The 66,135-nt window shown below is 42.5% G+C and overlaps 1 protein-coding gene, 1 long non-coding RNA gene and 1 pseudogene across 3 annotated transcripts; all 3 read left to right on the forward strand.

Moving 5' to 3' along the window:
* The window catches only part of LOC109893048 (BEN domain-containing protein 4-like), a 20,514-nt pseudogene extending 18,048 nt beyond the window's left edge, over nt 1-2,466 (forward strand).
* Nucleotides 2,467-10,446: 7,980 nt separating this feature from the next.
* LOC109892196 (uncharacterized) lies at nt 10,447-12,677 on the forward strand. The gene is made up of 3 exons (XR_004210153.1): nt 10,447-11,849; nt 11,974-12,039; nt 12,248-12,677. It is a non-coding gene; the product is annotated as an uncharacterized LOC109892196 (long non-coding RNA).
* Nucleotides 12,678-14,472: 1,795 nt separating this feature from the next.
* On the forward strand, nt 14,473-57,952 carry rab11fip5b (RAB11 family interacting protein 5b (class I)). 2 transcript variants are annotated; one of them, XM_031827019.1, is made up of 6 exons: nt 14,473-15,238; nt 40,658-41,193; nt 41,455-42,076; nt 42,988-45,672; nt 46,677-46,827; nt 56,260-57,952. In XM_031827019.1, the coding sequence occupies exons 1-6, from the start codon at nt 14,859-14,861 to the stop codon at nt 56,518-56,520; spliced, it is 4,635 nt and encodes a 1,544-aa protein (XP_031682879.1). In that variant the 5' UTR covers nt 14,473-14,858; the 3' UTR covers nt 56,521-57,952. The 2 variants fall into 2 exon arrangements, with proteins under 2 accessions (XP_031682879.1, XP_020339926.1); XM_020484337.2 differs by lacking the exon at nt 42,988-45,672 and having other exon boundaries at nt 14,475-15,238.
* Nucleotides 57,953-66,135: the final 8,183 nt, after the last annotated feature.

Raw genomic sequence — 66,135 nt, forward strand, 5'->3', positions numbered from 1 at the left:
CAGAAGTTTAAATACACTAAGTTGCTGTGCCTTGAAACAGCTTGGAAAATTCCAGAAAATGATGTTATGGCTTTAGAAACATCTGATAGGCTAATTGTCATAATTTGAGTCAATTGGAGGTGTACCTGTGGATGTGTTTCAAGGCCTACCTTCAAACTCACTCAGTGCATCTTTGCTTGACATCATGGGAAAATCAAAAGAAATCAGTCAAGACCTCAGGAAAAAATTGTAGACCTCAACAAAGTCTGGCTTATCCTTGGGAGCAATTTCCAAATGCCTGAAGGTACCACGTTCATCTGTACAAACAATAGTACGGAAGTATAAACACCATGGGACCACGCAGCCGTCATAACGCTTAGGAAGGAGACACGTTCTGTCTCTTAGAGATAAACGTACTTTGGTGCGAAAAGTGCAAATCAATCCCAGAACAAAAGCAAAGGACCTTGTGGAGATGCTGGAGGAAACAGGTACAAAAGTCTCTATATCCACAGTAAAACGAGTCCTATATCGACATAACCTGAAAGGCCGCTCAACAAGGAAGAAGCCACAGCTCCAAAACCGCATAAAAAAGCCAGACTACGGTTTGCAACTGCACATGGGGTCAAAGACCGTACATTTTGGAGAAATGTCCTCTGGTCTGATGAAACAAAAATAGAACTGTTTGGCCATAGTGACCATCGTTATGTTTAGAGGAAAAAGGGGGAGGCTTGCAAGCCGAAGAACACCATCCCGACCGTGAAGCACGGGGGTGGCAGCATCATTTTGAGGGGGTGCTTTGCTGCAGAAGGGACTGGTGCACTTCACAAAATAGATGGCATCATGAGGTAGGAAACTTATGTGGATATATTGAAGCAACATCTCAAGACATCAGTAAGGAAGTTAAAGCTTGGTCATAAAATGGGTCTTCCAAATGGACAATGACCGCAAGTGTACTTCCAAAGTTGTGGCAAAATGGCTTAAGGACGACAAATTCAAGGTATTGGAGTGGCCATCACAAAGCCCTGACCTCAATCCTATAGAACGTTTGTGGGCAAAACTGAAAAAGCGTGTGCAAGGAGGCCTACAAACCTGACTCAGTTACACCAGCTCTGTCAGGAGGAATGGGCCAAAATTCAGCTAACTTATTGTGGGAAGCTTGTGGAAGGCTACCCGAAACGTTTGACCCACGTTAAACAATTTAAAGGCAATGCTACCAAATACTAATTGAGTGTATGTAAACTTCTGACCCACTGGGATTGTGATGAAAGGAATGAAAGCTCTCTACTAATATTGTGACATTTCACATTTTTTAAATAATGTGGTGATCCTAACTGACTTAAGACAGGGAATTTTTACTAGGATTAAATGTCAGGAATTGTGAAAAACTGAGTTTAAATTAGTTGGCTAAGGTGTATGTAAACTTCCCACTTCAACTGTATGTGTGTGAACATCAGACACAACTCTAATATAAAATATATAACGACTATTATCCAAAGATAGATTCCTCCATATCAAAACAGAAATTATGGTAAATGTTTTTAGTTTGTTGGCAACAAGTTTATTGACAAAGTCCTAACATTTCAAAAGGATAAAAAAGGGTTTTGAATTTCTGACATTTTTGACCCCTTGGGACGCTTTTAGGGTTAAAGGGCCATTTGGTATGCTAATAAAGGTACAGTATGTTTACTACAGCAACATGTACACTCCCAAAGAGATGTGTGAACAGATGTTTGCAAAATCTCATTGTTTTCATTGTCGATTATTCATAAAACAAAAAAAACTCATCTTAACAAATATTTACTTGTCTCTGTTTTACTCCTCAGAGTTTATCCGAATGCACTGTGCCTCCAACTGACTGGTGGTTGCCTTCCGAGGAACAGATCAACAAAGTATTCAGTGATGCGGTGGGTCATGCGCGCCAGGGTCGGTCCGTGGGGGAATGTGAGAGAAATTACAAGATTATGTTATAATTCTTTTATTGCATCAAATGGTTGTTTTATGCAACAGAATAGAGGGTTCTTATAACTCTATTGTGTCTGTGTGAACTGAAAGTGGGCCTCTGGGAGATTTAACACTAAAAGGAGATTTTTGATGTCTGTTGGGTGATAAAACCTAAAGAGACTGCATTCCATAGCATGAGTTAATGTTTCTGTTCTATGAGGTACCAAGGAGAGATGACTCCAGGGCCAGACCCTGGTCTCTACACAATTATACTTTTTTTTACAGAAGATACTGTCTGCTGTGAATTATAAGTATCTTTCATACACATCTTAACCTTGTGACCCATTCCATACATCTGTTGTTTGGCATGTAGACTGAAGGGGGTGTATCTTGGCTATAAAATACCTTTGTATCTTTGTCTTGGGGCTCTCAAATGTCGACCAGCTATCATTAACATAGAGCACTCAATAGATTCACTTTATATGTGTGTGTTGTATTGACCTGCTCCCTTATTAATAAGTGAATAAAGATTTAGTTTAAGTATAACTCTGACTTGTGTGATAAGTTTGTCTCTCCTCATTTGATAGTAAATAAATTAACCACCACACTGTCTGTGATTTATTTAGATTTCAAGGCACACTTAATCAGCATGGCTACTACAGCATTCTGCATCAATATGCCATCCCATCTGGTTTGTGCTTAGTGGGACTATCATTTGTTTTTCAACAGGACAATGACCCAAAACACCCTTCCAGGCTGTGTAAGGTCTATTTGACCAAGGAGAGTGATGGAGTGCTGCATCAGATGATCTGGCCTCCACAATAGGTTAGGTCACAAATAGAAAGGTTAGTGTGGTTAGTATGAGTATTCGGATACCGCTCTAGGGTTACTAGCCACATAAAGCCTACAATTAATTAGACTAGGTCAGCACCGGTCCTCCCATAAAAACATAATTAATATAGGGTAGCCAGGCTATTTGCATCCCCTTCCATTAACACTTACTTAGTGTTTTAGTTTTTTCAATTTCAGAGGGATCAATCTACATCTGAAGACGTTCAACGTGAGAGAGTGGTGGAACAGAGTCGTACAGAGGCCTGTCACACAGGGGGACAGGACCGCCCTTCAGAACAGGCCCTGGTGAAGTGTATCACGCTGCGTTGTATGAAGAACAGTCGTGTGTGTGGGCGGCCTCTGGCCTCTGCCGGAGAGGAGCGTCAGTATATAAGAGGTGGAGTTGACACAGAAAGGGAGGAATATGAGCTGGCACGCACAGAGGGACACACCACAATCAGAAGGTACGTTGCAGAGGGGACCGTCCTCAGGAACTACGCTGATGTTCTAGCTATGGTCAGGCTGAGACAGTTCTGCTGCCATCCTGACCTACTGCCACCCTGACCTACTGCAGCTATGTGGGTGTTACATTTATTGAACATTTTTTAAACCTTCTGGAAACAAAGCTCATTTTATATAAGGAGGATTGGATCCACCCAAATCATTTGGGTTTCGGTATCCTTTCACAGCATTATAAAGCCTTATAATGCTGTGAAAGGATATTTCGAAACAAGTTTTATTTTTTTTTGAATATTTTGAAACAAGTTATTTTTGTTCATTTCACGTCACCAATTTGGACTATTTTGTGTACGTCCATTACATGAAATCCAAATAAAAATCCATTTAAATTACAGGTTGTAATGCAACAAAATAGCAAAAACGCCAAGGGGGATGAATACTTTTGCAAGGCACTGTAAAATAGCCTGAATGAGTGTAAGGCCTAGATTCAATCAGATCAAGTGTTAACCGTTGATAGCCGACACCCGCATAAAAACGCCAAGGGGGATGAATACTTTTGATATAAAGAATGATAGTAAATAGCTTTGGAACACAAATTACATTTTGGGAAAAAAGGCTAACTCAGCTCCGCCATTTGTTGAATCAGATGGCTCATTCATCACAAAACCCACTGGTATTGACAATTACTTCAATTATTTTTTCATTGGCAAGATTAGCAAACCTTGGCATGAGATGCCAGCAACAAACTCTGACACTACACAAGTATAACGTATTAAATTATAGAAGACAAGCATTGTAATTTTGAATTACATAAAGTGAGTGTGGAAGCAATGAAAAAATGACTGTTGTCTATCAACAATGACAAGCCACCAGTGTCTGACAACTTGGATGGACATTTTCGGAGGTTAATAGCGGATGATAATTCTACTCATATTTGCCATATCTTCAAGCAAAGCCTCATAGAAAGTGTGCACCATCAGGCCTGGAGGGAAGCAAAAGTAATTTCGCTACCCAAGAATAGTAAAGCCCCCTTTACTGGCTCAAATAGCTGACCAATCAGCCTGTTACCAACCAACTTTTGGAAAAAATGTGTTTGACCAGATACAATGCAATTTTACTGTAAACAAATTGACAACAGACTTTCAGCACACTTATAGGGAAGGACATTCAACAAGCACAGCACTTACACAAATGACTGATGATTGTCTGAGAGAAATTGATGATAAAACGAGAGCTGTTTTGTTAGACTTACGTGTGGCTTTTGACATTATGGTATTATGGCTTTACATCCCCTGCTTTGATAATAGTGCTGGAGGAGATGGCTGCTGTTTTACAGTCCCCAAACCAATTGTGCTATTGTGTGTTTTTTCACGTTATTTGTAACTTATTTTGTACATACTGTTTCAGCCACAAGTCTCTTATGACCGAAAAGAGCTTCTAGATATCAGGACAGCGATTACACACCCCGTACTGAAATAATATTTTTTTCTTTAACGAGAAGGACGCAAAGGATTTACTCCAGACACCTGACAAGGCCCTCATCCCTGTCATTCGCAGGAGAAAGAGACGAAGATATCGGGGACGTAGGCCTGGTGCCTTGTAAGGATCCGACGGTGAGTGGGTAATCTTACCAAACCATAAGCAAACAGGAAAACGCTCATCCAAAGGCGGAGCTCCTAGTGCCGGTGGGCTTTAAGGGAAACTTAAATCCATTTTACCTCAGAAAGAAACCAGCATGTTAAATGTGCAACCAGAGGGGAAAAAAACTCTAGATCACCTTTACTCCACACACAGAGACACGTACAAAGCTCTCGCTCGCCCTCCATTTGGTAAATCTGACCATAATTATTTTCTCCTGATTCCTGCTTACAAGCAAAAACTAAAGCAGGAAGCACCAGTGACTCGGTCAATGAAAAAGTGGTCAGATGAAGCTACAGGAGTGATTTGCTAGCAGTCGGGAATATGTTCCGTGATTAATTCGATGGCATTGAGTATACCACATCAGTCACTGGCTTCATCAATAAGTGCATCGATGATGTCGTCCCCACAGTGACTGTACATACATACCCCAACCTGAAGCCATAGGCAACATGTTCAATCCAAGATGGCGTAGCAGTCAGACGTCTTTGTCTTGTCTCGTCCCATGTATATATCTTTTTATATATTTTTCTTCGCATTCCTTTTAATATTTTTCCTAAGCCTCAACTTCAAAATACTCTCCTGCAACACACCTCACCCAATGTGGTGTGGCTATGTTTTTTTTCTAAAGTATTTCTATTTACCTCCAAACTGGAATACCTCAACTGAAGCTAGCTAGCTAACTAGCTACCAGCTATCAGTCAGCTAACCACTGCTAGCGATCATCAGCTAACCTTTAGCTCGGAAAGCTCTCGCCAGGTCATACAACGCGTTTCAAACCAGAGAATAAGGGACCGATTTTTCTCTCCATATCCCCGGATTCCTACCACAAACTCTGAAATTTGTCATCTGGATCATCACAGCTAGCTAACCGCAACCCGGTTTGACTACTCCTGGCTAACATTTCCATCCCGGAGCTAGCACCAACTAGCCTGGAGCTAGCCCATGCTAGACCCATCTCCCGGCTAGGGCTCCTGGGCTACTCCTAAAGCCCACTACTTGGCTACAATATCCTAACCCCTTCTACTGCCGGTACGGGGCACGAAACCCCGCTGATCCTTCACGATTGGAATACCGACATAATCTGCCCGAGGATCCCAGCAGGCCCCTCAGGCGCTTACGTCCCCCTGAAAGCCCATTCTGCCTGCTAGCTATCTAGAGCATATTGAACTGTTAGCTGATCCATCGGCCAGTTTCTTGGACCACTCGACCCATTTTGCCAATTGGACTTGGACCCCTCTGCTACTTGGAACCCCTAGGAGGCAAAAACAGACTTTCCTCCATCGCGAAGACCATCTAAGGCCCTTATGCTAGCTTGCTATCCCCAGCCTGCTAACTGCTAGCTTGCTAGCCCCGGCCTGCTAACTGTCTGAATCGCCGTGTCCCCAGCCAGCCCAACCACCCACTGGACCCATATGATCACTTGGCTACACATGCCTCTCTCTAATATCAATATGCCTTGTCCATCACTGTCCTGGTTAGTGATTACTGTCTTATTTCACTGTAGAGCCTCTAGCCCTGCTCAATATGCCTTAACCAACCATGTTGTTCCACCTCCCACATATGCGATGACATCACCTGGTTTAAACGTCTCTAGAGACTATATCTCGCTCATCATTATTCAATGCCTTGGTTTACCTCCAATGTACTCTCTTCCTACCATACCTTTGTCTGTACATTATACCTTGAATCTATACTATTGTGCCCAGAATCCTGCTCCCTTACTCTCGGTTCCGAATGTGCTAGACGGCCAGTTCTTATAGCCTTTAGCCGTACCCTTATCCTACTTCTCCTCTGGTCCTCTGGTGATGTAGAGGTTGATCCAGGACCTGCAGTGCCTAGCTCCACTCCTACTCCCCAGGTGCTCTCATTTGTTGACTTCTGTAACAGTAAAATCCTTGGTTTCATGCATGTTAACATTAGAAGCCTACTCCCTAAGTTTGCTTTATTCACTGCTTTAGCACATGTCTTAGCCGTGTCTGAATCCTGGCTTCAGAAAACCACCAAAATCCCTGAAATTTCCATCCCTAACTATAACATTTTCTGGCAAGATAGAACTGCCAAAGGGGGCGGTGTTGCAATCTACTGCAGAGATAGCATATCTTACTATCAAGGTCTGTACCAAAACAATTCGAGCTTCTACTTCTAAAAATTAATCTTTCCAGAAACAAGTCTCTCACCGCTTGCTATAGACCACCCCCTGCCCCAGCTGTGCCCTGGACACCATATGTGAATTGATTCCCCCCCATCTATCTTCTGAGCTCGTGCTGCTAGGTGACCTAAACGGGAACATGCTTAACACCCCGGCGATCCTACAATCTAAGCTTGAGGCCCTCAATCTCACACAAATTGTCTATGAACCTACCAGGTACAACCCCAAATCCGTAAACACGGGCACCCTCATAGATATCATCCTAACTAACTCACCCTCCAAATAAACCTCTGCTGTTTTCAACCAAGATCTCAGCGATCACTGCCTCATTTCCTGCATCCGTAATGGGTCTGCGGTCAAACAACCACCCCTCATCACTGTCAAACGCTCCCTAAAACACTTCAGCGAACAGGCCTTTCTAATCGACCTGGCCGGGGTATCCTGGAATGATGTTGACCTCATCCCGTCAGTAGAGGATGCCTGGTTATTCTTTAAAAGTGACCATCTTAAATAAGCATGCTGTCAAAAAATTTAGAACCAGGAATAGATATAGCCCTTGGTTCACTCCAGACCTGTCTACCCTTGACCAGCACGCCACATCCTGTGGCGTTCTGCATAAGAATCGAATAGCCCCCATGATATGCAACTTTTCAGGGAAGTTAGGAACCAATATACACAGGCAGTTAGGAAAGCTAAGGCTAGCTTTTTCAAACAGAAATGTGCATCCTGTAGTACAAACTCAAAAACGTTCTGGGACACTGTAAAGTCCATGGAGAATAAGAGCACCTCCTCCCAGCTGCCCACTGCACTGAGGCTAGGAAACACAGTCACTACCAATAAATCCACAATAATTGAGAATTTCTATAAGCATTTTTCTACGGCTGGCCATGCTTTCCACCTGGCTTCCCCTACCCCTATCAACAGCCCTGCGCTCCCCACAGCAACTCGCCCAAACCTCCCCCACTTCTCCTTCACCCAAATCCAGATAGCTGATGTTCTGAAAGAGCTGCAACATCTGGACCCTACAAATCAGCCAGGCTAGACAATCTGGACCCTCTCTTTCTAAAATTATCTGCCGGAATTGTTGCAACCCCTATCACTAGCCTGTTCAACTTCTCTTTCGAATCGTCTGAGATTCCCATAACTGCCGTGGTCATCCCCCTCTTCAAAGGGGGAGACACTCTAGATCCAAACAACTACAGATCTATATCTATTCTACCCTGCCTTTCTAAGGTCTTTGAAAGCCAAGTTAACGAACAGATTACCGATCGAATCTCACCGTACCTTCTCCGCTATGTAATCTGGTTTCAGAGCTGGTCATGGGTGCACCTCAGCCACACTCAAGGTCCTAAACGATATCATAACCGCCATCGATAAGAGACATTAATGTGCAGCCATATTCATCGACCTGGCTAAGGCTTTTGACTCTGTCAATCACAACATTCTTATTGGCAGACTCAACAGCCTTGGTTTCTCAAATGATTGCCTCGCTTGGTTCACCAACTACTTCTCCGATAGAGTTCAGTGTGTCAAATCAGAGGGCCTGTTGTCCGGACCTCTGGTGGTCTCTATGGGGGTGCCACAGGGTTAAATTCCTGGGCCGACTTTCTTCTCTCATCAATGATGTCGCTCTCGCTGCTGGTGATTCTGTGATCCACCTCTACGCAGACGAGACCATTCTGTATACCTCTGGCCCTTCTTTGGACACTGTGTTAACTAACCTCCAGATGAGTTTCAATGCCATACAACTCTCCTTCCGTGGCCTCCAACTGCTCTTAAATGCAAGTAAAACTAAATGTATGCTCTTCAACCGATCGCTGCCCGCACCTGCCCGCCTGTCCAGCATCACTACTCTGGACGGTTCTGACTTAGAATATGTGGACAACTGCAAATACCTAGGTGTCTGGTTAGACTGTAAAATCTCCTTCCAGACTCACATTAAACATCTCCAATCCAAAATTAAATCTAGAATCGGCTTCCTATTTCGCAACAAAAGCATCCTTCACTCATGCTGCCAAACATACCCTTGTAAAACTGACCATCCTATCGATCCTTGACTTCGGCGATGTCATTTACACAATACCCTCCAACACTCTACTCAACAAATTGGATGCAGTCTATCACAGTGCCATCCGTTTTGTCACTAAAGCCCCATATACTACCCACCACTGCTACCTGTATGCTCTTGTTGGCTGGCCCTCGCTTCATACTCGTCACCAAACCCAATGGCTCCAGGTCATCTACAAGTCTCTGCTAGGTAAAGCCCCGCCTTATCCCAGCTCACTGGTCACCATAGCAGCACCCACCCGTAGCACGCGCTCCAGCAGGTATATCTCAATGGTCACCCCCAAAGCCAATTCTTCCTTTGGCCGCCTCTCCTTCCACTTCTCTGCTGTCAATGACTGGAACGAACTGAAAAAATCTCTGAAGCTGGAGACTCTTACCTTCCTCACTAGCTTTAAGCACCAGCTGTCAGAGATCACTGCACCTGTACATAGCTCATCTGTAAATAGCCCATCCAATCTACCTCATCCCCATACTGCATTTATCTTGCTCCTTTGCACCCCAGTATCTCAACTTGCACATTCTGCACATCCTACCATTCCAGTGTTTAATTGCTACATTGCAATTACTTTGCCACCATGACCTATTTATTGCCTTACCTCTCTTATCCTACCTCATTTGCACATGCTGTATATAGATTTTCCTACAGTATTATAGATTGTATGGTTGTTTATTCTGTTGTTGTATGTGTGTAACTCTATGTTGTTGTATATGTCAAATTGCTTTGCTTTATCTTGGCCAGGTCGCAGTTGCAAATGAGAACTTGTTCTCAACCAGCCTACCTGTTTAAATAAAAATAATAAATATCCTCACTGAGCTAAAGGGTAGAGCTGCCGCTTTCAAGGAGTGGGACTCTAACCCGGAAGCTTATAAGAAATCCCGCTATGCTCTCAGAAGAACCATCAAGACTAAAAAGATTTGGCATGGGTCCTCAGATCCTCAAAAGATTCTACAGCTGCACCATCATGACTGGTTGCATCACTGCCTGGTATGTCAACCGCTCGGCCTCCGACCGCAAGGCGCTACAAAGGGTAGTGGGTACGGCCCAGTACATCACATCAGGCTTTACATCAAGCTTCCTACCATCCAGGACCTCTATACCAGGCGGTGTCAGAGAAAGGCCCTAAAAATGATCAAAGACTCCAGCCACCCTAGTCATAGACTGTTCTCTCTGCTACCGCATGGCAAGTGGTATCAGAGCACCAAGTCTAGGTCCAAGAGGCTTCTAAACAGCTTCTACCCCCAAGCCATAAGACTCCTGAACATCTAATCAAATGGCTACCCAGACTATTTGCATTAACCCCCCCCCTTCGTCTTTTACGCTGCTGCTACTCTGTTTATTATCTATGAATAGTCACTTTAATAACTACCTACATGTACATATTACCTAATATACTACCATCTCAAGAACTACAGTACCTCCTCATGTATACTCCAAATGCTATTATGCTTGGGCTGTACTTTGTTAGATTAATATCTCACATTAAAATGCGCTCTTTCATCATATCATACATAGGCCACCAAATCACAGATGATTTAATCAGACCTACATACAGGGTATATCACATTGCACATGGTCTCCACCTACATACTGCTGTATAGGAGTTTGACTGAAAGGGGGATGAAGGAGGGCTTATATCTGTTCAGCTTACACTGAGGAACTCTGTTGCGTCTGCCTGCGGGGAGAAGCTGAAACTCTGGGTGGTGTACATGGGAGGGGAAATTATTTTCTTGTAGTGTTTGATTGTTTGTTCAAAAACAGACTACAGTGACGGGTGCTACCTCACTCCCATCATCTGTATGGCTGTCTGGACCAGGCGATTGATTTGTGATTTTAAGGTAACTGACAAGTTGCCAAACCAAGCTGAAATACCATAGAATGCTCTTTATAACAGCCTGGTAGAATAGGAGCATGACCTTCTGTTTGACTCCAAAAATCTGGAACCTACACAGGAAATAAAGGCGTTGTTGGATCCTAGAACATTTGTAATGTTCACATTATAGACCACCACAGGTGAGTGGTCACCAACAGATTTGGGATGAAAAACAATTTAATTAGCTTTTATAAACATCCTTAGAATGCGCTGGCTAGAGAACGTCTCAGGCTCTGAGGTTTGTATGTCCATGCAGAAGATACAAATGATTTAATTCAATATAGTACGTTCTGATTAATAGCCTATGTATGGCTGTTTTCCCTTTAACTGTCTACATAAAACGTGTATGTTATTGTGGGTCACTCACTGCAAATGCACAATGTTGTTACGTGATGGAAAAGACTGCTCCGTGACTTTAGTGGCCCATACACGGGGGAAGGCTTGTGTTCAGTGGTAAGCAAGGCGGCATTCAACATGTTTTCATCCTGCATGGATCATTGTCAACTGCAACACTTTTCCATTCATCAGAAGAGTTACACAATTGTGTATCTCTTCCTTGCAGGATTAATGTGCTGGCCACTCACTTCTCCTCCTGCACACACTCAGACATGGTGTGGCAGAGGGTGTGCTAGAAGCTGCTGGAGAATGTCCCTGGAGTTCTGGCTGGAGAGTGCTTACTGGGCTGCCAGTGATGGCTGCCAACATGTAAGGGAAGTGGAGATCGCATGAGGTTATAAAAAGGTGTCAAACGGTCTGTGTCTTTGTCCAATCTTTTTCTCTCATAATGTAAGTGTTATTTCTTCCTCTAGGTCTGACAGAGGTCCAGGGTGATGGGGAACCTGGTGTTGAAGAACAAAATGGCCCGGTTTGTCGTCGCCCATAAACTGCTGCTGCTCCAATACAATAATGAGGTGAGACTGTGAACTGACATTGAACTGGGCAGTCATTCATTCTGTACTATGCGTCGATTCAATCTATCATTGTTGGAATTGAATAAGCCTCTGTTATAGCTGAAGTGTTTAACTTCATTCCCAGATAGGTGTTTTGAGGATTCTTCTAGGGTACCTGGCTCAGGACAGGGAGAGACCACTACTTATACAGGTGAGTGTACAACAACATATTTAGTGTTGTGATGATATATGTTGTTGATTGTGTGTGTGACTGTGACTGTGTGTGTGTATGTGTATGTGTGTGTGTGTGTGTGTGTGTGTGTGTGTGTGTGTGTGTGTGTGTGTGTGTGTGTGTGTGTGTGTGTGTGTGTGTGTGTGTGTGTGTGTGTGTGTGTGTGTGTGTGTGTGTGCGTGTCCAGGCGCTGCGAGCAACCCCCTCTGGAGCAGCAGCATAGTTTGGGACTACTGACTGATGCAGAGGTACAGGAGCTACGCTCAGGAACATCCCCAACTGTAGAACCTTTTGAGGATCTGAGGACCCATGCCAAATCTTTTCAGTCTCCTGAAGGGGAATAGGTTTTGTCGTACCCTATTCACGACTGTCTTGGTGTGCGTGGACCATGTTAGTTTGTATTGTGTCACACGACCAGAGCTGTTCACACTATTTTCTGACCTGTCCACCTCCGGGTTGTATTCATTTGAGAAATTAAAAAAATAATAATATGAAAACAACTGAGCTGGGAATTGTAGGCTACATGGGGCGACAGGTAGAGCGTTGGGCCAGTGTCCGAAAGGTTGCTGGATCGAATCCCCGAGCTGATGAGGTAAAAATCTGTTGTTCTGCCCCTGAACAAGGCAGTTAACCCACTGTTCCCCGGTAGGCCGTCATTGTAAATAAGAATTTGTTCTTAAATGTCTTGCCTAATTAAATAAAGGTTCAATAAAAAAAATGTAGTCCCATCTTGTTGAAGAATTCTGTAAATATTAAATATCAAAACAGAATAGAAACCCCTTTGTTAATACTGTATGTATTTGCAATAATTAACTTAATGTTGAGGCATGGCATAATAATAAATGTATATTTTGTCACGCTGGTTATTTAAAATATGAGTCATGCTTCAGTAGTGGAATAATGACAATTAGCACTTGAATTTTGTAAATAAATGCTGTGTAAATGTTGGGGTAATGTATGATTGTTAAGTTTGGGTCAGTCACAGTGGTCAGGTATTCTGCCACTGTGTACTCTCTATTTAGGGCCAAATAACATTCTAGTTTGCTGTTTTTTTGTTCATTCTTTCCAATGTGTCAAGTAATTATCTTTTTGTTTTCTCATGATTTGGTTAGGTCTAATCGTGTTGCTGTCCTGGGGCTCTGTGGGGTCTGTTTGTGTTTGTGAACAGAGTCCCAGGACCAGCTTGCTTAGTATAATTGTTCATAGACAAATATTTGATATTGTGTCTGTAACACATTGAGGGATTTGTGAATCTGAAAGTAGAGTGGACGTGGGGCATATTCGTCTATTCAACAACATTTTGCTAGGTGGGCTTTAGCATTTTCGCTGAATAGCAATTTTTAAGTACTTACTACTTTTAACTACTTTTTAGCATGTTAGCTAACTAACTCCTAAACCTTAACCTTAATTCCTAACACCTATCCTAACTAATGTTAGCCAACTAGCTAACATTAGCCACTTAGCCACAACAAATTGTAATTAAAAACATATCATAAGAAATGGCCGATGGACATCCACAAATTAATACTTACCATAAGAAGCTTTTAAGATATCATAATAAATGGAGAGTATCGGATTTATATTCAGAATAATACGAAATGCTCTGAGCTTCATATTATTCTTTCTATTTCTATGGCGGATTCGCTGCCACCATTTATGGAAAATTCCAAAACGTTAGAGATAACAATAGATGGATGGCAATGTCAAAGATACAAGTTTCCCTTATCCATCTGTGGCTACGTTTTCCCTGCGCTATGTAGCAACAACAGATAACATCAGTTAGCTAAATAAGGTTAGCATGCTAGCAACCTAGCAACAGCTACTGACAGCGGTTATTTCGCCACTACAAATGGAAATCACCCACAATGTTCACATCCTCAATTCGTGAATATGTATTAGCAGCCAGCATCATCCTTCAGAGGTGGAACCTGAAGGACAATTTATGCTATAGGCCAGGAGTTACGTCGAATTAGGGTGGCATTGCCCTCTGGTGGGGGCCTTTAATCTATAAACTCTAATCCTCCAGATATTTATTTACATGATTGCACATGTGTCATCTTGATGTTGCAAAACAGTCAAAACCCAATTTTTAAGCACTTGTTTTCAGGTTATAACAGTTTCTGTATGGGACGTTATAATATCTAGTCTACATTGCGCAGTCGCCCAGAGTTGCTTTACCGCAAGACTAGGACAACATGATTGGGTGGGATCTTTTTTATCCAACTTTTGCGATATCGACAATGCAAAACTCATATTGTAATTGCATGGATGATTGTAAAATAGTAGTCTCACAGTCACAATAATGCCACAATAATGATTTTGATAGTTCTAGTTTAGCTATCTCATTCCACCATGTAGGTAGGGAGGGGCGTGTTTCTCTTTCATTTTGCGGTATTCGTACTGTATGCGGGGCTCTTTTGTTAGGGAGGGCGGGCCGCAGGAGCACAATGACTTTTCAGATAGTAAACTAGTAATGCGATGAGGACTGACCAAAGCAGAACAATGACATGCGAGTGCCTCAAGCGCGGCATATCCAGCATTTCCACAAACTGACGTCGGTGACCTGCTTGAGCATTTTGGAGAAATTTTGCAGAGGTCCTGCATCTGTTTGAGCAGTCAAACATAGTAGCCCAAGTAACGGGCGATCCAGGCGCAAGGGCGAGGCGAAGACATTTGGATAGCATCGTCATCAGATGCGCAAACCAGTGGGACAGGTTCCAAAAAAGCAGTGGCAAAGGATGTCTATTTAGGACTTTTTACGCATTCACGCTTCCCCACTCCAGGCAACGGAATTTAAAATGATGTCACTTATAGAGTTGAACGATGACCAGAGATGGGTGCCTACACATGTGAATGTCACTGTCCTTCGTGCAAGGGGTTTGCGGACGAAGGGCAAGCACGGGAGCCGTTATGTTTACACCATCATTCAGGTTGGGAAGGAGAAATACACCACCGGTTTGGTCGAAAAGGCGACTGTGCCAGAGTGGAATGAGGAATGTTGTTTCGAACTTCTCCCCGGAATACTGGAGGCTGGGAGTCGCAGTGCATTTCCTTCAGGGAGCGGCGACTTGGTCCTCACCGTCATGCACCGGGTGCTTATCGGACTTGACGTGTTTCTTGGTCAAGCAATCGTCCCCCTGGATAAAATATTTCAAGATGGAATGTGTCCTAGAGATGAGTAGGTTATTTTCACTTACTAATTTAATATGCTAGTGATTAGGAATATATTTCCACTGATTAGGCTACATGCAGGCCTAGGCTAAATGATCATATCCCACGAATTATAGCCTTTTATTGCCATTAATTTGACGTGATTGACAGTAACATTTGTAGGCCAAACTATGGTATGTTGGTAGGGTGGGGAATTCAGACAAGTATGAGAAGAACTGGGCGTTTATTTACGGTGAAGATCAGTGGTGCATAGTTGAACTACACTGAACAAAAATATAAATGCAACATGTAAAGTGTTGGTTCCATCTTTCATAAAACATATTTCATTCAAGTAATTTTGTGTGCACAAATTTGTTTACATTCCTATTAATGAGCATTTCTCATTTGCCAAGATAATGCATCCACCTGACAGGTGTGGCATATCAAGAAGCAGATTAAACAGTGCGATCATTACACAGGTGCACCTTGTGCTGGGGACAATAAAAAGGCCACTTTAAAATGTGCAGTTTTGTCACACAACACAATGCCACAGATGTGTCAAGTTTTGAGGGATTTAATCAGGGAGTCACCATTGAGATCATTTTCTCTTTTACAAGTGAGCCCTGCATATACAATTTCATAACATCCATATGAAATCCAATATACCATATGATAAACAATATAAAACAAATCAAATACAGCACAACACATTTTGCACAGACAAACATAAATATACATAAATATACACAATACAAAACCCCTTACAATCAGAGTGGTTACATAATAATCACATTTAGCCTTTTTGATCAGTCTTACACATTGATTCCTCAGTTGGCTAAAATATTATAAATATATAAAATATTGACAATTCAGGCCTACGTCTGTGTTACTGGTGACCTTGTATAATTCAGGAATGAACCAGACATATGTTCTACCTTTAACTTTTAGAGTTTTGAAGGGGGGCATGACTGTCTTCAATAGTATTGAAGACACTAAAATAAAGATAATGAAAAAAAGTGTGCTTGTTCACCAAAAAAATGTAAAGTCCCTCTTAATGATGACACGAGGCATAGATGTATGCCTTTTCACTTCTCTGACACAGACAACTGGTCACTACAATCCAGGGGTGAAAACCCCACTAGAAACATACACTACATGACCTAAAGTATGTGGACACCAGCTCGTCAAAGATCTCATTCCAAAATCATAGAGATGGTCCCCCCTTTGCATCTGCAACAGCCTCCACTCTTCTGGGAAGGCTTTCCACAAGATGTTTGAACAATCCTGCGTGACTTGCATCCATTCAGCCACAAGAGCATTAGTGAGGTCGGGCACTGATGTTGGGTGATTAGGCCTGGCTCACAGTCAGCATTCCAATTCAAGGTGTTCAATGGGGTTGAGGTCAGGGCCCTGTGCAGACCAGTCAAATCAAATCAATCAAATGTATTTATAAAGCCCTTCTTACATCAGCTGATATCTCAAAGTGCTGTACAGAAACCCAGCCTAGGAGAAACCTAGAGACGAACCAGGCTATGAGGGGTGGCCAGTCCTCTTCTGGCTGTCCTGGGTGGCTACGGTGCGTAATTACCCACCCGATATCTGCACGAAGACTAGGGTTAAGTTACTGTAGGATTTTTGGAAGCTCCATATATTATCTCATCTCTCTTCCGTGGTGCCCTGTGTGATTGTCTTTTTTCTTGTGGTCTGGTGTTTTCAGCAGAGGGGAAGAGAAAGGTATACAGTGCCTTGTGAAAGTATTCGGCCCCCTTGAACTTTGCGACCTTTTTGCCACATTTCAGGCTTCAAACATAAAGATATAAAACTGTATTTTTTTGTGAAGAATCAACAACAAGTGGGACACAATCATGAAGTGGAACGACATTTATTGGATATTTCAAACTTTTTTAACAAATTAAAAACTGAAAAATTGGGTGTGCAAAATTATTCAGCCCCCTTAAGTTAATACTTTGTAGCGCCACCTTTTGCTGCGATTACAGCTGTAAGTCGCTTGGGGTATCTCTATCAGTTTTGCACATTGAGAGACCGAAATTGTTTCCCATTCCTCCTTGCAAAACAGCTCGAGCTTAGTGAGGTTGGATGGAGAGCATTTGTGAACAGCAGTTTTCAGTTCTTTCCACAGATTCTCGATTGGATTCAGGTCTGGACTTTGACTTGGCCATTCTAACACCTGGATATGTTTATTTTTGAACCATTCCATTGTAGATTTTGCTTTATGTTTTGGATCATTGTCTTGTTGGAAGACAAATCTCCGTCCCAGTCTCAGGTCTTTTGCAGACTCCATCAGGTTTTCTTCCAGAATGGTCCTGTATTTGGCTCCATCCATCTTCCCATCAATTTTAACCATCTTCCCTGTCCCTGCTGAAGAAAAGCAGGCCCAAACCATGATGCTGCCACCACTATGTTTGACAGTGGGGATGTTGTGTTCAGGGTGATGAGCTGTGTTGCTTTTACGCCAAACATAACGTTTTGCATTGTTGCCAAAAAGTTCAATTTTGGTTTCATCTGACCAGAGCACCTTCTTCCACATGTTTGTTGTGTCTCCCAGGTGGCTCGTGGCAAACTTTAAACAACACTTTTTATGGATTTCTTTAAGAAATGGCTTTCTTCTTGCCACTCTTCCATAAAGGCCAGATTTGTGCAATATATGACTGATTGTTGTCCTATGGACAGAGTCTCCCACCTCAGCTGTAGATCTCTGCAGTTCATCCAGAGTGATCATGGGCCTCTTGGCTGCATCTCTGATCAGTCTTCTCCTTGTATGAGCTGAAAGTTTAGAGGGACGGCCAGGTCTTGGTAGATTTGCAGTGGTCTGATACTCCTTCCATTTCAATATTATCGCTTGCACAGTGCTCCTTGGGATGTTTAAAGCTTGGGAAATCTTTTTGTATCCAAATCCGGCTTTAAACTTCTTCACAACAGTATCTCGGACCTGCCTGGTGTGTTCCTTGTTCTTCATGATGCTCTCTGCGCTTTTAACGGACCTCTGAGACTATCACAGTGCAGGTGCATTTATACGGAGACTTGATTACACACAGGTGGATTGTATTTATCATCATTAGTCATTTAGGTCAACATTGGATCATTCAGAGATCCTCACTGAACTTCTGGAGAGAGTTTGCTGCACTGAAAGTAAAGGGGCTGAATAATTTTGCACGCCCAATGTTTCAGTTTTTGATTTGTTAAAAAAATGTGAAATATCCAATAAATGTCGTTCCACTTCATGATTGTGTCCCACTTGTTGTTGATTCTTCACAAAAAAATACAGTTTTATATCTTTATGTTTGAAGCCTGAAATGTGGCAAAAGGTCGCAAAGTTCAAGCGGGCCGAATACCTTCGCAAGGCACTGTATATATATTTTTTTAAACTTTTGACTATGGCGTCTAATGTAGATGAGTTCATTTCTTTCCATCAGAGGAACTGTTAGAATTATGTACTAAAGAACAGCTGTTGTTGATTGCTGAACACTACAAGGTTTAAAGTAGTGATAAACATCAAAAAATGTAAGGCCAATCTGATGGAGAGTGGTATTCTGGAAGTTACCACTGGGGCAGCCTCTCCTGAGGACTCGCCGTCTCCCCGTAACATTACAATGGCAGCTCCATCTGTTAGTCCTAGTAGTCTTCTTTTTGAACAGCAGAAAAAACTGCTTCTGTTACAGCTAGAGCATGACCGTGTAAAGTATGAAAAGGAATTGGAATTTAAACAGGATTTGGAGCGTGCTAAAATCAAGCTGCAGCAAGAGGCTAGAGCTGGTTAGGGAAGGAAAGCTCTCAAGGGAGAGTTTACTCTGGGAAGGTCACCCAGATTTACCTAGGGGTCGTTCCTCTTTTGGTTGTGCCCCGGACACATTTGATATTGTTGGGAACTTACGGTTGTTGCCTAAATTTAATGAGCAGGACCCTGAGACATTTTTTTCGTTGTTTGAGCGTGTTGCTGGCGCTAGGAGTTGGCCTGATTCTGACCTCACTTTAATGTTGCAGTGTGTGTTGACTGGTAAAGAGCAGGAAGCATATTCAGCTCTTAGTGTAGGTTAAAATGGCTGTGTTACAGATTTACAAATTGGTCCCTGAGGCTTACCGCCAATGATTTAGAACTTTAAAAAGGGATAATAAACAGACTCATGTTTAGTTTCCACAAGAGTTATCTTCACAGTTTAATCGCTGGTGTTCTGCCTCTGCAGTTATAACTTTCCAAGGGCTGTGTGATCTGATTATGCTAGAGCAATTTAAGGACACAATCCCTGATCATATAGCCACGTACATTAACGAACGAAAAGTAAAGACTTGCTGAAGCTGCGGTTTTGTCGGACGAGTATGTTTTGACTCACAAAAGTGTCTTTGTAGAGCCCTGCATTCAGAGTGAGTGGGGGCATTTGGAGAGATTTGGGCCTCGCTCACCGAGATACTTTGGTTGACGGGCAGAGTTTCATTCAACTAGGGTTGAGCCTGACAACCGTGGTAAAGTTGATTTTGGTCAAGAGTGTCACTTCTGTCAAGGTTCGGGTCATTGGAAAAACTAATGTCTGGTTCTCAGGGCTAGGGGTAAATTCAGTGCTTACGTCAAATCTAAGCCTATGGCGTTAGCTGCGCCTGTTCCACATCAGTTCACTCCTGACACAGTGTCTCATGCCCAGGGGCATGTGAAAGTCCATGTTGACGCAGACTATTTACCTTTCATTACGTAGAGTTTTGTGTCTGTTAGGAAGTAAGGACCTAGTGCCAGTGAAGATCCTGAGAGACACAGGTGCCTCTGAATCGTTTGTGTTGGAGTCTGTGTTACCCTTCTCTGCTGAGACTGATTCGGGAAATAGTGTTCTAATTAGGGGAATAGGTTTTAACACTCTGTCAGTTCCATTGCATAAACTTACGTTGGATTGTGGACTGGTGAAAGGTGAGGTTGTTGTGGGGGTGCGTCCTTCGTTGCCTATTTGAGGGTATCAACGTTACCCTTGGGAATAACTTGGCTGGTGAGCGTGTATGACCTGTCGTTTTTCCATCTCTTGTGATTTCCGCTAAGCCGTCATTTGTAGGGATTCCTGATGAGAGTGCGCAGAGTTTCCCAGAGGTGACGTGTTCTATGAGCCATGGCGACCTGGTCACTGCACCGGCTAACAAGAATACCACAAAGAAATCTGTCACTACTTTCCGTGTTATCCCGTTATCTGTACCCCGCTCCGATCTAATCTAATCAATGTGGCTGACCCCACATTAGAAGAGTTGCATGACCAAATTGTGCCTGTAGAACAGTTGGGAAATGTCGCCCATGGCTATTTTCTCCAAGAGGATGTCCTGATGAGAAAGTGGGTGTCTTATGGTAGTTGTTTTCTGGGGGAGGCAATTAGTCAGGTTTGTACCAGTTAAGCTTCGTGAGATGGTGTTGACAACTTCCCACAACAATGTTGCTGGACATATGGGTGTGAGGAAAACCTACCACTGCATATTAAGACATTTATTTTGGCCTAGGTTAACTTCTTGCGTCGAGCCATCCCGGATCCGGGATCGTGAATACAGCCTCAAGCTCATTTCCATAACGCAACGTTAACTATTCATGAAAATCGCAAATGAAATGAAATTAATATGCTACCTCTCAAGCTTAGCCTTTTGTTAACAACACTGTCATCTCAGATTTTCTAAATATGCTTCTCAACCATAGCAAAACAAGCATTTGTGTAACAGCTAGCGCAGCTAGCGTAGCATTTAGCGTTAGCATCAGCAGGCAACATTTTCACAAAAAACAGAAAATCATTCAAATAAAATCATTTACCTTTGAAGAACTTCAGATGTTTTCAATGAGGAGACTCTCAGTTAGATAGGAAATGCTCAGTTTTTCCTGAAAGATTATTTGTTTAGGAGAAATCGCTCCGTTTGGTGCGTCACGTTTAGCTACTAAAAAAACCTGTATCCAGGAGTGTAATTATCCCCGCAGCTCATTAGCATAACACAACGTTAACTATTTATGAAAATCGCAAATGAAATGAAATTAATATGCTAGCTCTCAAGTTTAGCCTTTTGTTAACAACACTGTCATCTTAGATTTTCAAAATATGCTTCTCAACCATAGCAAAACAAGCATTTGTGTAACAGCTAGCGCAGCTAGCGTAGCATTTAGCGTAAGCATCAGCAGGCAACATTTTCACAAAAACCAGAAAATCATTCAAATAAAATCATTACCTTTGAAGAACTTCAGATGTTTTCAATGAGGAGACTCTCAGTTAGATAGCAAATGCTCAGTTTTTCCTGAAATATTATTTGTTTAGGAGAAATTGCTCCATTTGGTGCATCACGTTTGGCTACCAAAAAACCCCGAAAATTCAGTCTTCAAAACGCCGAACTTTTTTCCAAATTAACTCCATAATATCGACTGAAACATGGTAAACGTTGTTTAGAATCAATCCTCAAGGTGTTTTTCACATATCTCTTCATGATATATCGTTCGTTGAAAGCCTCCTCTCTCCTCTCAATCACTGGATGACTGCGTGCAGCTTGTAGATTACGCACCAATTTAGACAAAGGACACCGGGCGGACCCCTGGTAAATGTAGTCTCTTATGGCCAATCTTCCAATGATATGCCTACAAATATGTCACAATGCTGCTGACACCTTGGAGAAATGATAGGAAGGGCAGGCTCATTCCCGGCACATTCACAGCCATATAAGGAGACAATGGAAAACAGAGCTTCAAAAATTCTGCCCATTTCCTGGTTGAAGTTTCATCTTGGTTTCGCCTGTAGCATGAGTTCTGTGGCACTCACAGATAATATCTTTGCAGTTTTGGAAACCTTAGAGTGTTTTCTTTCCAAGGCTGCCAATTCTATGCATAGTCGAGCATATTTTCATGACAAAATATTGCTCTTAAAACGGGCACGTTTTTTAATCCATAAATTAAAAGAGCGCCCCCTATATCCAAGAAGTTAAAGAGGGATGTTTCTGAGTTCATCAACTTGTCACACCTGTCAATTAACTGGTAACCCTAATCAAGCTATTAAGCCGGTACCACTGTTTCCTATTCCTGTACTCAGCCAACCTTTTGAGTATCTGATTATTGACTGTGTTCGTCCTCTGCCTCGTTCTAAAAAAGGTAGTAGTTACCTGTTCACTGATGTGTCAGACCACTAGGTTTCCTGCTGCCTATCCTCTCCAGTCTATCATGACTAAGTCTGTGCTAAAAGCTTTGACTCAGTTTATCTCACTGTTTGGAATCCCTAAGGTCATTCAGAGTGATCAAGGATCTAATTTCACCTCTTATCTGTTTGCTCAGGTTCTCCAACAGCTCCATATTAACCTCTCTGGGATATGTGGGATGCTAGCGTAAATCCAGCCAACATGTCAGATTTCAAAAAGGCTTTTCGGCGAAAGCAAATGATGCTATTCTCTGAGGATAGCACCTCCGTAAACAAAGAGAGAAAACATATTTCAACCCTGCAGGCGCGACACAAAACGCAGAAATAAAAATATAATTCATGCCTTACCTTTGACGAGGTTCTTTTGATGGCACTCCAATATGTCCCATAAACATCACAAATGGTTGATCTGGGATGATCTGTGTTCAATACAGGAGGAAAACAAACTGTACCTGTATCTAACAGTACAATTGAAGTGACCCTCGTTCTGAACAGGGCTACTTCTGCATTACACAAAGGAAAAACCTCAACCAATTTCTAAAGACTGATGACATCCAGTGGAAGCGGTAATAACTGCAAGAAGGTCCCTTAGAAATCTGGATTCCCAAATGAAAACCCATTGAAAAGAGAGTGACCTCAAAATACCCTGTCACCAAGAAGTTAAACACAATTTGTCTAGCACCTATCATGTGCAAAGTCAAGGAGTGCTGGATTGTTTCCGTCAAACACTTAAGTCTTTGTTGAGAGCTTATTGTACTGAGATGGATAAGGATTGGGAGGAGGGATTGCCTTGGTTACTGTTAGCCGCTAGGGTTTGGACATAGAACTCCACGCACCTTATCTGTTCTCCAGGATGACTGGTAGTCTCCCGAGCCCCCTCAGTCCCTGTTATCTTATGTGTGTGATTTCCGGCGACAACCAGTACGCCGCCGGTGAAATGGTTAAAGAGAAGCTATCATCTTCACAGGAGAGGAAGAAGGACATATTTGGCAGACTGATCGGCAAACTGAGCCTTGTCACTTTAGTCCAGGTGATCAGGTTCCTACTCTGCTGCCAATCTGCTGCCAATTGTTGGTTCTCCTTTTCAAGCCAAGATTCAAGGTCCATATACGGTTGTGCGCCAGTAGACTGAGCAAAACTATGTAGTTGCCACTCCAGAACGGAGAAAAGCACACCAACTGTGCCACGTAAATTTGTTAAAACCCTGTTAAAACCCTATTATGCACGTTCCTCTGAGGCTGAACAGTGGGAGTCTACAGAGGACCTGTTCTTTTGGCCGATACCGATATTTCGCAAGTTTCTTGTCATGCTAGGTACATGAGGAGGAAGATGTTCCTGGTCCCGACGATTGCATACTGCAGGGTAGATCGAAAAATTCAGAGTCACTGGATATTTTAGACAACCTTCTCGCTCATCTACCTGTTGATTGGCGGGAAGAGATGGTCGGTCTGATTCAGAGATTTCCAGGTTTGTTTTCTGATACATCTACACACTTAATAGAACACGATATTGATGAGTAGGGCACGTGAAATCTCTGCCATTATTACACCTTCTGGTCTATACTCATATTTCGTTATGAGTTTCGGCCTGCATTACGCACCTGCCACTTTTCAGCGACTTATGAACAGGGTTGTCTCCGGTCTGGCCGGGTGCGCTGTTTATCTGGATGATGTAGTGATGTATCCAGATACTTGGGAGGAACATCTGTCCCGTATTCAAGCCTTGTTTGACCGCCTTGCTGCGGGTCGCCTTACGATCAACCTGCCTAAATGTGAGTTTGCTCAGGTGACCGTGACATACCTTGGAAAGGTGGTTGGGCAGGGTGAAGTGCGTCCTGTTCGGGCTAAGCTATTGATGCTTTTCCACCACCAACTACTAAAAAGGAACTGATGCGTTTCTTGGGAATGATTGGTTATTACTGTAGTTTTTGTAGGAACACTCCATTGACCGACATTAACATGCAAAGAGATGCAAAGAGGTTGCTTACCTCAACTCAGCTCCTCGTGTGGATTTGTCAACGACCTTGCACGTGGATGCTAGTCATGTGGGGGCAGGTGCAGTTTTGCTGCAAGCAGATGTGTCTGGTGTTGAAAGGTCTGTTAGTTTCTTTTCCAAAAAGTTTAACCATTATCAGTTGAATTACTCGGTCACTGAAAAAGAAGCGCTAGCACTCATATGGGCACTACAACACTTTGAGGTGTATGTCGGGTCGGGAATAGTACCTATTGTTGTCTACACCAACCATAACCCTCTCACCTTTTTGAGGTCCATGATGTGTCCTAACCAGAGGATAATGAGATGGTGTTTATTTTTACAAACATTCCATCTTGATGTGCGGCACATCCGGGGGACTGATATGCTCTCTCGTGCGCCCTGTTCCTGAATGTCCACGTGATTTTATTTTGTGTTTGGTATTGTTCTATTTCTCCTGTCTGTTCCCTTCTGGTCTCATTTTCTTCTTTCCTCTTAAATGTTGCTTCCTGTGTGCAAAGGTTGCTGAGGTCTGGGGAGGACGAGGTTGGCTAGGGCAAGTGGAAGTGTGAACACGTGACCCCGTCATCAATTTGGGACGCAGAGCCTGGGTCAATTTGTTTGTGTGACCGGTATGGTGTTCCGGGATCCTTGTGGCCAACAGACTCTCCCACTCTGTCGGCCATATTCTCTCTTTGCTCTTGTTTTCCATAATAGGTCAGTGGGTGGAGCCGGGAGGGTCGTCAGCGAAATGGGACACACCTGGGCTCGGGTGTGTCCCGGAATAAATACACCTCTTCCCCATTCATTGAGGAGACTCTCTCCATGCAGATACTGATAGATTTCGGTTGTGGCATTTTTGTGGCCTGTTTGTTTGCGTTGGCATCTTTCTACACCCCTCATTATCACATTTATGCACGCAAACACTCACTTACACTACTGACTACATACACACCATTGTTAATTGTATTTAGTTTACTTTAATTAATAAATATATTTTGATATTTCTCATCTCCAAGTTGTCCCCCTTTTTGTTACGAACATTGAGCCGGTTCGTGACAATATATAGTGTATTTATCTGGATTATTGTCAAAATAAGATCACTCGGTATATTTCGATGGATCTTTAGGATTTGGCCGTGTAGGCTCAGTTATCAGCTGAGATGGGTTTAGCTCAGAGCAAATCTGACACTGGTGTCCTCCAATTAATATTTAAAAAATCAACCATAATTAATAGTTCAGATTTACCATACTTAGATAGAAATTCAGATAAAGCTTTAAGGTCAGATGGAGTCTCTAGTACAAGCATGCTATGATCAGTAGGTAACCCCTTATTTGAAAATACCATAGAATTGGTATAGATACAAGATTGTCTAGAACTGAACCATAGGGCCTATGCCTCAAGCGAGGACATGGTTTTTCTAGGCTGCATGCCCATAATCCCAATATTCATAGCACATAGCCTACTGTACAATACTATTGTGTACCATAACCTAGTTTAGATCACAAATGAGTGATTCTTGTTGCAAGATGCAGGCGTCGTTGGCTTGCCCTTTCATTTCATTTAATTTCATTTCAAGGGCTTTATTGGCATGGGAAACATATGTTAACATTGCCAAAGCAAGTGAGGTAGATAATATATAAAGTTAATATATAAAGTGAAATAAACAATAAAAATGAACAGTAAACATTACACAGAGAAGTTTCAAAACAATAAAGACATTACAAATGTCATATTATATATATATACAGTGTTTTAACAATGTACAAATGGTTAAAGGACACAATATAAAATAAATAAGCATAAATTTGGGTTGTATTTACAATGGTGTTTGTTCTTCACTGGTTGCCCTTTTCTCGTGGCAACAGGTCACAAATCTTGCTGCTGTGATGGCCCACTGTGGAATTTCACCCAGTAGATATGGGAGTTTATCAAAATTGGATTTGTTTTAGAATTCTTTGTGGATCTGTGTAATCTGAGGGAAATATGTCTCTCTAATATGGTCATACATTGGGCAGGAGGTTAGGAAGTGCAGCTCAGTTTCCACCTCATTTTGTGGGCAGTGAGCACATAGCCTGTCTTCTCTTGAGAGCCATGTCTGCCTACGGCGGCCTTTCTCAATAGCAAGGCTATGCTCACTGAGTCTGTACATAGTCAAAGCTTTCCTTAATTTTGGGTCAGTCACAGTGGTCAGGTATTCTTCCGCTGTGTCCTCTCTGTGTAGGGCCAAATAGCATTCTAGTTTGCTCTGTTTTTTTGTTAATTCTTTCCAATGTGTCAAGTAATTATCTTTTTGTTTTCTCATGATTTGGTTGGGTCTAATTGTACTGTTGTCCTGGGGCTCTGTAGGGTGTGTTTGTGTTTGTGAACAGAGCCCCAGGACCAGCTTGCTTAGGGGACTCTTCTCCAGGTTCATCTCTCTGTAGGTGATGGATTTGTTATGGAAGGAATCGCTTCCTTTTAGGTGGTTATAGAATTTAACGGCTCTTTTCTGGATTTTGATAATTAGCGGGTATCGGCCTAATTCTGCTCTGCATGCATTATTTGGTGTTCTACGTTGTACACGGAGGATATTTTTGCAGAATTCTGCGTGCAGAGTCTCAATTTGGTGTTTGTCCCATTTTGTGAAGTCTTGGTTGGTGAGCGGACCCCAGACCTCACAACCATAAAGGGCAATGGGCTCTATGACTGATTCAAGTATTTTTAGCCAAATCCTAATTGGTATGTTGAAATTTATGTTTCTTTTGATGGCATAGAATGCCCTTCTTGCCTTGTCTCTCAGATCGTTCACAGCTTTGTGGAAGTTACCTGTGGTGCTGATGTTTAGGCCAAGGTATGTATAGTTTTTTGTGTGCTCTAGGGCAACAGTGTCTAGATGGAATTTGTATTTGTGGTCCTGGTGACTGGACCTTTTTTGGAACACCATTATTTTGGTCTTACTGAGATTTACTGTCAGGGCCCAGGTCTGACAGAATCTGTGCATAAGATCTAGGTGCTGCTGTTGGCCCTCCTTGGTTGGTGACAGAAGCACCAGATCATCAGCAAACAGCAGACATTTGACTTCGGATTCTAGCAGGGTGAGGCCCGGGTACTGCAGACTTTTCTAGTGCCCGCGCCAATTCGTTGATATATATGTTGAAGAGGGTGGGGCTTAAGCTGCATCCCTGTCTAACCCCACGACCCTGTGTGAAGAAATGTGTGTGTTTTTTGCCAATTTTAACCGCACACTTGTTTGTTTACATGGATTTTATAATGTCGTATGTTTTACCCCCAACACCACTTTCCATCAGTTTGTATAGCAGACCCTCATGCCAAATTGAGTCGAAGGCTTTTTTGAAATCAACAAAGCATGAGAAGACTTTGCCTTTGTTTTGGTTTGTTTGGTTGTCAATTAGGGTGTGCAGGGTCAATACATGGTCTGTTGTACGGTAATTTGGTAAAAAGCCAATTTGACATTTGCTCAGTACATTGTTTTCATTGAGGAAATGTACGAGTCTGCTGTTAATGATAATGCAGAGGATTTTCCCAAGGTTACTGTTGACGCATATTCCACGGTAGTTATTGGGGTCAAATTTGTCTCCACTTTTGTGGATTGGGGTGATCAGTCCTTGGTTCCAAATATTGGGGAAGATGCCAGAGCTAAGGATGATGTTAAAGAGTTTTAGTATAGCCAATTGGAATTTGTTGTCTGTATATTGATCATTTCATTGAGGATACCATCAACACCACAGGCCTTTTTGGGTTGGAGGGTTTTTATTTTGTCCTGTAACTCATTCAATGTAATTGGAGAATCCAGTGGGTTCTGGTAGTCTTTAATAGTTGATTCTAAGATCTGTATTTGATCATGTATATGTTTTTGCTCTTTATTCATTGTTATAGAGCCAAAAATATTGGAGAAGTGGTTTACCCATACATAGATAATAGATAGATAATTCTTCATGTTGTTGTTTGTTTAGTGTTTTCCAATTTTCCCAGAAGTGGTCAGAGTCTATTTATTCTTCAATTGCATTGAGCTGATTTCTGACATGCTGTTCCTTCTTTTTCCGTAGTGTATTTCTGTATTGTTTTAGTGATTCACCATAGTGAAGGCGTAGACTCAGGTTTTCCGGGTCTCTATGTTTTTGGTTGGACAGGTTTCTAAATTTCTTTCTTAGATTTTTGCATTCTTCATCAAACCATTTGTCATTATTGTTAATTTTCTTCGGTTTTCTATTTGAGATTTTTAGATTTGATAGGGAAGCTGAGAGGTCAAATATACTGTTAAGATTTTCTACTGCCAAGTTTACACCTTCACTATTACAGTGGAACGTTTTACCCAGGAAATTATCTAAAAGGGATTGAATTTGTTTGTTTTTTGGTAGGATTCCAAACTGCATTCCTTCCATCTATAGCATTTCTTAATGTTACTCAGTTCCTTTGGCTTTGATGCCTCATGATTGAGTATTGCTCTGTTTAAGTAGACTGTGATTTTGCTGTGGTCTGATAGGGGTCAGATAGGGGTCAGTGGGCTGACTGTGAACGCTCTGAGAGACTCTGGGTTGAGGTCAGTGATAAAGTAGTCTACAGTACTACTGCCAAGAGATGAGCTATAGGTGTACCTACCATAGGAGTCCCCTCGAAGCCTACCATTGACTATGTACATACCCAGCGTGCGACAGAGCTGCAGGAGTTGTGACCCGTTTTTGTTGGTTGTGTTGTCATAGTTGTGCCTAGGGGGGCATATGTGGGAGGGAATGCTGTCACCTCCAGGCAGGTGTTTGTCCCCCTGTGTGCTGAGGGTGTCAGGTTCTTCTCCAGTTCTGGCATTTAGGTCGCCACAGACTAGTACATGACCCTGGGCCTGGAAATGATTGATTTCCCCCTCCAGGATGGAGAAGCTGTCTTCATTAAAGTATGGGGATTCTAGTGGGGGGATATAGGTAGCACACAGGAGGACATTTTTCTCTGTTAGGATAATTTCCTTTTGAATTTCTAGCCAAATGTAGAATGTTCCTGTTTTGATTAATTTAAGGGAGTGAGTTAGGTCTGCTCTATACCAAATTAGCATACCCCCTGAGTCCCTTCCCTGTTTCACACCTGGTAGTTTGGTGGATGGGACTACCAGCTCTCTGTAACCTAGAGGGCAACCAGTGGGTCCGTCTCCTCTATACCAGGTTTCTTGCAGGATGACAATGTCTGTATTACTGATTTCTTTGGTGAAGTCTGGGTTCCTGCTCTTTAGGCCAAAGGCAGATGACCTCAGGCCTTGGATATTCCAGGATGATATAGTGAAGGCTTTTTGTTCCATAGAGTGTCCAATGTTGTTGGTCGTGGTTTGGCCTCAGGCCTGTAAGTGTGAGCAGAGCCTGCTGAGCATCTGGTACATGCCATTGGCTTGGGCGAGTGTGAGAGTGGGGGTTGGGACTGTTTGCCCGCTCACTACCTGGGCGTATGTGTGGCTTCCATGTTGAGGCCCTCTTTGCGGGGGTGGGGTGCATGGGGTGGGCAGGAGTGGCATAGGTCTGATCTGAGGGGGCCTAAATGGGGTGTGGGCATGGTTGACGTGGGGGGGGGGTGTTGATTGGTTGGGGTGGGGGTGTGGATGTGTCTGGGTGTGCTGTGGTCTGGATGTAATTCCTTTTGGCGTGGGTCCTCTATGTGTAGATCCAGGGGGGGGGGGGGGTCCTGCATGTCTGGGAGGGTGTCTCGCTGGTCTGGGTGGGGTGTCTATTGATCTGTTGCTCCTGTGTGAAGTGTTGGGGATACGTTTGAGAGCGATGTCCTTTAGAGTTCGGGCAAAGGTGGGCACTGCTGCCTTGTAGAGGTGGACCTGGTCATAGAGGCTGTTCAAGTCCAGGGTGGAGTGGTGGGCCAGGAAAACATTTGGTTTTGAGGCACAGTCACGGGATATACTTGCGTTTACCCGCTGTATTGTGGCAGGGTGGAAGTCTTTTCCTGGTAGCAGGGTGGAGATAACCACTTGTGCGCCGGGGAAAGTAGAAGAAGCCTTTTCAATCACTCCCCTCAGTTCTGTGGCCACCCTTTCCTGCTGTGCTCTCAGGTCTTTTGTGCCTGTGTGTATTATTATGTGGCTGGGTGAGCCTAGTTGGTCCTCAGACAGAAGGTCGAGGGCACGCTGGGTGTTTGGACACCAGAGTTTAGACACACTGTGTTTGGGAAAATGTTTTTTTTTTCTTCTATATATTTCCCGTTTGAGTCCATAAGTAGTACAATCTGTGTCTTGTGTTTGTCTTCAGTGGGTGTGGGGGGGTTGTCAGAAGGGCTATCAGGGTGGCTGACAGGGGAGGTGCTCAGAGGGGGTGAGAGCCGCTGGGCTTGGGGTTCTTCATTTGTCTGTTCTGCTGTGATGTCGACTCTATGGACAGGGTCTGGTGTGGACTGTTCTGCTGTGGTGTCGAGACTTTTGTCGGGTGCTGAGGTGGGCTGTTCTGCTGGCTTCTCTGTGGGGGTGGCCACCTCTCTAGTGGGTTGTTCTCTGTCACACGCCGTCCCCCTCAACCTCTCCTCCGTCCCCCTCACGCTCTCCTCCATCCCCCTCAACCTCTCCTCCACCAGCAGTCTGATCCTCTCCTCTAGTGCTCTGTTCTTCTACTGATCCTGCTCTTTCTCCTGTTGAATTTGTCTCACCACTGTCCAGAGTGCAGATATGTCTCTCTCCATCTCCAGCATTCCGGGTCTGGTAAAGGGGGTGTTGTTTTGCTGGACTGTTGTCTGGGTCTGTGCTGACTGAAGTGTAATCACCTGCTGTTCCAGCTCCACCTGCCTTACCTCCAGCTGGGTGAATTTATCCTTCATTTCAATGAGGGAGTAGTAATCTGTGCTGGGAGGTTGACTCTCCGCTGGGGGTTGCTCGTCTGTGGGGTTACATAATGAAGAGGTCTGGTCTGACCCGCTCGGGGTGGGGGTATCTTTATCAAGGGAGAGCTTCTCCTGCTGGGCTGATTCTTTAATTTGGTGAAAGTCCAGCTGAAACTGTTTGGGGTTACCCTGTACAAGTACTGTTCCGGACTTATAGAGGTTTATATTAGCTGACTCAGAGTCCTCGTTGTCAAGTAATTCTGAGTTTCCAGCCCTCGTTCACCCCCCCTCTCTTAACAAAGGGGTAGTGTGCTAATATAGCACTGTGCCATGCCAGGGGATAGTTTGTGTGGAAGATAAGGTTGCTGATGTTCCCATTTTTGTAATAGTCGGCAAAAAGTGTCTCTTGATTTTCCATAAGGAGCTTCATTTTGTAATCTTTTCTTGCCTTATCATTCTTTACATGCACAGGGTACTGTATTTGAATTACCTCTGAACAGCGGGAGGGAGCTTTAAGGGCCCTCCATTTGGTTGGGGTAGACTGTGTGACTCTCCTGCCATTGTTGGGCTAATGGGCTTTGACACTTCTTTCTTGACACGTCAGTGCTAGTTGAAGCTGTATCAAGCTTGGCAGAATTATGTTAGAATTCTTTATTTATTTTTCTTCTTGGCTTTTGGAAATAAAATATAGTTTCAGACTAAACATTACTCACTCAGTTCCAGGTTGGATGGTGTTTTCAGGTTTCTGTTGTTTTCCAGAGAATTTGCTGTATAGGGTAATAAATCCTTGGTAGTTGTGAACCTTCCAGGTGATTCCGTAATTCCGTCCAAAATGAGGTTGTCGGTTTTAAGTTTTGATTTGAAGTAGGGGTTATGTTGTAGAGGGTAGAATCCAGTATGTGTTCCTGACAAAAAATCCAAGTTTATCTAACTCCTAATCTATCTTTTTTTAAGAAAATGCTGAAAAATGCAGGAGCTCATCTGATCCTGACCTCTGCTCTGCTCTCTCTCTCTCTTTCTCCTACACAGTCATCTGCCATTCAGCATAAATAGTGATGATGGTGCAGCACTGCCATAAACCATCTGGCCATCACAGAGAGCCTGGTCTCATAGACTAAACGTAACATATTTAAAAGTACATCCGGGACACTGTAATTAGTATGATATGTTGTGTTTGGTATGGTTACATAAAACAGATTACTTAAGGCAAAAACAAAAGGAGGGTGGTTGGTCGGAGTGGATGGGTGGGCATATAACTCGAACGTCTAGCCACCCAAAGGTTGCATGTTTGAATCGCACCAAGGACAACTTGAACATTTTAGCTAATTAATAACCTGCAACTAATTACTACTTTTTAGCTACTTTGCAACTACATAGCATTTTAGCTAACCTAAAATGCTGTAGCTAACACTAACCCCAAACTCAAACATTTAACCTAACTCCTAAACTTAACCCTAGCTTAGCTAACGTTAACCATCTAGCTAACATTAGCATTAGCCACCTATCTAACTTTAGCCATAACAAATTGGAATTCATAACATATGTTTGGCTAGTTCGTAACATATTGTACGTTTTACAAATTAGGAACATATCATACAAATTTGAATTCGGAACATATGGTATGAAATGGATGATGGACATCCAGAAATTAATACATACCATATGAACATAACATATCATACTAAATGGGGTGTCGTGGATTTATGTACAGAATAATATAAAATGTTCTGCGACCAGGTTGTCACAGAAGAAACAGGTTGGCTGTAAAAGCAAGAACAGACCAGTATGCATATCAGCCTGAAGGTGTAGACGCAACATAGTAAATCTAAATCAGGGACACTCCAATTAGTGTGATATGTTACATTTCTTATGGTATGTATTAATTTGTGGATGTCCATCCATTTTGTATATGTTACGAATTGCAATTCGTAAGATATGTTACAAACTGCAATATATGCAATATATTAAGAATTTCCAAAATGTATGATATGTTTCGAATTACAATTTGTTGTGCCTAACATAATTAGGTAGCTAGGTGGCTAACATTTGCTAGGTGTTAGGGTTAAGGTTAGGATTTAGGTTAGCTAACATGCTAAGTAGTTGCAAAGTAGCTTAAGAGGTAATTACAATGAACAAAAATATAAATGCAACATGCAACAATTTCTAAGATTTTACTGAGTTCATATAAGGAAATCAATCAATTGAAATGAATTCATTAGGCCCTAAACTATGGATTTCACATAACTGGGAATGAAGATATGCATCTGTATACCTTTAAAAAAGTTAGGGCCGTGTATCAGAAAACCTGTCAGTATCTGGTGTGCAGCGTGACATCTCCTTCGCATAGAGTTGATCAGGCTGTTGATTGTGACCTGTGGAATATTGTCCCACTCCTCTTCAATGGCTGTGCGAAGTTGCTGGATATTGGCGGGAACTGGAACACACTATCGTACACGTTGATCCAGAGCATCCCAAACCTGCTCAATGGGTGACATGTCTGGCGAGTATGCAGGCCATGGAAGAACTGGGACATTTTCTTCTTCCAGGAATTCTGCTTCCAGGAATTCTCCCTTGCAACATGGGGCTGTGCATTTTCATGCTGACATATGAGGTGATGATTGCGGATGAATGGCACGACAATGGACCTTAGGATCTCATCACGGCCTCTCTATGCATTCAAATTGCCATTGATAAAATACAATTGTGTTCGTTGTCCACATCTTATGCCTGCCCATACTATAACCCCACCACCACCATGGGGCACTCTGTTCACAATGTTGACATCAGCAAACCTCTTGCTCACACAATGCCATGCACATGGTTGTGAGGCCGGTTGGACGCACTGCCAAGTTATCTAAAAGGAATTTGGAGGCAGCTTATGTTAGAGAAATGTACATTCAATTATCTGGCAACAGCTCTGCAGTCAGCATTCCAATTTCACTCTCCTTCAAAACTTGAGACATTGGTGGCATTGTGTTGTATGACAAAACTGCACATTTTAGAGTGGCCATTTAGTGTCCCCAGTACAAGGTGCACCTGTGTAATGAGCATGTCGTTTAATTAGCTTCTTGATATTCCACACCTGTCAGGTGGATGGATTATCTTGGCAAATGAGAAATGCTCACTAACATGGATGTAAAGAAATTTGTGCACACAATTTAAGAGAAATAAGCTTTTTAACTTAACCAGCATGGATAGCCATGCTGGTTAAGTGTAACTTGAATTCTAATTAAGTCACCGACAGTGTCACCAGCAAAACACCCCCACACCATCACACCTTCTCCTCCATGCTTCACGGTGGGAACCACACATGCAGCGTTCATCTGTTCACATACGTTTTTGGTTGGAACCAAAAATCTCAAATTTGGACCAAAAGACAGATTTCCACCGGTCTAATGGCCCACTTAAGTCGCTTCTTCTTATTGGTGTCTTTTAGTAGTGGTTTCTTTGCAGCAATTCAACCATGAAGGCCTGATTCCTGCAGTCTCCTCTGAACAGTTGATGTTGAGATGTGCCTGTTACTTGAACTCTGTGAAGCATTTATTTGGGCTGCAATTTCTGAGGCTGGTAACTCTAAGGAACTTATTCTCTGCAGCAGAGGTAACTCTGGGTCTTCCTTTCCTGTGGCGGTCCTCATGAGAGCCAGTTTCATCCTAGCGCTTGATGGTTTTTGCGACTGCACTTGAAGAAACTTTCAAAGTTCTTGACATTTTCCAGATTGACTGACCTTCATGTCTTAAAGTAATGATGGACTGTCGTTTCTCTTTTGCTTATTTGAGCTGTTCTTGCCATAATATGGACTTGGTCTTTTACCAGATAGGGCTATCTTCTGTAACACACCCTGTAGTGTCTTTAGTATCATTAAAGGTGAAGACTGTTATTTTATCAAATCAATTCTCTGTAATTATTATTACGTGATTAAACTATTCATGTAAATGTAATTTACTAGGAAGTTGGGGCACCACGGAAAATTTTCAGATTACAAAGTTAGAATTTTCAGAATATAACTCTTCAGATATTTTAATATCTTCTATTAGTGAATTACTCTTTACCTTATGTCAGTCTCATTTCAAACGTCGTAGAATTCTTGGTTATCTGCACGAACCCAGCCCACCATGAATCATCCATACACCATTTGGCTTAATAATTTATTTACTAACTAACTAAATAATCACAGAAGTGCATAACAAACAACAATAGATATGGGTTACTAACAATAATAGGGAAGATCACCAAGTGGGCTAAATCGATATGACAGCTTGGTATACAAAGGAAAGGGGGTGTGGACTGATAATGGTGCGGGAAAGACGAATGGATTCATTACACACAGTCTATAATTATATACATTGAAGAGCTAATCCTTTGCACATGAACGGCTGTTCATTCGAGTATGTTGGAATTACGCCCATATGTCATTGTTGTCTTCTCTGCTGGAAAGTTCATCAGAGTCTCTCTGGTTGCGTTTCCCCGAAGATCAAAGTATTTCGTGGTTAGAATAGATACTTCAGAGTACCATTCAAAACTTTTCTCATAGGTAGATGTTTAGGCGGTTGTCGGTAGTCGCATCCTAGGTTTACATCATTTCTAGCTGCAGTCTAGTAATTAGTATCTAAGATTTTCTCTTATTCTGTAGGGATCTATAGTCTCAGAGTTGAACAATTTCCAATCATGTAGCTAATGCTCCACGTGGTATGGTTAGGAATTCAACAACCATTGCAGCCTTGCATGGTCTGATGTGAATTTCCTCAGGAGTGGGATTTATTCCTAACAATAGAAAAGGGTGGTTCCATGATGCCTGATCCTGTCTGTGCTCACGGGGGCATGGCCACTGACTAGTTAAACTTTACAGGGAATACAATTCTCTCAAATGAAAGGTTAACCTCACATTACATCATTTCAGAAATATTTTCATCTTTACTATTTACTATTCATTTTATACAAGAATTAGATTCAAACCTCATAATTGCGGCACCTGTATAAACAGAGTTAGGGTAATGTGGCTGTAGTGTCTTTCATGAGGTGACAAACGTGAAACAAAACGGACCGGGTCGTAGCTGGCTTCTCAACCGACCGTTTACACATTCTCCAAAATGGACATGTTGTTTAATTCTTCCATTTTGGGGATTTAGGAGTTCGGCCAAGTGAAATCCTTTGTTCACTGTGTGGTCTCTCTCTCTGCATGACCAGGTGGAGAGAGTCACCGCCAGGAATTTATGGCCGGAGATAACAGAACCTGGGTGTAGGAGAGAGTGAGAGAGAGGGGAAGCCACGATCTACACCCAGAAAGGGCCACGTCATGACAACCCCTACCTTGTCACAACACAACTGATTGGCTCAAACACATTAAGAAGGAAAGCAAATGAACTTTTAACAAGGCACATCTGTTAATTGAAATGGATTCCAGGTGAAGCTGGTTTGAGAGAATGCCAAGCGTGTGCAAAGCTGTCATCAAGGCAAAGGGTGGCTACGTTGAAGAATAAAATATATTAAAATATATTTAGATTTGTTTAACACTTTTTTGGTTACTACATGATTCCATATGTGTTATTTCATAGTTATGTCTTCACTATTATTCTACAATGTAGAAAATAGTAAAAATAAAGACAAACCCTTGAATGAGAAGGTGTGTCCAAACTTTTGACTGTTACTGTATTTCACAGCGGTTTAGATGGTACAATGATACTCTACACTATGCATTGCTTGTTTTGTCACATAAACTGAAATTAGGCAAACAATTAGAATTTTAGCAACCAGGAAATGGCAAGTGTTTTCTGGATATTCCACCTGGATATTGCGGCAGTGAGCAAATTTCAGGTCTGCTGAGCGCAAACTTGAACTTTGTGAAATTTCGGTGCAACTTCCAGCACCCGTTTACAGTGAACACTGAGGGTGTACCACTGAGGGTGTACCTACAGTTTTAAAAGTGGCCAAGTAGGCTACTCTGTCTATTTGATCATAATGTAGGCCTACCAGAGTGGACTACCATCAAAAACCTTTGGAGAAAAAGCATCCCTTGACATTTTAACATGGAAATAGGTGTTCTATCATTCAGCCTACATTAGCAGCCAATGTGTGGTGTTTAATGTAGGCCTACATTCCACGAGACTTGAAAAAACATGCAGGGCTTGACATGAACCTGTTTATTCACTTGTCCTTCAGACAAGGATGTGACTGAAAATGTTGTTGTGTTGTTTGATGCAAATAAAATGCATTATTATTCCCATGCCATTATTACAGAGAATTAGACAAATTATGCTACTCTCTACTTATTAGCTAATTAGCTTATTCAAGCCTGCTCAAAATACAACACTGCCCCTTAAAGACAAATAAACGCTTTTTAGCTGACTCACTTTTCAAAGATGTCTAGAAATGTACACATTTTGTGCTCTTGTAGGAAGCAATCACTCCCCTATTGCTGACTACAAATGGTCTATAACTGAGCTAATAACACACGAACTAGCAAAGGATATGAACAAAATATGCACACGTGGCTACATGCAGCTCTAACTTTGATCTCAAAACAAGCGCATCTACTAACAAACACTCATGCTGTAAACCCAGTCCAGTTCCAAGTAAATGCCACAGATCCATATATGGCAATGGTCTATTTGCATATAGGCCTACTGCAGCTCTGATTGTTTATTCTGCACAGGTATGTGTAGAGTATGTGTAGAGTATGCTGCATTGAAAGTGGCCAATATTGCGTTGATTCAATCACAATTGCCACATTAAAGGGACATTTTGATGGTGTTAACAGGGAAAACTCTGACAGTGGACACTTACTTTCTGAGTCAAATTGCAAGCCGAGATCTACCGCTCAGATTTTTTTTTACGTGACTTAAGAAACTTAAGCATATGCAAGATTAACCTATTAAAAACAGTACTGTAGCAGTGAGGTTTGTGCAGTAAATTATAGGCCCAATACATTATCACCGCAAATTGGATTTGCTTGAATTGCCCTGCCGATGCATTGTTGTTCTGGCCATTTATATTTAAACATTTGAGGTAGGCTATATGATCACACCGGTAATAGATCCATTGTTGTATTACTTGTGAGGCACAGCTGAGTGAGCATACATTTAAATAATTCGCTTTTTACTTTTATGTTACTGGGCTGATGGTGACTGCATCTGATGGTCAGTCTCAGTGGAGAGAGAGAGCATCAAACTGAGGATCCGCCTCTCAACATCCCCCTTTCTTCCACTGACACTGACCAAAAGGCCACAGGAGGTTGGTGGCACCTTATTAATTGGTAATGGCTGGAGCGTAATTAGTGGAATGGTATCAAATACATCAAACACATGGTTTCCATGGTTTCGAAGCCATTCTATTTGCTCCGTTCCAGCCATTATTACGAGTCATCCTCCCCTCAGCAGCCTCTACTGATCTGAGCCATCCGATTGGCCAGCAGTAGGCCTATAGTGCACTTGATTTGCTCTCTGGGCCCGTCGGGAAGGCAGAGTTTGTACCTTCAGACGTGAAATGGTTCAAAATGGCAACAGTTCGCCTACCCGGCGCTCATCGGGTGCACGGTGGTAGGCCAACAGCCCGAGACAAATAAAAAAAGTAGGAACATAAGGCTTTATCGTTGGGTTTTTTACAGAAATGTTTGGCGATCAACTAGGAATGCTTTGGAGATCGACCGGTTGGTGACCACTGCTCTTGAAAGTTGAGTGAAATTCAATCTCGTGCTTCTGTGGGTTGATATTTCTTCTGTGCTGAGTCTCGGGGCTACTGCGCACCCATGCACAGCTTAGAGGGAACATTGCCCACCATACCATGAGACATCCATGTCTTTATCACTGGAAAAGATAAACGGTTGAGTTTGATATCACTTACAAACAGGATTGTCAAAATATTTTATGATTTCTTGGAAAATATGTTTTGATTATTAAATTGTTGACATTTTCTTAAACCTTTTAATGTCAATTATATATGTTTTTTTTTCTTCATATTCGGGCATATGTTATAGCTTAGACCCTACTACACACTGAGTGTACAACACATTAAGAACACCTTCCTACTATTGAATTACACCCCCCCACAGGAATACCGGCCCATGTTGAGTCCAATGATTCCCACAGTTGTGTCAAGTTGGCTGGATGTCCTTTGGGTGGTGGACGAATCTCGAATACACACAGGAAACTGTTTAGCGTGAAAACCCCAGCAGCATTGCGGTTCTTGACACAAACCGGTGCGCCTGGCACCTAGCGTACTACCATACCCCCTTCAAAAGGCACTTAAATATTTTGTCTTGCCCACTCACCCTCTGAATGGCACACATACACAATACACGTCGCAATTGTCTCAAGACTTAAAAATCCTTCTTTAACCAGTCTCCTTCCCTTCATCTACACTGATTAAAGTGGATTTAACAAGTGACATCAATAAGGGATCATAGCTTTCGCCTGGTCAGTGCATGTCATGGAAAGAGCAGGTGTTCTTAATGTTTTGTACACTGGGGTTTTTGTCTTGTGCCCGCCATCGGTTGTGATGCAACATGAATACAGGGTGGGTCAATGGGTTGGAGCCCGAAGGAGGCAAATACAACAGTGTCGGTGCTGTCAGTCCTGGAAAACAGAATAAGGAGACACAAAACACCTGAGAAGAGGGCAGGGTTTTAGCCACTGTCAGTCCCATACGATATCCAGTATGTTATAATAGGGTTTCAATGTTTATAATTTCTCTTGCACTTGTACCTGAAACATCTCTTGCACCTGAAACATCTGCCCTTCAGACTGCTATGCATTGCTCCCAACATCTGCCACATTCTGAGACATGTAGCGGAAGTTACAGTAGAGGTAACAGGTGGAGATATTCAACGGGGAATTTCGGTAGTATGCAAACAATGTCCATAGTCAACAGCTCTGAGTATAGTAGTAGAGAAAAGCAACACCACACATCTGTCTTTAATTGTGTGCCCACTGTTCTTGCAGCTCTCTCTATGCAGTGAAACTCTAATTGAGTAGCAGCTTTGTTTTGGCTCCAGAATACATGGTTTCAAGTCTTCTCAGAAGGGGCCTGGGAAGGGTCGCAGTGAAAGGATTTCCTAGGTGGACCCTTCAGCACGTCACAGACAACAGGAGTGGTGGGTGGGAGGAACCCCAGGAATGTGGAATTAGTTCCCGGATGCTAAAGAAACAGTTTGTTATCAAACTTGGAGAAACACAATGGTCAAATAAAAAATGTAACACCCTCCCCTCTTTGAATTGGCTACTGCCACATTACGCAATATGCTACTACTGGCTGTCAGGCAAAAAAGTGAATGTTTTGTTATTTTCTTTCAGTGGTGTTTTTTGTTTTGTTTGTCTCCTATGTGGTCAGTTAAATCATGTCACTTTCGGTCTGTACTTTGTGTTTAAATGTATCCCTTAACAGTGAAAGTATGCGTTGAATGGTGTTTACGCTGCATGAAACAAATGGGAGGCCATATGCTCTCTTTTATAGACCTTTATATAATATAATGTTGGTCACACGCATGTGTGGAGCACTGGGGATGTTTGACCCCTGACAGTCTTCTCTTTCTGTGGCTCCAGATGGCTCAAACTCAACTCCAAGGCCAGCCGGAAGGAGAAGGAGCGTGGCGAGATACAGGTAACGGTCCAGTTCACACGCAACAACATGACAGCCAGCATGTTCGACCTTACCATGAAGGACAAGCCGCGCTCTACCTTCGGCAAACTAAAGGACCGCGTGACGGGGAGGAAGAGGGGCGACATGGAGTCCTCCTCGGCTATTGTGCCGGGACGCTTCGCCGCCCTGTCGAGTTCCCTGGGGCAACCATTCGGGGAGGGGAGCGGAGGGGGAGAGGACCCCGGGGAGGTAGAGGTAGCCGAGGAGAAGCGGAGCAAGGTGAAGGATTTTTTCCTGGGTAAGGGAAAGCTGCGGAGGTCTTCTGACACACGGTCGTGTTCGTCGCTGGCCTCAGAAAGCAGCGTGTCGTCCACGACCAGTGAAAGCCACTGCCCCCCTTCTCTGGGTCTAGGCCTCCTGGTGGACCCCCCCAGCTCCCCCATCTACAGCAGCAAGGTCAAAGACACCCACCACGGAGATACAGACCTAGCTAAAAAAGGTAAGCCTGCAGATTTCCTCTGTGTTTTAGATAAAAGATTTGCTCTATTTTTGTCCACGGGTTTCATTTTCTTTCGAAATTGCCCTAAATGTCTGTAATATGCACAGTAATTCATGAACTGTATTTAAATTATATGCTGACAGAATGTTTAACAAACATGGAAAAAGCATTTACTATATCTCAAGGATATGGCATGCTTATGCATTTTAAGGAATTGTTTTGGAATAGAGGTTATTATTACACTTTTCCCCCTCCAAACAGTGCTTACCACCACACAGTCTTCCCCAAAGATACTGACCCACAAGCGAGCCTTCAGCGACGAGGCGAGTAGGATCACCACGACTGCCATTCCCCGGCCCTGTCCTGCTGTGGAGTCCCTCAAGGGTCAAGGTATGACTCTCTCCCAATCCTCTCTGTGCATCAACGGAAGCCACGTCTATGGATCTGAACTGGTGGGTCCCAAGGGCTCAAGCACCCTTCCATCCAAGCTGGTCCTGCTCGAGAAGTGCTCCCCTCTCTCTCGTTCGCTGCAGAACCTCACAAAGCGGAGCGAGGACAAGGGTTCCGCCGGCGAGGGCCGGCGCTGGTCCTTCGACAAGGTAAAGAAAGACGAGAAGGTTGAGGAGAAGGAGGCCGAAACTCCAGTCTCCCAGTTTCAAAGTGCTCGGGTGGGGGGTCGGCCGGTGCAGGCAGCAGCCCCGATGCTGTCTTCTACTACCACGGTGGACTCAGCAGACAAAGGGAAGAAGCTCAGAAAAACTTTATTCTCCGGAGGGAGGAGTGATTCTCTACCTGCCAAGTCCGAGCTGAGCCAGGGTTCTCCTCCCCCTGAGGGGAGACTGCGAGGCTGGTTTGGCTCCAGTGACTCACAGAACAAGCCAAGGTGAGTGGAGGGTCATTTCAGCTCTGTGGCTCCATTCTCCAGGGCTTCATACAGTTTTGCCTTCCATCGAAAGCACACAATAGACATCTACATCATGGAAGGTTTTGATTTCCTTGTTTTCAGTGTCTATACTGCCCCCTGTTCCTTTAAAACGGAAATGTGGCAAGTTCATCCACCATTTTACAGCAATCTCATATAGGCCATAATTTAATGGTCATACTGTCCTCATAACACAGCATAATAGTTGACATCTAGGCCATTTGTATAAAAATGTACTGTACTTCCAATCAAAAGAAAATCAAAGACTCAAAGAGTCTATGTGACTGGAGTTGGAAAGGACATTTTGGCATATGTATATTTCACTCTTAAAATCGCTTGGGGTTCTCAAGTACTAATGCCAGAGGAACTACCTGAACTTAGGTTTGGTATGTTGTGGAACATTGATCTAGATGTGCACTAATCATCTGGGCCAGTATTCATAATGTAACCTCATTCATTATGATCTAAAAGGCTAAACTGGTCCTAGATCAGCACTCCTAATCTCAGATTCTTTATGAATACTGGATCAGTACACTAATCACCTGTTCTTGCTATTAGATCATCCTGCAGTATTACTGTCTATAATCTGACAGTAATTCCTGAAATACCAAACTCAGTACATCTTGCTCTTCACCTTGCTTCAGTAATTTGCTAAATGCAATTTAGCTTTTTGTAGTAAACTCCTGTTGCTGTTTTCCATAACCCATTATTGTTTAAATTTTGTTGGCATATTCACAAGATAGTCCTCGAATAGACAGTAGTTGGCTTGGTTGCCTTTTTCTCTCTGTGTTAGACAAATGGAACCCATATTTTAAAATGGGCCAGCTGGCACAGAATTAACAAAGAGGACTGCTTGTGCCTTCCCTCCACAGGCTGGAAGTTTCTCCTAAGGTAGAAAGCAAATCAGACACCCCTCCTCCTCTCCCCCCTCGCTCCCCCATTCCCCTCCAGTGCTCGTCTCCCTCTGCTTCTTTCACTGGCCATTCCTCGCCCGACAGTGCCCATCCAACTAACCCCTTCACTCCCTCTCCCTCTCTGACCCCTGACCCCATCTCTCCCTTCAACCCCTTCCTCCCACGTATGCAGTGTAACCCCTTTTTTGAGGACCTCATTGCAGAAGAGGGCCAGAGGTCCCCCCCTTTTGCTACCTGCTCCCCCGTCACACCCCTCTGTCATTCCACAGCTTTGCCTAGCATCCCCAGTCCCACCCACGATCCCGCCGTGCAAATTGAAATGGCCGCCATATGGCGAGACCGGCCAAGGCCTGTAGCCAGGCAGACGTCCCTCCCTGCCTTACTTCCGACACCAGCGACGGCTAGCCCCCCCAATCCGTTTACGTCTCGCTCCATATCAGAGAGTGGGGGAGGAGAATGTGATGAGTCCTTTGATGCCTTTGCCTCCAGCAGACTGAATTCGCCAAAGGGCTCTCCTACCAATCACCCTTCAATAGCAACCTCAAGGCAAGCCCAAGTAAGAAGCACTCCTCCATATGAGAGTTACACAATTCCACCCATTGAGGAGATGAGGTTGAGTGAAGAAGAAGAGCCTCCACCATTGCCTCCACGGAGGCCCATAATACGGACTCTGGTGAACGAGAGACCTTCTGACAGCTGGTTGCACAGGGGTCAGGAACTGGCGGTGCAGAAAGAGGCCTGTCTCCTGTCACAAACAGGCGCAGCTTCCCTACAGCACACAAGAGAATGGGGGCACAAGAGACACACACCAAGTCCACACCTGTACCCAAGCCCAGGCAAAGACCTTGTCAGTAGTGACCTGTTGGACTTTCATACCGTACACTCACAACATTATGCCAACATGTCTCCAGAGTCTCCATCTCCATTCAAGTCTGAAGATGAGTTCAAGAAGTTTGACTATGAACCATTACGAGATGAAGATGATAAAATTATATTTACTGAGCAGGACCTATGGCCAGATGCAACAGATTCAATAATATCGTTGGCTTCAGAGGATACGACGGACGCCAGTCCCACTGTAAGAAAATATGCTATTGTAAAGAACACTTCACATTCTGAACTCAAAGACTTATCTCTGCCAGTAATGCTTCTTAATAGTGAAAGGACTGTTGCCGATCTACTGACTAAGTCTTCCCCAAAACACTCTAAATCAGGTCTTAAGACTCTAGACATTGCTTCAACTCCACCAGACCCAACAACGGACTCGTTCTCAATTCACCCAGATAAGCCCACCAAGTCCAGAAACAACAATTATGAATCACCTCCGCTTACCTTAGAAGACCTTAATAAAAACAAAAGTAACTCAGATTTTTGTTTTATTGACTCTGCGTCTGATGCTTCCCCATCTCCATCTGACATGATGACAGTGCATACCCTCAAAAGTTTAGGTGGCATTTGTCCTCAACCTCCACAAGATACTCCCATAGCATTATCTCATGAGCAGATGATGCTATATGCAGAAGATATGTTAATATTTCAGAAGACTAGTACTATAGACGTCAACTCTGCTGTAAAAGTGAAATTACCAGAAGTCTCCTCGCTTTGTCAAGACAATTGTCAAGATGGAGGATGTGAATTGAATACATCACGCAGAGATTCTGCAAGCAATATGAAGAGCATTAGCATTTTTACACCTGACAGTCTTAACATAGAGAGAGAGACTGTAGAATTAAAAGACACTCAATCTCCAATGGATAGAAATGGCAACATTACAAAATCAAAGATAGACAGTTCAAAACTAGACCCTTTATGTCATGTTATATCTTTTCCAGTTTTGTCCCAGGTGGAAATGCAACAGGAAGTTGTACGCAATAAACAGGAAGTGAGTCAGCCTCTGGCCAAACGAACCAATCCTGTCAATGAGTCTTCACCAAGGGTCACTAGTTCTCACAGAAGTCTCAAGGGAATGATACGAGAGCTCCACGGCAACGGTGGTGCAAATAGCCCTGGCAAAGGATTAGGTGAGAGCCCTCTTCACCAATCACGGTCTCCTGGGCAAATAATCTCAGAGAGCATTGAAGGACCGTTCTCATATCAACCCACCAAATCTCCTTTTTCCTCCCCTTTGTCACCGAATAGAGAGACAACGCTCAAGGCAGCTACATTATTTGTGTCCTCGCAAAAAATACACACAAATAGTTCCACTCAGTCAATTCCAAAAGAAAACTGCTTAACGGAACATTCCTCATCCAAATATGCTGGGGCGATCAGCTTTGAAGACCTCCACACCAAAGTAGCCCCGAACGTCACAAGCCCCATGAGTGCCAGGTTAAGGCCTGGCACCACAGTGCATGCTTCCAACCCCTGTGCTTCCAACCCCTCCTCTGCTACCCCCTCCCTGGCAACTGAAACTAATGGCCAGGCTAAGCTGCCCCCCACCCCTGTCCCCCCCTCCATACATCACCCCCCGACCGTGAGGCCCAGTACCGGAGCCAGTACCACCTTGGCTGTGGCCCCCTACACCTCTTCCTCCTTCTCCTCCTCTTCCTCCTACACCACTGCCCAGCCCTTGGTCGATGCACGGCACACACTTTTGCCTGAGGAGACACAGCCAGCTAGCAGCCTGCCCCGACAGGAGAGCAGGTGAGACTTCTCCTCACACTTAAGCGCTGCAGAGTGTACCCACTCAAACTCCTCTTGAGAAAATACAAATACCAGGTTTTGTTGCCAGTTTGAGTTACCAAATTGGGTTGCCAGGTTGTAGTCAACAATGGGATGAAATAGTTAGGCATAGCTCAACTGCTGGCATAACTTGAAAATCTATATATTGTTAGACTGTATTCTCATTTTTCCAAACAAAATACATTGATTTGATTCCTTTGATTTAATCTATTCAAGTAGCTTCCTTAAGAGGGGTTCTCTAAATTAATCAGTACATCTCCCTGCCAGTACCACCTGCCCATGCAAACCCATTGTTTGCGACAGTGCATTGTTTTGTGAATTGCTTAATCTTTTATGTTGCTCATCTCACTTCTGTGTTGTTAATTTATGTGTCAAACATTTGTGTTGCTGACTGTCCCATCACATCAAGGAGTCCACAACCACAATCAAAGTCATCATAATGAGAATCTCAGCCTAACCTTGATTAAACAACTGCTTTAGCTCTCTGTGCTGTCATTCTGACCATCTGTAAATTAAAGCCAAATGGAAGTGCCTTCCTTCACTCTCTCATTAGGTGTAGGATGAAGTTGCCTTTATACGCTGATTTCCCCCACTAATGGTTAAGGTTAGGATTGGGGAGGGGAAGCTGTTCCTAGATCTGTACCTAGGGGAAACTTCACTCTGGAGCCTATCATTACCTGATACGTCATACCTGCTATGTGATATACACAAATCAGACAACATAAGCTCTTTTTACACTCTCTTGCTGAAACCTGATACTAAACACATTTTGTTATCATGTAGAGGACTGATTTGAGGTCTGCATTATATACTGAAAATTCTAAACCCAAGCCAGAGCATTGTTATGAATATTCCCACATACAATGCCAGTGCCTCATATTGTACTGTACTGATTTTCATGTGAAAATGTATATGTACACATAATCCAATGCAGTGAACCTTTGATGGTGATGTTTCCTCTGCAGCCCCCACCCAGTGAAGCCCTTGACCACCACAGCCAGTCAGGGGGAGAAGAAAGAGGGCCGGTCAGTTCTGGAGAAGCTCAAGTCTTCCATCCACCCAGGCCGCTCTGCCCAGCAGACACTGGCCGTGGCTGAGACTGAGAAGAAGATTGAGGTATAAAAAGGCCACAAACTCTGCGTTTAGATGGGCAGCCCAATTCGAATATTTTTCCACTAATGGGTCTTTTGACCAATCACATCAGATCTTTTCACGTCAACTCTTTTTCAGAGCGTATCTGATTGGTCAAAATACCAATTACTGAAAATAATTGCAGAATTGGGCAGTCTGTCTAAACGCAGCCAAACTATCACTGCAGAAAAAAAACAGAATAGACTAGCATACATTTAAAGCTGGTCTATGCTGGTTTATGCTGGTTCATGATGGTCAGTGCTGGTATGATGCTAGTCAAGCTGGTCTGACCAGCATGCTCTAACTGGTTCTTCTGGCAGACCAGCACGGTCTAGCTGGTCAAGTTGGTCTGACCAGAATGGTCTGGCTGGTTATGCTGGCATACCAGCCTAAATTGTGTTTTTTTATGGTGATTGGCATTTGCTGTATTGCTGGGGACTAGCCATCACTGTGCTTTTGCTGGTGACCAGCCTTTGCTATGTTTTGGATACTGGTGACCAGCATAAGCTAAAGCAAAACCAGCATCAAGTCCCATTATGCGGGCTTGCAAACTGATGTTTAAATCCTATTGGAATTCAGCCAGAGTGGATTCCCACAATCTGCATTCAGAATGACTTGCAGGGTTAGAAAAATGAATGAATTAGACTACCTAAACCATTTAAACTGGAACAACCATTTCAGTAACGGGTGCAATAAATCCAACTAGATTGGATTAGTTTATAAAAATGTATGTTATTTATCAACACTGGAGTACCACATACCCTGCAGGCCGGAGGACCCATGGCAAAATGTGTAGAATAGCATGAGATTAGCTTTAAAATTGCAAATTTTTCTCTCTGCCCCATGGTAATATGTGGAAATTGCAGGAAATTCGCTTCAAACCAGCAACATTTTCTCTCAGCCTCATGGCAAAATGAAAAGTATGAGTTTAGCTATACCTTGCTCACACCTACAGTATACTTTGCTGAGACCACGGGGCCAGTGAAACTGTCAATCAATGTACATGCAAAAACACAGATATTGACAGAAACTATTTTTAAAAATCTAACTGCAATAGAGCATGCTGGGAAATAGACCAGCAAAATTCGGATTACTTTAGAGTAGAGGTTGAACGATTTAGATCTTTCAGCGCCAATACAAATACCGATTATTTGAGAACCAAAAAGAGCCGAATACCGATTAATCGGACGATTTTTATTTATTTTTATATGTATATATATATATATATAAATATATATATTTATATTGTCATTATTACAAATATATATATATATATATAGATATATATATATATATACATATAAAAATAAATAAAAATCGTCCGATTAATCTCAGTTAAATCATGTTTCATTATTTATTTGAGACTACATTTATTTTGTTTATGTATTATATAAAATGTAAATAAAAGTGTTCATTGTTCATTCAGTTTTGCTGTAATTGTCATTATTACATATATATATATATATATACGATAAAAACTAAATAAATAATGAAACATGTTCAATTTGGTTTAAATAATGCAAAAACACAGTGTTGGAGAAGAAAGAAAAAGTGCAATATGTGCCATGTAAAAAAGCTAACGTTTAAGTTCCTTGCTCAGAACATGAGAACATATGAAAGCTGGTGGGTACTTTTAACATGAGTCATCAATATTCCCAGGTAAGATGTTTTAGGTTGTAGTTATTATAGGACTATTTCTCTCTATACCATTTGTATTTCATAGACCTTTGATTATTGGCTCTTCTTATAGGCACTATAGTATTGCCAGCCTAATCTCGGGAGTTGATAAGCTTGAAGTCATAAACAGAGCTGTGCTTCAAGCATTGCGAAAAGCTGCTGGCAAATGGAGGAAAGTGCGGTTTGAATTAATGCTTACGAGCCTGCTTCTGCCTACCACTGCTCAGTCAGACTGCTCTATCAAATATCAAATCATAGACTTAATTATAATATAATAAACAGAAATACGAAACTCCAAATACGGTTGTGCCAAGCTTGTAGCATCATATCCAAAATAAGACTCAAAGCTGTAATCGCTGCCAAAAGGTGCTTCAAACAAAGTACTGAGTAAAGGGTCTGAATACTTATGTAAATGTGTTATTTCAGTTTTTTATAAACCTGTTTTTTACAAACCTGTTTTTGCTTTGTCATTATGGGGTATTGTGTGTAGACTGATGAGGGGAAAAAGCTATTTCATCCATTTGAGAATAAGGCTGTAACGTAACAAAATGTTTAAAAAAAATTTGAGGTCTGAATACTTTCTGAATGCACTGTATAACATTCTGACCTTGTTTAGCATTATGTAGTCCAGATATTGCATGAATCCAATATTTGTATCCATTTGAATCACTTATTATTTTGAAAGGCAAAATGCCAGTCAATATGCTTAGCGGTTCATGTTTTTTACTGTTAGCTGTGGCTAGGCTAGTGGGGGTCATTGTGGTCGATTGTGTAGCATTCAGTTACATTTCTGATTATAGTCGTTCATCTGTTGGGATGTGTTGGACAAACATACAATTGAATGGTTTTACATGCTAGATAGCATACCTTTTGCACTATTTTGGTACAGATACTAATTCATTGAATAGCAGTAGCAACATAAACTCAGCAAAAAAAGAAACTTCCTTTTTTCAGGACACTGTCTTTCAAAGATAATGAATAAAAATCCAAATAACTTCACAGATCTTCATTGTAAAGAGTTTAAACACTGTTTCACATGCTTATTCAATGAAGCATAAGCAATTAATGAACATGCACCCGTGGAACGGTCACAGTTATGAAAACTTAGGACACTAAAGAGGCCTTTCTACTGACTCTGAAAAACACCAAAAGAAAGATGCCCAGGGTCCTTGCTCATCTGCGTGAATGTGCCTTAGGCATGCTGCAAGGAGGCATGAGGACTGCAGATGTGGCCAGGGCAATAAATTGCAATGTCCGTACTGTGAGACGCCTAAGACAGCGCTACAGTCGAGACAGGATGGACAGCTGATCGTCCCCGCAGTGGCAGACCACTTGTAACAACATCTGCACAGGATCGGTACATCCCGAACATCACACCTGCGGGACAGGTACTCTCAGTTAAATCATTTCATAATTTCCCAGTCAAATGAGATGGCTTTGGCATTACAACAGCAATCATTTCAATGAGTTTGGCTATAAATGAAGTCTTGGTACAACGGTGGTAACAACAACTGCCCGAGTTACACCAGGAATGCACAATTCCTCCATCAGTGCTCAATCTGTCCGTCATAGGCTGGGAGAGGCTGGACTGAAGGCTTGTAGGCCTGTTGTAGCAGGTCCTCACCAGACATCACCGGCAACAACGTCGCCTATGGGCACAAATCCACCGTCGCTGGATCAGACAGGACAGGCAAAAAGTGCTCTTCACTGACGAGTCGCGGTGTGATGGTGTCACCGGGTGTGATGGTTGGATTCGCGTTTATCGCTGAAGGAATGCACATTACACTGAGGCCTGTACTCTGGAGCGGGATCGATTTGGAGGTGGAGGGTCCATCATGGTCTGGGGCGGTGTGTCACAGCATCCTCGGACTGAGCTTGTTGTCATTGCAGGCAATATCAACACTGTGCATTACAGAGAAGACATCCTCCTCCCTCATGTGGTTCCCTTCCTGCAGGCTCATCCTGACATGACCCTGCAGCATGACAATACCACCAGCCATACTGCTCGTTCTGTGCGTGATTTCTTGCAAGACAGGAATGTCAGTGTTCTGCCAAAGTCAGCGAAGAGCCTGGATCTCAATCCAATTGAGCACATCTGGGACATGTTGGATCGGAGGGTGAGGGCTAGGGCCATTCCCCCCAGAAATGTCCGGGACCTTGCAGGTGCCTTGGTGGAAGAGTGGGGTAACATCTCCCAGCAAGAACTGGAAAATCTTGTGCAGTCCATGAGGAGGAGATGGACTGCAGTACTTAATGCAGCTGGTGGCCACACCAGATACTGACTGTTACTTTTGATTTTGACCCCCCCTTTGTTCAGGAACACATTATAAAATTTCTGTTTGTCACTTGTCTGTGGAACCTGTTCAGTTTATGTCTCAGTTGTTGAATCTTATGTTCATACAAATATTTACACATGTTAAGTTTGCTGAAAATAAATGCAGTTGACAGTGAGACAACGTTTATTTTTTTGCTGAGTTTATGTACTGTTAATGTAATTGAACATAGGATATGAAGTACAGTTGAAGTAGGAAGTTTACATACACTTAGGTTGGAGTCATTAAAACTCGTTTTTCAACCACTCCACAAATTTCTTGTTAACAAACTATAGTTTTGGCAAGTCGGTTAGAACATCTATTTTGTGCATGACACAAGTCATTTTTCCAACAATTCTTACCAGACCGATTATTTCACTTAATATTAGCTGTATCACAATTCCAGTGGGTTAGAAGTTTACATACACTAAGTTGACTGCCTTTAAACAGCTTGGAAAATTCCAGAAAATTATGTCATGGCTTTAGAAGCTTCTGATAGGCTAATTGACATCATTTGATTCAATTGGAGGTGTACCTTCAAACTCAGTGCCTCTTTGCTTGACATCATGAGAAAATCAAAATAAATCAGCTAAGACCTCAGGAAAAAATTGTAGAGCTCCACAAGTCTGGTTCATCATTGGGAGCAATTTCTAAATGCCTGAAGGTACCACGTTCATCTGTACAAACAATAGTACGCAAGTATAAACACCATGGTACTGCACAGCTGTCATACCGCTCAGGAAGGAGACGCGTTCTGTCGCCTAGAGATGAACGTACTTTGGTGCGAAAAGTGAAAATCAATCCCAGAACAACAGCAAAGGACCTTGTGAAGATGCTGGAGAAAACAGGTACAAAAGTATCTATATCCACAGTAAAACGAGTCCTATATCGACATAACCTGAAAGGCCGCTAAGCAAGGAAGAAGTCCCTGCTCCAAAACCACCATAAAAAAATAGACTACGATTTGCAATTGCACATGGGGACAAATATCATACTTTTTGGAAAAATGTACTCTGATCTGATGAAACAAAAATAGAACTGTTTGGCCATAATGACCATCATTATGTTTGCAAGCTGAAGAACACCATCCCAACCGTGAAGCACGGTGGTGGCAGCATCATGTTGTGGGGGTGCTTTGCTGCAGGAGGGACTGGTGCACTTCACAAAATAGATGGCATGAGGCAGGAAAATTACGTGGATATATTGAAGCAACATCTCAAGACATCAGTCTTGGTCACAAATGGGTCTTCCAAATGGACAATGACCTCAAGCATACTTCCAAAGTTGTGGCAAAATGGCTTAAGGACAACAAAGTCAAGGTATTGGAGTGACCATCACAAAGCCCTGACCTCAATCCTATAGAAAATTTGTGGGCAGAACTGAAAGGAGGCCTACAAACCTGACTCAGTTACACAAGCTCTGTAAGGAGAAATGGGCCAAATTTCACCCAACTTATTGTGGGAAGCTTGTGGAAGGCTTCCCGAAACATTTGACCCAAGTTAAACACTTTAAAGTTAATGCTACCAAATACCAATTGAGTGTATGTAAACCTCTGACCCACTGTGATTGTGATGAAAGAAAGAAAAGCTGAAATAAATCACTCCACTATTATTCTGATATTTCACATTCTTAAAATAAAGTGGTGATCCTAACTGACCTAAAACAGATAATTTGTACTCAAATTAAATGTCAGGAATTGTGAAAAACTGAGTTTAAATGTAATTGGCTAAGTTGTATGTAAACTTACGACTTCAACTGTATCTTAATGCATTTTAAAAATATATATTTTTCTATTGATAATGACAACTGTGAATTTATATTATTCTTCAAAGCAATTGTAATAAACCAGATAATTGACCCTTGACACGAATGAGAGCTTTTCCTGAAACCAGCCAACTTTCTCTTGTCTCATATTTTCTCTTGTTTTTACAGGAAGCATATGATCTGTTTTCCTGGTCTCAATCCTGGGACTTTTAACAAATACATAATTAACATGATATTTATTTTTTATTACAGGACATTTTCTTTAAAACTTTTCTCTCAGCCTCATGGCAAAATGTGTAAATAGCATAAGATTAGCTATAACACTGCACTTTTTTCTCTCTGTCCTATAACATGTTGTTGTTATAATAATGTTATCTGGCTTAGGGCTGGCTGACGCTACCACACTTTCATAGACGTTACCCTGCACTTATTGTGTAGACGTGCTGGATTTATAACATTTTATGATCTTTTTAAATATTTGTTTCTATTTTACTGATGATTTTGAACCCCTGCTCAGATGAAACCTGGTTGAAGCAATTGATTAGTCACTCTCCCCCATCCTCACCTACAGATATTCCTGGCTGGCTGTATAGCATATTTGAGCCAATGCAAACACAACACTATTCATGATATTTAGTTTATTCGGTATATATTTAGTTTATTCGGTATACTGATTCGCTTTTGAAAGAAATTCTGAACATGCTGCAAAGCAATTGTGGTCCCACAAGGGAACCTGTTTATGTACTGAACAAAAATATAAATGCAGCATGCAACAATTTCTTCTTTTTTTACTGAGTTACAGTTCATATAAGGAAACCAGTCAATTGAAATACATTCATTAGGTCCTTATCTATGGATTTCACGACAGGGAATACAGATACAGTGGTTTGTCCTTTAAAAGTTGCTGTGTACTGCGGCACAGCTTGCATTGTGCCGCAGAATTGTATGGCATGTTATTTAAGTGTCAACCACTGTTACCGTTAATGCTAGTTAGTGCTAGTTTGACCACCAGAGGGCATCTTTGAGAAGCATTTGATAGCCTTCAATAGTGGCTGTACTAGAGAATTTCAAACCTTTTTTTGTAAGAACATAGTATATGGGACTGATATTAGAACATTTTGCTAAATTAATTTGATTGATATTATGGTTTCTTTTCCAATGGTTTCAATTCCCTGACAGGAAGGAAGGAGTAGGCTGTCCTTGTAAATAAGAATTTGTTCTTAACTGACTTGCCTAGTTAAATAAAGGTTACACTAAGAGCATAACAGTTCTACACCATAAGTGTTGGCTAATCAATACCAAAATGGAGATTCAGTGAAAATAAAAATTTCATTGATTTTTCAAGACCAGTCCCCATGCTTGTCTCAGAGCAGTGCGAAACGGTGCTAAAATAGTTGTAGCCTAATGCTTCAAATCCTATTGCTTCTAACTTCAATATGCTCTTTAAATAAATAAGACCTACACCACTTTAACAGCACATTACTCAGCACTAGTCGCCTATGGTAGGCCAACAGTACATCGAAAAATATGACGTGACTCTCCGCCAATAATTACATATAGAGGATTGGAGGATATTTCTGTAGTAATTCGTTATGGACCCATAACTAAATAAACATTGGCATTTAATTATTTTTTTTTTATCATTATTTTATTAACGAAAGCATAAAAATGCCATTATTAGTTACATTGTTTTAGTTTGAACGTGCAGACTGGTATTAAGAACAGCAGGAATGTTTCCCTAGTCAGCGCCATTATTAGTGCAATTCCCCTTAAAGTGTTGCCAGCGTGGCGGGGTGAGTGTCGACCCCCCTTCCTCCTCCTCCCCATGGGCTAGGTCGGTCTTCTGTGCGCGGCTCTGCGGCCCATCCTGTGCCCCCTGCCCTCATAGCTTCAACCTTGCGCACTTTCAGTGGATACAGCTGGAGAACTGCAAGGCAATCCCATTATGCACCACTCGGGAACCATGACCAATTGTCCTGCTAATAACAGGGTTAATAATATATATGTGAGAATATCCAAGGGACTTTTATGTAATTCAAAATTAATAATAATAATTGCTTTGTTTAAACAATAATATTTTTGAGATGATTTCATTTTCAAATAACATAAAATGAGCGAGAAAAGGCCATTCTTGAACACGGGGGTGAGACATTGTTGCTAATTTGTAAATAAAGCCAGTTTGTTATTTAGAATGATTTATTTCTGTTTTTAGAGGAAGAGAAACCAAAAACCTGCAGTCGTCACAGCACAGTCGAGGGCAGCACGGGTATTGAACCAGCATCTGTAGCAACACAGTTTGCAGTGTCTTCGACCATTGCGCCACTCAGGCACTGTACAATGTGACTGGTCGGGACTGGGCTACAGTACTACAGTAAGAGCAAAATAATCCTAACAAAATAAAATAAAAACCTTAGTGTAACAATCAGTTATAGGTTTTAGTAAGTAATACTGAAGTCGTGCACAATTATCAGTTCCTATTTAGGTTTTTGTCACCCATTCATTGACAGTTAGAGACACAGTAGGACCCAAAAGCATAATCAGTGCTCTAACTCCCCCCTGCGCTGGTCTGGAGCAATGAAGTGGTGACACAGGGTACCGAACTAAACCACAAATGACCTCAAAGTCGCGCAACATAATCGCAATCCCTTTAAAAAACAGGGCAGGGGCGTGGATCAGAAAACCAGTCAGTATCTGGTGTGGCCACCATTTGCCTCATGCAGCGCGACGCATCTCCTTTGCATAGAGTTGGTCAGGATGTTGATTGCAGCCTGTGGAATGTTGTGCGAAGTTTCTGGATATTGACGGGAACTGAAACACGCTGTCGTACACGTCGATCCAGAGCATCCCAATGGGTGACATGCCTGGTGAGTATGCAGGCCATGGAAAAATACATTTTCTGTCGGGGGGGTCGACAATTGTTTACAGATCCTTGTGATATGGGGCCGTGCATTATCATGCTGAAACATGAGGTGATGGCTGCAGATGTATGGCACGATCTCTGTGCATTCAAATTGCCATTGATATAATGCAATTGTGTTCGTTGTCCGTAGTTTATGCCTGCCCATACCATAACCCATTATTGACTGTACGTTTCGTCCCATGTGTAACTCTGTTGTTGTTTTTGTCGCACTGCTTTGCTTTATCTTGGTCAGGTCGCAGTTGTAAATGAGACCTTGTTCTAAACTGGCCTACCTGGTTAAATTAAGGTGAAATAAATAACAAATATATTTTAAAAAACACGGCCACTTTGTTCACAACAAATTTGTGCACAACATTTGAGCTTTTTGTGTGTATAGAACATTTTATTTCAGCTCATTAAATATGCAACCAACACTTTACATGCTGCGTTTATATTTGTTCAGTATAGAAACAGTATCCACACATTACAAATGAATCATTGAATATAGTAAAGGATAAAAAGTCCATGAATTTAAATAATGATACATTATCTACTTTGGGAAAACTGGGCAGTTCAATTCTATGGAAAAGGATTTGGTCATGTTCTATTACCTGACAGCAATATATTTTATTAATTGGGTCCCTCCTCTTGTTAATCTGTGTTTCCACATTCTATGTCACAGATCCAGAACAGTGATTACTTGAAGATATGAATGAATGACGAATTCTCAAAGTATTCATACAGGGCCTGTGTTTGTCTTCTCAGGAATCGTTAGCAGACAGCTCTGCCCAGTACGAGCAGCTGACAAACATGGAGCTGATTTCCCTTCTGCTGCAGCAGGAGATGGATATGGAGAAGCAGCAGGTGGCCTCCGACCAGCAGGCGGTGATGCTGGAGAAACACGAGGCGGAGCTGAAGAAGATCAAGGCACAGGTGCGCGACCTAGAGGACTACATTGACAAGCTGCTGGTGCAGATCATGGAGCAGACACCCACACTCCTCCAAGTGCGCTCCAGGCACAAGTGACCACTAGTGCTAGTGTGTGCACATATAATCAGTAAAATATAGGGCCATGGTCACCATCAAACCCTGATCCTGGAGAGCTCCTAGGATGAGCAGACAATTGTTCCAGCTCAGTTCCTATAATAGTGCATTTAACTAGATTTGGTGGTCAGTTGTTTAGCCAATCAGGTGTTATAGTGCAGGGCATGAAACAAAAGCCTGCACATCCAAGTAGTGCTTGCGGACCAGGGTTGGTTACCAATGTTCCAGGGTCAGGTGTAGTCCAACACATCCCTAAGCAAATACTAAATCTCACAACCATCCAGGTTTCACTGCTGATACCCTGCCCTGTTGATATAGACACAATATTACCCATGTGCATGCTTGCTATTGCTTTACACTCACTACTTAGGATAAGGAGAGTGACAGCTTTTATCAAATGTACTGCAAGAATTCTTATAAATGTGCATTGATGAAGAATATAGAAAATGTCTTCCTATTCATAAAGTGTACAATAAATGTAATATTCAGTGGTATAAATTGTTCTTACGTGATATGACATTGCATAAAGTTCAGAAAACATTGAAGTGTTTGAATTAGTATAATAATGACCCAAATTGTCTTCATCGTGGTAAATACTGTCATTATTTGGCATAAGACTCAAGAACAGACTGACCCGAGGAGAATTCCACTGAACTTAAATTTGTTTACATGGAGAAATGTGAGCTTCAGCTAGTGTCATATTGTGTAAATTATTATAAAAAAATATATAAAAATGAAAATGCATGAAGACAGATGTCTTAAATAGACTGCTTTGAAGGAAATTCCGCTGAACTCAAATTTGTTTAAGTGGAGAAAGATTAACTTGAGCTAGTGTCATATTTTGTAAATGATTATAAATATATATATATATATGTGAAAAGAATATATAGGAAAACCATGTGAAAAATAGATAAACATTTGGTAAGAGAACAATGATTTCTTATACGATGCTGCTGTATGAAAAGCCAAAACTAACAAGCGCAAAGGATTTTTTTCCCTCCTATTTAAGAAAAATAATAATAATAAATTTTGCAACATATGTGTGACACCTTTCTCTCAACATGAATTTGAGAATGTATGCAAGTTGAAATATCCTCGGCTTTGATATAATTTACTATTCATTGATGAAGTGTGTGCAAAGAATAAAGTGACAAATGTTCACGTGATAAAGGTAGGTACTCCAAAATGAATTCAAAGGCATTGATTTATGCTAAGTTAGGTATATTTTCACATTTTGGTTTAATTTGAAAAGAGAATGAATACAATTACAGATATTTTTGGGGGCTAATCATTTTTTATATGACATTGTATTATGGTATTATTTAGTGCAGTACGTCAATACAGTACTATAATTTAAATGCTATTCATGACCTAAGCACTGTAACATGTAAAATAAAGAAAATTGGTTATCAAATGATTCAGATTTTTTTTAATCCTCAAACTTGTTTACATTATACTTGTACTAGTCCTTATGCATGAGTAGTCTAAATATTGTGAAAGTCCAAGTTGCCCTTGTTTTCACAGCCCATATATAATGAAAGGAATGCTGATTGCTGACAGTATAATATTATGCTGACAATTAAGTATTGCAGACATCTTCTTTCTAATGGCAGTGCAGGGCACTGCTATGTCTGCTTAGTATTGATTTCCACTCCCCTTGTTCCATTTTGGTTTGAGCACATTATCAGAATGAACATACAGTAGGAATCTGCATGCTGTTTTACCCCATGCCCTTTGACTTCCATTTTTGTTCCATCACTTCCATCCAAACTCGGCAGGGAAAGCTCTATGGGATATAATGAAATTCATCCCCCCAGTAATTACATGTACAGGTAACTGCCAAAATAATGTGCTAAACAGTCGAGAAAAACCCAATCAATGACCCAAATGGTTGCCCAATCAGGCAGGCTTTTGGGAGGTTATTCAAATGGCATAGGCTATTCACTGCAATGTACAACCTAGAATATAGTTTTGAACTAACTTGAAAACAATAATTCTAAACAAAATGATACATTTTTTGTCCCTAAAAAACTGAAACAATATCACAAGCTTTTTGAGCTGAGTACCCAGGGACTGGGAGGGAGCGCACTCAGCACAGCCTTATGAGCACAGTGTAGGCTACCTATAGTTGCAGCCTGGTCTCATAGACAACATAACATAGTAAATGTAAATTCAGAACAACAAAATGTGTATAATGTTACATTTGGTATGGTTACATAAGACAGATGGTTATTTATGGGGGTGGATGCATGGATGTTTGTATAGTATGAATGTCTATCAACCCAAAAGTTGTGAGTTCAAATCTCATGTTTAGCATTTTCGCTAAATAGCAACTTAGCATCAGTTGCTGGGACCTCTACTATCTGTCCAGTTATCCTGCCGACCAAGGCCGGATCTGAGGAGCTGCTTGGCGTAGCAATCATTGAGAGAGGATATCAGTTCTGTATGTGAATCCATGATAACAATGACAGAGAAATCAGATTATCTCGAGGGACAATCAAGGCGGAACATGGTTGTGGACAGAATTGCAGAATCTCCACGAGGCCTGGACAGAGTCTGAGGACAAAGTGAGGGAAATAATCTTGGAGAAACTGAAGATGGACCACAGGAAGATTGAGGTGGAGCACGCCCACAAGACTGGAAAACCTAACACCAGCCCAGGTGACAGGCCCAGGCCGATAATGGTCAAGTTCCTGAGGTTCAAGGACAAGGTAGCTGTTCTGGAAAGAGCCAAAAGAGGAACGTAATTCATCTATCCTGAAGCTGTGTGCCAGAAGAAAGAACTTATCCCAGCCATTAAAGCTGCCAGAGCGTGTGAAGACATTGATTACATCTGCTATGACAGGCTCATTGTTCACCATCCCTCCCAAAAGCCTGGAAGGGATAAGTGAGTGTCAACCCCGCAGCACACACACACACACCAACTGATTAATGCACTGCTGAATGTATATGTTTTCTCTTGCTTTGTTTGCTCTTTACAAAGGTGAACGGAAAGGCTCTGGAGCAACGAACCACCCTTACTGTCTCTGCCTGGCCGGTTCCTCTCTTTCCACTGGGATTCTCTGCCTCTAACCCTATTACAGGGGCTGAGTCACTGGCTTACTGGGGCTCTCTCATGCCGTCCCTGGAAGGGGTGCGTCACCTGAGTGGGTTGATTCACTGATGTGGTCATCCTGTCTGGGTTGGCGCCCCCCCTTGGGTTGTGCCATGGCGGAGATCTTTGTGGGCTATACTCGGCCCTGTCTCAGGATGGTAAGTTGGTGGTTGAAGATATCCCTCTAGTGGTGTGGGGGCTGTGGTTTGGCAAAGTGGGTGGGGTTATATCCTTCCTGTTTGGCCCTGTCCGGGGGTGTCCTCGGATGGGTCCACAGTGTCTCCTGACCCCTCCTGTCTCAGCCTCCAGTATTTAATGCTGCAGTAGTTTATGTGTCGGGGGGCTAGGGTCAGTTTGTTATATCTGGAGTACTTCTCCTGTCCTATTCGGTGTCCTGTGTGAAGTGTGCTTTCTCTAATTCTCTCCATCTCTCTTTCTTTCTCTCTCTCGGAGGACATGAGCCCTAGGACCATGCCCCAGGACTACCTGACATGATGACTCCTTGCTGTCCCCAGTCCATCTGACCGTGCTGCTGCTCCAGTTTCAATTGTTCTGCCTTATTATTATACGACCATGCTGGTCATTTATGAACATTTGAACATCTTTACCCGGCACAGCCAGAAGAGCCAGAAGAGGACTGGCCACCCCACATAGCCTGGTTCCTCTCTAGGTTTCTTCCTAGGTTTTGGCCTTTCTAGGGAGTTTTTCCTAGGCACCGTGCTTCTACACCTGCATTGCTTGCTGTTTGGGGTTTTAGGCTGGGTTTCTGTACAGCACTTTGAGATATCAGCTGATGTACGAAGGGCTATATAAATACATTTGATTTGATTTGATGTGATACTCACCACGAACTGGCAGAAGCTTTTTTTTCCTTTAACGAGTCCGATGATCCCGATGTGAATGACATACTGCTTTCCCGGGAACAGGCCCAAATACCTGTCATATGCATGAAGAGACGATGGAGAAAGAGAGGACGGAGGTTGAGCTTCCTTCTGAGAATTTGTAGGCAATCGAATAAACCCCCCTACCTTCCATTCTACTAGCTAACGAACAATAATTGGAAAATAAAATGGACGACCTACGAGGAAGATTAAACCGCCAATGGAATATTAAAAACTGTAATATCTTATGCTTCATGGAGTCATGGCTGAACGATGACGTTGCCTAGTTAAATAAAGGTTCAATAAAAACATATAAATAAATTATCAACATACAGCTGGTTATACGCTGTATCGGTAGGATAGAACAGCGGCATCTGGTAAGACAAGGGGTGGCGGACTATGCATATATGTAAACAAGAGCTAGTGCACGATATCTAAGGAAGGAAGTCTCAAGGTTTTGCTCGCCTGAGGTAGAGTATCCGTGATGACCTAGAAAATTTTCATTTGTATTTTTCGTAGCTGTCTACATCACAACACAGACCGATGCTGGCACTACGACTGCACTCAATGAGCTGTATTCTGCCGTAAGCAAACAGGAAAACGCTCATCCAGAGGCGCCACGCCTATTGGCCACCTTTACTCCACACACAGAGACGCGTACAAGCCTCTCCCTCCATTTGGCTAATCTACCATAATTCAGTGGCTTCATCAGTAAGTGCATCGATGATGTTGTCCACACAGTGACCGTACGAACATACCCCAACCAGAAGCCATGGATTACAGGCAACGTCCGCACTGAGCTAAAGGCTAGAGCTGCCGCTTTGAAGGAGCGGGACTCTAACCCGGAAGCTTCTAAGAAATCCCGCTGTAACAAAGTGTCAATACAGGACTGTGGCAGGGCTTGAAAACCATTAGACTACAAAAGGGAAGCACAGCCAAGAGCTGTCAAGTGATACGAGCGTACCAGACGAGTTAAACTACTTCTAAGCTCGCTTAGAGGCAAATAACACTGAAACATGTAAATGTACTTAACTAGAAAGTATGGGCACCACGAAATAATATTTATAGAGCTGTTATCTTCTGAATAAACTCTTAAAGGCCTAGTAATATTTACATCAATAGCAGTCAATATTAATTGTCACCTTATTTCAATCTCATCTGAAAGTTGTAAATTCTTGGTTATCTTCACGAACCCTGGCTAACAAGTTGAATCAGCAATGCAAAATTGGGTTTAATTATTTATTTACTAAATACCTAACTACACACAGAATTACATATACACAGAATTAATCATACCTTGATTACAAATTATGTCATAAAGGAAAACGTCCCTAGCGGACGGAACAGATACGACAGCTCGTTACACAAAGAAAAGGTGGCTGGGTTTGAGTGAAAGAGCGGGAAGACTGAAGAACAAAGGGAGAAGCAATGTCTCTATCGGGCCGTAGGCAGCTACTCTATCGTAAATACAGAATCTTATGCAATCTAAATTACCGGCCATTTGGAAAAGGAAAATGCAATAAATATTTACTCTGAGCTGCGCAGAGTCCTTTGAAGAGTGTCTCTGGTGGTGAAGGGAAACGTTGTAGTGTCGTCGTTGTGTGGTAGACGGGATACTCTGTCTGTTCTCTCCTAGCCCACGTTTACAGCGGCCTCTGCTAACTCAACGGCTAGGAGGTATCACTTCATTTTTTTTTTGTTGCCCTTTTTTCTCCCCAATTTCGTGGTATCCAATTGTTGTAGTAGCTACTATCTTGTCTCATCGCTACAACTCCCGTATGGGCTCGGGAGAGACGAAGGTTGAAAGTCATGCGTCCTCCGATACACAACCTTGGTTAGCGCGCACTGCGCCCAAGCCCACCACAGGAGTCGCTGGTGCGCGATGAGACAAGGACATCCCTACCGACCAAGCCCTCCCTAACCCGGACGACGCTAGGCCAATTGTGCGTCGCCCCACGGACCTCCCGGTCGCGGCCGGTTAAGACAGAGCCTGGGCGCGAACCCAGGGACTCTGATGGCACAGCTGGCGCTGCAGTACAGCGCCCTTAACCACTGCGCCACCCGGGAGGCCCTAGATATCACTTCTGTAGTAAATAAGAGTTCAAAGTTCATACCATTCGCAACCAAAGCTCACGCTGAGGTTGGCTTCGTTCTGTAGTTATTATCTGAATCCTTCTGACATCGGAACGTCATCCTAATGTACCTGGAACAGTTATTATCTGAACCCTTCTGACATCGGACCGTCATCCTAATGTACCCGGAACAGGAGGTTACATTTTCGTCAAGGGCTTTTATATAGTGGAGCGAGAAGGGTGTGTTTCATAGTTCATAGCCCATGTCTCTTCACAGGGGCGGCCAATGATTGAGCAGAGCCCTAACCTTATGAAAACCCAAATCTCTCATTTGGAAGCTAAAAGTACATTTAATCTTTTCAACAATAATTGTATATTTATACTTTTGAATTGCACAACAATTCCATGTGAATCTGATAACTATAATGTGTAGACTTTCCCAGATACAGTTTAGGTTGTCCTGTCATCAGTCATAATGTCTCAGATGACAACCGAACATACATCATATTCATTAAGTACCAACGCATATTATCAACTGGTTCTATTACCGAAATATGGTTCCTTTCCCTCCACTTGTTTGATGTCCCAGACTCTCTGTTTAACAAAGGCTATTCAAGAGTCCCTCTGTAGAGTCAAGAGAGAGGGACGGGAGAAAGGTATTTATGGGGGGGGGGGGGGGGTCATAAACCTTACCCACGAACGTCATGACAAGGACAACTAAAATCATAAAAGCAATGACAACTGTATATGTTTGAGTGCCTGTCTGGCACTATTACATGTATGTGTGTGTTCTTCTATGTGTTTATTTGAATGAGTGTGTGTGTATATGCATGTGTACAAACACCTGCACGGCATCAGCCTCAGGCAAACCGGCATTAGTTGTAAAAACACTGCCACTTAGTGTCATTCAAATGTACTTTGATTATGATTTATTTAGACTTTAAATTATTATTATTTTTTATCTTTTATCTTTGACAATCATTCTCTCTCTTACACTTGTCTCCAATTCCACATACCAACCCCTCAGCTTCCCTCATCCCATCCCATCTATCTCTGCTGGCCACCCACTTCGGGTTTCTACACAACACATATCTTTCAACTATACTGTGATGTTTAATGTACAATTTCAATCTATCGGATCGAATAGAATCCACAGATTGCGAGTTGAAGATAAATACTTTTACTAAGAGTATTAGTATATTAGTAATTGACTGACCAGGTCTCTCCAGATCTCCTAACAGTACTATTTCTAGGGTCAATTTTAGATCAATGCTATGTATTTTCAGCCATGGCTGAACCTGCGACCAGAATCAGGCTACCTGAGGGCAATACCAAAATCAATGGTCTATTGATTCTGTATCCTCACAACAAAATCTGCAGAGCTTCGATGATTTCATGCCCCAAATATTCAACATTTTGTTGGTGGCAAGATTTCTATATAATCATTTTAGCTGAAAAGCACGAAGTCTTGCGTTGTTTTATGGACTGCTCAAAAAAATAAAGGGAACACTAAAATAACACATCCTAGATCTGAATGAATGAAATATTCTTATTAAATACTTTTTTCTTTACATAGTTGAATGTGCTGACAACAAAATCACACAAAAATTATCAATGGAGATCAAATTTATCAACCCATGGAGGTCTGGATTTGGAGTCTCACTCAAAATTAAAGTGGAAAACCACACTACAGGCTGATCCAACTTTGATGTAAAGTCCTTAAAACAAGGCTCAGTAGTGTGTGTGGCCTCCACGTACCTGTATGACCTCCCTACAATGCCTGGGCATGCTCCAGATGAGGTGGACTAAAGCATCCGCCAACTCCTGGACAGTCTGTGGTGGATGGAGCGAGACATGATGTCCCAGATGTGCTCAATTGGATTAAGGTCTGGGGAACGGGCGGGCCAGTCCATAGCATCAATGCCTTCCTCTTGCAGGAACTGCTGACACACTCCAGCCACATGAGGTCTAGCATTGTCTTGCATTAGGAGGAACCCAGGGCCAACGCCACCAGCATATGGTCTCACAAGGAGTCTGAGGATCTCATCTCGGTACCTAATGGCAGTCAGGCTACCTCTAGCGAGCACATGGAGGGCTGTGCGGCCCCCCAAAGAAATGCCAACCCACACCATGACTGACCCACCGCCAAACCGGTCATGCTGGAGGATGTTGCAGGCCGCAGAACGTTCTCCACTGCGTCTCTAGACTCTGTCACGTCTGTCACATGTGCTCAGTGTGAACCTGCTTTCATCTGTGAAGCGCACAGATTTTCCAATCTTGGCGTTCTCTGGCAAATGCCAAACGTCCTGCACGGTGTTGGGCTGTAAGCACAACCCCCACCTGTGGACGTCGGGCTCTCATACCACCCTCATGGAGTCTGTTTCTGACCACTTGAGCAGACACATGCACATTTGTGGCCTGCTGGAGGTCATTTTGAAGGGCTCTGGCAGTGCTCCTCCTGCTCCTCCTTGCACAAAGGTGGAGGTAGCGGTCCTGCTGCTGGGTTGTTGCCCTCCTACGGCCTCTTCTACATCTCCTGATGTACTGGCCTGTCTCCTGGTAGCACCTCCATGCTCTGGACACTACGCTGACAGACACAGCAAACCATGTGCCATCCTGGATGAGCTGCACTACCTGAGCCACTTGTGTGGGTTGTAGACTCCGTCTCATGCTACCACTAGAGTGAAAGCACCGCCAGCATTCAAAAGTGACCAAAACATCAGCCAGGAAGCATAGGAACTGAGAAGTGGTCTGTGGTCACCACCTGCAGAACCACTCCTTTATTGGGGGTGTCTTGCTAATTGCCTATAATTTCCACCTGTTGTCTATTCCATTTGCACAACAGCATGTGAAATTTATTGTCAATCAGTGTTGCTTCCTAAGTGGACAGTTTGATTTCACAGAAGTGTGATTGACTTTGAGTTACATTGTGTTATTTAAGTGTTCCCTTTATTTTTTTGATCAGTGTATAAACGTGTAGACAATTACATAAAAAAGATAGACAAACAATAAACACATTAAATTATAAAACAGTTCTCGACAATAGAGAGGGAGAAGAGAAAAGAGAAAAAGAGAGTGCAAGAGGAGAGTGAGATCAGGTGTGTGTGTGTACAGTGGGGCAAAAAAGTATTTAGTCAGCCACCAATTGTGCAAGTTCTCCCACTTAAAAAGATGAGAGAGGCCTGTAATTTTCATCATAGGTACACTTCAACTATGACAGACAAAATGTGGAAAAGAAATCCCAAAAATCACATTGTAGGATTTTTTATGAATTTATTTGCAAATTATGGTGGAAAATAAGTATTTGATCACCTACAAACAAGCAAGATTTCTGGCTCTCACAGACCTGTAACTTCTTCTTTAAGAGGCTCTGTCCTCCACTCGTTACCTGTATTAATGGGTCCTGTTTGAACTTGTTATCAGTATAAAAGACACCTGTCCACAACCTCAAACAGTCACACTCCAAACTCCACTATGGCCAAGACCAAAGAGCTGTCAAAGGACACCAGAAACAAAATTGTAGACCTGCACCAGGCTGGGAAGACTGAAT

The sequence above is a fragment of the Oncorhynchus kisutch genome, linkage group LG6, assembly GCF_002021735.2.
Source record: "Oncorhynchus kisutch isolate 150728-3 linkage group LG6, Okis_V2, whole genome shotgun sequence".
NCBI classification, from domain to species: Eukaryota; Metazoa; Chordata; class Actinopteri; order Salmoniformes; family Salmonidae; genus Oncorhynchus; species Oncorhynchus kisutch.

Excerpts from the sequence above, each read along its gene's own strand:
- rab11fip5b (XM_031827019.1), top strand. The coding sequence starts at position 14,859 with ATGATGTCACTTATAGAGTTGAACGATGACCAGAGATGGGTGCCTACA. Across the intron at positions 42,077-42,987 it reads GACTCACAGAACAAGCCAAG|GCTGGAAGTTTCTCCTAAGG; the intron begins GTGAGTGGAGGG and ends TTCCCTCCACAG. Across the intron at positions 45,673-46,676 it reads CTGCCCCGACAGGAGAGCAG|CCCCCACCCAGTGAAGCCCT; the intron begins GTGAGACTTCTC and ends TTTCCTCTGCAG.